Genomic DNA, 71,708 nt, shown 5'->3' on the forward strand with positions numbered 1-71,708 from the left:
TGTCTCCCATCTTACTCATTACAGGGTTAAAGTTAGATTTGAGCAGGGTTAAAGTTAGATTTGAGCAGGGTTAAAGTAAGATTTGAGCAGGGTTAAAGTTAGATTTGAACAGGATTAAAGTTAGATTTGAGCAGGGTTAAAGTTAGATTTGAGCAGGGTTAAAGTTAGATTTATCCAGGGTTAAGGTTAGATTTATCCAGGGTTAAAGTTAGATTTATCCAGGGTTAATGTTAGATTCATCCAGGGTTAAAGTTAGATTTATCCAGGGTTAATGTTAGATTCATCCAGGGTTAATGTTAGATTCATCCAGGGTTAATGTAAGATTTGAGCAGGGTTAATGTAAGATTTGAGCAGGGTTAAAGTAAGATTTGAGCAGGGTTAAAGTAAGATTTGAGCAGGGTTAAAGTTAGATTTGAGCAGGGTTAAAGTTAGATTTGAGCAGGGTTAAAGTTAGATTTGAGCAGGGTTAAAGTTAGATTTGAGCAGGGTTAAAGTAAGATTTGAGCAGGGTTAAAGTTAGATTTGAGCAGGGTTAAAGTTAGATTTGAGCAGGGTTAAAGTAAGATTTGAGCAGGATTAAAGTTAGATTTGAGCAGGGTTAAAGTTAGATTTGAGCAGGGTTAAAGTTAGATTTGAGCAGGGTTAAAGTTAGATTTGAAAAGGGTTAAAGTTAGATTTGAGCAGGGTTAAAGTTAGATTTGAAAAGGGTTAAAGTTAGATTTGAGCAAGGTTCAAGTTAGATTTGAGCAGGGTTAAAGTAAGATTTGAGCAGGGTTAAAGTTAGATGTGAGCAGGGTTAAAGTAAGATCTGAGCAGGGTTAAAGTTAGATGTGAGCAGGGTTAATGTCAGATGTGAGCAGGGTTAATGTTAGATTTGAGCAGGGTTAATGTTAGATGTGAGCAGGGTTAATGTTAGATTTGAGCAGGGTTAATGTTAGATTTGAGCAGGGTTAAAGTTAGATTTGAAAAGGGTTAAAGTTAGATTTGAGCAGGGTTAAAGTTAGATTTGAAAAGGGTTAAAGTTAGATTTGAGCAAGGTTCAAGTTAGATTTGAGCAGGGTTAAAGTAAGATTTGAGCAGGGTTAAAGTTAGATGTGAGCAGGGTTAAAGTAAGATCTGAGCAGGGTTAAAGTTAGATGTGAGCAGGGTTAAAGTTAGATGTGAGCAGGGTTAATGTTAGATGTGAGCAGGATTAATGTTAGATTTGAGCAGGGTTAATGTTAGATGTGAGCAGGGTTAAAGTTAGATGTGAGCAGGGTTAATGTTAGATTTGAGCAGGGTTAATGTTAGATGTGAGCAGGGTTAATGTTAGATGTGAGCAGGGTTAATGTTAGATGTGAGCAGGGTTAAAGTTAGATGTGAGCAGGGTTAATGTTAGATGTGAGCAGGGTTAATGTTAGATTTGAGCAGGGTTAATGTTAGATGTGAGCAGGGTTAAAGTTAGATTTGAGCAGGGTTAATGTTAGATGTGAGCAGGGTTAATGTTAGATTTGAGCAGGGTTAATGTTAGATGTGAGCAGGGTTAATGTTAGATGTGAGTAGGGTTAATGTTAGATGTGAGCAGGGTTAATGTTAGATGTGAGCAGGGTTAATGTTAGATGTGAGCAGGGTTAATGTTAGATGTGAGCAGGGTTAATGTTAGATGTGAGCAGGGTTAATGTTAGATGTGAGCAGGGTTAATGTTAGATGTGAGTAGGGTTAATGTTAGATTTGAGCAGGGTTAATGTTAGATGTGAGCAGGGTTAATGTTAGATGTGAGCAGGGTTAAAGTTTATCTCACAGGTCATCAGTTGTGACTCTACTGTGTGTTTCTGTTTGACAGCTCTGTGTGTTGTGGAGTCAGCTGGCACTAAGGAAGTGGTGGGAGGACATGTCATGTTCGGCTGCTCGTTCACGTTGGCAGGAACCAACAACAAATACTTCTGCAAGGGGACATGTTCTGGTAAAGACATTCTGGTTAAAACTAATGGTAGCAAGAATGTAACTCAAGATCGATACAGTATAGAAGACAACAGAGATGGAGTCTTCTATGTGACCATCAAGAACCTGATGAAGACAGACTCTGGGACCTACTGGTGTGGAGTGGAGAGATATGGCCTAGACTCATACCAAGAGGTGCATCTCACAGTTACAGATGGTAAGTGAATTCTCCATATGAATTGTTATCTAGTAATTCACTTCCTGACTTATTTCCTGACATGAAGTTGTTTCAGTATTGGTGTTTATCTGTACTTTCTATTGACTCACAGCTCCTCCCACTTCTACAACCTCACCTGTCACCTCCCGACGCCATGTCTCCACATCCCTTCTAAACCTCTCTACAACCCTCCCAAACCTCTCTACAACATCCTCTAACCTCTCCACAACCCTCCCAAACCTCTCTCCAACATCCCCAAACACCTCCTCAACCCTCCCAAACCACATCAGTGGTCACCTATCAAGAGCTGGTATGATGAATCTCTCATCTTAGACATTACAATTAATATGTTGTGATATGAAATGCTGTAATGCTGGATGAAAATCAATTGTTCCTGTTCAATCATTGGACAAATGTCACTACTTCTCTCTCGCTTTCTCTTTTACTCAATCTCTCTCTATCTCTCTTTGTTTTCACTCAATCTCTCTCTATCTCTGACACCCCACCTCTCTGTCTGTTTCTCTCTCTCTCGTTCTTTTTCACTCCCTGTCTCTTTCTCTGTCCCTCTCTCTCCCTCTCATCTAGATTCTCCTCAATAGGAATACTCTCTTGCAGGACAGAGTGCTGTTAAGTTTCATGTATACTGATTTCAGTGGTGCCTAATATATAATGGTGTTCTATTATGTTGTAGCAGGGACTATGTTGTCATGGGGATGCAGGAAGTGATGCAACATTTGACGTTTTGGGAAAAGCAGCTGCTGACACCATGGTTACTTATGGTCACTATCTTACTCAGTCTCTTCCTTTATATTTATCATCCCATAACTAGCAAGATAGTGAAGTCTCTTCCTTTATATTTGTCATCCCATAACTAGCAAGATAGTGAAGTCTCTTCCTTTATATTTATCATCCCATAACTAGCAAGATAGTGAAGTCTCTTCCTTTATATTTATCATCCCATAACTAGCAAGATAGTGAAGTCTCTTCCTTTATATTTGTCATCCCATAACTAGCAAGATAGTGAAGTCTCTTCCTTTATATTTGTCATCCCATAACTAGCAAGATAGTGAAGTCTCTTCCTTTATATTTATCATCCCATAACTAGCAAGATAGTGAAGTCTCTTCCTTTATATTTATCATCCCATAACTAGCAAGATAGTGAAGTCTCTTCCTTTATATTTATCATCCCATAACTAGCAAGATAGTGAAGTTTCTTCCTTTATATTTATCATCCCATAACTAGCAAGATAGTGAAGTCTCTTCCTTTATATCTGTCATCCCATAACTAGCAAGATAGTGAAGTCTCATCCTTTATATTTATCATCCCATAACTAGCAAGATAGTGAAGTCTCTTCCTTTTTCACACCTTTATTTTCACTGCTCCGTCTGTCTGTCTTCTTGCCTGTTGGTCTGTCTGTCTTCTTGCCTGTCTGTCTGTCTTTCTGTCTGTCTGCCTTCTTGTCTGTCTGTCTGTCTGTCTGTCTGTCTGTCTGTCTGTCTGTCTGTCTGTCTTTCTGTCTTTCTGTCTGTCTTTCTGTCTGTCTGCCTTCTTGCCTGTCTGTCTGTCTGCCTTCTTGTCTGTCTGTCTCTCTCTGTCTGTCTGTCTGTCTGTCTGTCTGTCTGTCTGTCTGTCTGTCTGTCTGTCTGTCTGTCTGTCTGTCTGTCTGTCTTTCTGTCTGTCTGCCTTCTTGCCTGTCTGTCTGTCTTCATGCCTATCTTTCTGTCTGTCTGCCTTCTTGCCTGTCTTTCTGTCTTCCTGCCTTACTGAAAACCAACTGATCGAATGAACGTTGTAATTCATGTTATCTATAATCTATACAGTCCTGTCTGTCTGTAGGACCATACAACTGACTACCATCCAATCTATCTTATCTTATTGACTGATCTATCCACCAGTCTACCATCCAACCGACCAAAATGACAGTTGTATCCATCTATGATATTTATAGTCTGGAAAGCATCGGGTTTGCAAAAATCTGGTTATTTTAGCAAACTGACCTGCTTTGTTCAACCCTCATAAAGTCTCTCCTCCTGTCTGTGGTCAGGTCTGATGGTATCTATGATATATACAGTACTCTGTAAAGTCTCTCCTCCTGTCTGTGGTCAGGTCTGATGGTGTGGACCAGTGTTGGTCTGGTAGTCATGGTGACAGTGTTAGGTCTGGTCCTGCTCCTGTTCTACAGACAGAGGAGAGGAACCAGGGAACACCACCAGTCTCCTCCAACACACAACCTGACCCTGCTGGAGAGGTGAGAGATACAAGGAGGGGTGTGTGTGTGTGTGTGTGTGTGTGTGTGTGTGTGTGTGTGTGTGTGTGTGTGTGTGTGTGTGTGTGTGTGTGTGTGTGTGTGTGTGTGTGTGTGTGTGTGTGTGTGTGTGTGTGTGTGTGTGTGTGTGTGTGTGTGTGTGTCTCCATGATAACTTGTAGTGTAGAGGTGATAGACAGGGAGGTGGTAAACTAAACATTAAGGGTTGAGTGTGTGAGTCTACAGCCTCTAGTGGGATTCTACTGTAGTCTGTTATCAGTCCTCAATCTGTCAACTGGAAGAACCTCCTACAAACAACACTTGTTCATTAGACAGCTCAGTTTCAACACATGATGGATTCTCAGACTCATAGGCTGCGTTTACACAGGCAGCCCAATTCTGATCTTAATGATGGGTCTTTTGACCAATCACATTATATATTTAGCCAAATAAAGGGCTGCCTGTGTAAATGCAGCCATATTAACAATGTAGTTCTTCATTGACATGTTTTGGTTTGAACCTTGACTCACGTTGGTTTTCCATATTGACCATGTATGTATGTAGTAATCCTCATTGGTTCTTTATGCAGGTTGTCTGTGTGTACGAGGAGATCAGAGACAGACAGACAGACACACTTCCTGTGGTCATCTCTTCAGTCTACTCTACTGTCAAATCACCTACCAACTCTACAATCTACCCTACTGGTCATTCCTCTACAACCTGCCCTGCTGGCCAAGCCTCTACAACCTACCCTGCTGGCCAAGCCTCTACAATCTACCCTGCTGGCCAAGCCTCTCTAACCTACCCTGCTGGCCAAGCCTCTACAACCTACCCTGCTGGCCAAGCCTCTACAACCTACCCTGCTGGCCAAGCCTCTACAACCTACCCTGCTGGCCAAGCCTCCTACAACCTACCCTGCTGGCCAAGCCTCTACAACCTACCCTGCTGGCCAAGCCTCTACAACCTACCCTGCTGGCCAAGCCTCTACAACCTACCCTGCTGGCCAAGCCTCTACAACCTACCCTGCTGGCCAAGCCTCTACAACCTACCCTGCTGGCCAAGCCTCTACAACCTACCCTGCTGACCAAGCCTCTACAACCTACCCTGCTGGCCAAGCCTCTACAACCTACCCTGCTGGCCAAGCCTCTACAACCTACCCTGCTGACCAAGCCTCTACAACCTACCCTGCTGGCCAAGCCTCTACAACCTACCCTGCTGGCCAAGCCTCTACAACCTACCCGGCTGGCCGAGCCTCTACAACCTACCCTGCTGGCCAAGCCTCTACAACCTACCCGGCTGGCCGAGCCTCTACAACCTACCCTGCTGGCCAAGCCTCTACAACCTACCCTGCTGGCCAAGCCTCTACAACCTACCCTGCTGGCCAAGCCTCTACAACCTACCCTGCTGGCCAAGCCTCTACAACCTACCCTGCTGGCCGAGCCTCTACAACCTACCCTGCTAGCTCTGCCACAGGTCTTCCACAGATTCATGTGTAACTGCATAGGTGGAGTGTGTTTGAAAGTGGGCGTTGACACATAAGTGGGAAGAGCAACATCAATGGGTCTATGGAAAACAGCTAAACAACAAACTGCCCAGCTAATTGGGCAGTTTGTTGGCCACTTAATGTCTATTTGAGTGGCTGCTTGCTGCTTCCTTGTAGTATTTTAGCTAACCCTAACTCTTTTCCTAACCTTAACCTGATTTTCCTAACCTGTCACGTTATCCTGAATGGCAATGTACATTTTCCTAACCTGCTATTTTATTTCTACTAACCTCCCACGTTAATTATCCTAACCTGCCATGTTATTCTACTGTTGACTTCCCAAAGATGATATAAATCCATATTCTACTGCAGATCAACCAGCTTCTCTCATCTACTCCAGTGTGGATCTACCTACAGATTCTAGAGTCTCTTCATGTCCTCCAACAGCCAGTGGAAACCAGGATGATTCCATCTATTCTACAGCCCAGCTACCCAAAGATACTGTAGAATCTACAAGATACCCTGCTGTGCACCTCTCTAAAGACACTCCAGAAGATGCCCTCTACTCTACAGCCCAGCTACCCACAATAATGTAGAATCTACAAGATACCCTGCTGTGCACCTCTCTAAAGACACTCCAGAAGATGCCATCTACTCTGCAGCCCAGCTACCCAAAGATACTGTAGAATCTACTAGATACCCTGCTGTGCACCTCTCTAAAGACACTCCAGAAGACACCATCTACTCTACAGCTCAGCTACCCAAAGATACTGTAGAATCTACAAGATACCCTGCTGTGCACCTCTCTAAAGACACTCCAGAAGATGCCCTCTACTCTACAGCTCAGCTACCCACAATAATGTAGTACTATAGAATATATACAAGGAATGTGTCCCAAATGACACCCTATTATCTATCCCCCATATGGACCCTGGTCAAAGGCAGTGCTCTATAGGGAACAAGGTGCCATCTGGGAAGAAGAGAAGCTCCCTGTAGAGAGATTTACATTTACATTTAAGTCATTTAGCAGACGCTCTTATCCAGAGCGACTTACAAATTGGTGCATTCACCTTATGACATCCAGTGGAACAGCCACTTTACAATAGTGCATCTAAATCTTTTAGGGGGGGTGAGAAGGATTACTTATCCTATCCTAGGTATTCCTTAAAGAGGTGGGGTTTCAGGTAGAAGGTGGTGATTGACTCCGCTGTCCTGGCGTCGTGAGGGAGTTTGTTCCACCATTGGGGGGCCAGAGCAGCGAACAGTTTTGACTGGGCTGAGCGGGAACTGTACTTCCTCAGTGGTAGGGAGGCGAGCAGGCCAGAGGTGGATGAACGCAGTGCCCTTGTTTGGGTGTAGAGCCTGATCAGAGCCTGGAGGTACTGAGGTGCCGTTCCCCTCACAGCTCCGTAGGCAAGCACCATGTTCTTGTAGCGGATGCGAGCTTCAACTGGAAGCCAGTGGAGACGTGAGAGTGACGTGAGAGAACGTGAGAGAACTTGGGAAGGTTGAACACCAGACGGGCTGCGGCGTTCTGGATGAGTTGTAGGGGTTTAATGGCACAGGCAGGGAGCCCAGCCAACAGCGAGTTGCAGTAATCCAGACGGGAGATGACAAGTGCCTGGATTAGGACCTGCGCCGCTTCCTGTGTGAGGCAGGGTCGTACTCTGCGGATGTTGTAGAGCATGAACCTACAGGAACGGGCCACCGCCTTGATGTTAGTTGAGAACGACAGGGTGTTGTCCAGGATCACGCCAAGGTTCTTAGCGCTCTGGGAGGAGGACACAATGGAGTTGTCAACCGTGATGGCGAGATCATGGAACGGGCAGTCCTTCCCCGGGAGGAAGAGCAGCTCCGTCTTGCCGAGGTTCAGCTTGAGGTGGTGATCCGTCCTCCACACTGATATGTCTGCCAGACATGCAGAGATGCGATTCGCCACCTGGTCATCAGAAGGGGGAAAGGAGAAGATGAATTGTGTGTCGTCTGCATAGCAATGATAGGAGAGACCATGTGAGGTTATGACAGAGCCAAGTGACTTGGTGTATAGCGAGAATAGGAGAGGGCCTAGAACAGAGCCCTGGGGGACACCAGTGGTGAGAGCGCGTGGTGAGGAGACAGATTCTCGCCACGCCACCTGGTAGGAGCGACCTGTAAGGTAGGACGCAATCCAAGCGTGGGCCGCGCCGGAGATGCCCAACTCGGAGAGGGTGGAGAGGAGGATCTGATGGTTCACAGTATCGAAGGCAGCCGATAGGTCTAGAAGGATGAGAGCAGAGGAAGAAGGGTTGTCACCACAGAGCCGCCATCTTGGAATGACATTAAAAAACAATCCCTTTCATGTTTCAAATCCTCCTTGACACATTGTATTAAAACAGCTCATGTGGTTTTACTGTATATAATGTATGTAAAATATGAACATCTGGCTTTAAAATCACTTTTATCTCCAGATTTTGTGAAAGTCAACCAACATCATTGTAAATATTTGTGTAAATATGAATTATGTGTTTGTCAAATCTTGTCTTCATTTAGTCTGTTATAATAATGAAGACAGTAATACCATAAGAGTCCGTTCTACCTTTGAGATTTACATATCTATTGTGTATGTATATACACTGTGCCTTTTAAAGCATTTCATTAAAACATCAAAATAGTCAAGTGCGTGTTTATGTGTGTGTGTGTTTCTTTATGTGCTTGAGTGTGTGTGTAGTGTGTGTCTGCCAGTGTGTGTGTGTAGTGTGTGTTTGTCAGTGTGTGTGTGTTTGTTTATGTGCTTGAGTTTGTGTTTGTAGTGTGTGTTTGTCAGTGTGTTTCTAGTGTGTGTGTGTGTGTGTGTGTGTGTGTGTGTGTGTGTGTGTGTGTGTGTGTATGTGTGTGTGTGTGTGTGATTGTCAGTGTGTTTGTGCACATGTAAAGAAAGAGGAAGAGTCTTCTAGACTTGAACCGCCTGACTGACACACCACAGAGAGAGCAGACTCGTAGTGTGACAGCAGTACTGTACGGTGTAGTGAAGGTACTGTAGCAGGAGTAGTGTAGTGAAGGTACTGTAGCAGGAGTAGTGTAGTGAAGGTATTGGAGCAGGAGTACTGTACGGTGTAGTGAAGGTACTGTAGCAGGAGTAGTGTAGTGAAGGTACTGTAGCAGGAGTAGTGTAGTGAAGGTATTGGAGCAGGAGTACTGTACGGTGTAGTGAAGGTACTGTAGCAGGAGTAGTGTAGTGAAGGTACTGTAGCAGGAGTAGTGTAGTGAAGGTATTGGAGCAGGAGTACTGTACGGTGTAGTGAAGGTACTGTAGCAGGAGTAGTGTAGTGAAGGTACTGTAGCAGGAGTAGTGTAGTGAAGGTACTGTAGCAGGAGTAGTGTAGTGAAGGTACTGTAACAGGAGTAGTGTACGGTGTAGTGAAGGTACTGTGAAAGAAGTAGTGAAGGTACTGTGACAGGAGTAGTGTAGGGTGTAGTGAAGGTACTGTAACAGGAGTAGTGTAGTGAAGGTACTGTAACAGGAGTAGTGTAAGGTGTAGTGAAGGTACTGTAACAGGAGTAGTGTAGGGTGTAGTGAAGGTACTGTAACAGGAGTAGTGTAGTGAAGGTACTGTGACAGGAGTAGTGTAGGGTGTAGTGAAGGTACTGTGACAGGAGTAGTGAAGGTACTGTGACACGAGTAGTGTACGGTGTAGTGAAGGTACTGTAACAGGAGTAGTGTAGGGTGTAGTGAAGGTACTGTAACAGGAGTAGTGAAGGAACTGTGACAGGAGTAGTGTAGGGTGTAGTGAAGGTACTGTAACAGGAGTAGTGTAGGGTGTAGTGAAGGTACTGTAACAGGAGTAGTGTAGGGTGTAGTGAAGGTACTGTAACAGGAGTAATGTAGGGTGTAGTGACGGTACTGTAACAGGAGTAGTGTAGGGTGTAGTGAAGGTACTGTAACAGGAGTAGTGCAGGGTGTAGTGAAGGTACTGTAACAGGAGTAGTGTACGGTGTAGTGAAGGTACTGTGAAAGGAGTAGTGAAGGTACTGTGACAGGAGTAGTGTAGGGTGTTATGAAGGTACTGTAACAGGAGTAGTGTAGTGAAGGTACTGTAACAGGAGTAGTGTAAGGTGTAGTGAAGGTACTGTAACAGGAGTAGTGTAGGGTGTAGTGAAGTTACTGTAACAGGAGTAGTGTAGGGTGTAGTGAAGGTACTGTAACAGGAGTAGTGAAGGAACTGTGACAGGAGTAGTGTAGGGTGTAGTGAAGGTACTGTAACAGGAGTAGTGTAGGGTGTAGTGAAGGTACTGTAACAGGAGTAATGTAGGGTGTAGTGACGGTACTGTAACAGGAGTAGTGTAGGGTGTAGTGAAGGTACTGTAACAGGAGTAGTGCAGGGTGTAGTGAAGGTACTGTAACAGGAGTAGTGTAGGGTGTAGTGAAGGTACTGTGAAAGGTGTAGTGAAGGTACTGTAACAGGAGTAGTGTAGTGAAGGTACTGTAACAGGAGTAGTGTAAGGTGTAGTGAAGGTACTGTGACAGGAGTAGTGTAGGGTGTAGTGAAGGTACTGTAACAGGAGTAGTGTAGTGAAGGTACTGTGACAGGAGTAGTGTAGGGTGTAGTGAAGGTACTGTGACAGGAGTAGTGAAGGTACTGTGACACGAGTAGTGTACGGTCTAGTGAAGGTACTGTAACAGGAGTAGTGTAGGGTGTAGTGAAGGTACTGTAACAGGAGTAGTGAAGGTACTGTGACAGGAGTAGTGTAGGGTGTAGTGAAGGTACTGTAACAGGAGTAATGTAGGGTGTAGTGACGGTACTGTAACAGGAGTAGTGTAGGGTGTAGTGAAGGTACTGTAACAGGAGTAGTGAAGGTACTGTGAAAGGAGTAGTGAAGGTACTGTGACAGGAGTAGTGTAGGGTGTAGTGAAGGTATTGTGAAAGGAGTAGTGTAGGGTGTAGTGAAGGTACTGTAACAGGAGTAGTGTAGGGTGTAGTGTAGGCTCTGGAGAGTCTTACGGTTGTGGGCCGAGCAGTTGCCTTACCATGCGGTGATACAGCCCGTCAGGATGCTCTCGATTGTGCATCTGTAAAAGTTTGTGAGTGTTTTCGGTGACAAGCCAAATTTCTTCAACCTCCTGAGGTTGCGCCCTCTTCACCACGCTGTCTGTGTGGGTGGACCATTTCAGTTTGTCCGTGATTTGTACACAGAGGAACTTAAAACTTTCCACCTTCTCCTCTGCCGTCCCGTCGATGTGGATAGGGGGGTGGTCCGTCTGCTCTTTCCTGAAGTCCACGATCATCTCCTTTGCTTTGTTGACGTTGAGTGGGAGATATTTTCCTGACACCACACTCCGAGGGTCCTCTCCTCCTCCCTGTAGACCATCTTGTTGTTGTTGGTAATCAAGCCTACCACTATAGTGTCGTCTGCAAACTTGATGATTGAGTTGGAGGCGTACATGGCCACCCAGTCATGGGTGAACAGGGAGTACAGGAGAGGGCTGAGAACGCACCCTTGTGGGGCCCCAGTGTTGAGGATCAGCAGGGTGGAGATGTTGTTTCCTACCCTCATCACCTGGGGGCAGCCCATCAGAAAGTCCAGGACCAGTTGCACAGGGGCGGGATCGAGACCCAGGGTCTCGAGCTTAATGACGAGTTTGGAGGGTTCTATGGTGTTAAATGCTGAGCTGTAGTCGATGAACAGCATTCTTACATAGGTATTCCTCTTGTCCAAATAAGATAGGGCAGTGTGCAGTGTGATTGTGATTGAGTCGTCTGTGGACCTATTGGGGCGGTAAGCAATTGGAGTGGGTGTAGGGTATCAGGTTGGGTGGAGGTGATATGGTCCATGACTAGTCTCTCAAAGCACTTCATGATGACAGAAGTGAGCTCTATGGGGCGATAGTCATTTAGCTCAGTTACCTCGGCTTTCTTGGGAACAGGAACAATGGTGGCCCTCTGGAAGCATGTGGGCACAGCAGACTGGGATAGGGACTGATTGAATATGTCCGTAAACACACCAGCCACCCGGTCTGCGCTCTGAGGACACGTCTATGGATGCCGTCTGGGCCGGCAGCCTTGCGAGGGTTAACACGTTTAAATGTTTTACTCACGTTGGCCACGGTGAAGGAGAGCCCACAGGTTTTGGTAGCGGGCCGTGTCAGTGGCACTGTTTTGTCCTCAAACACAGTGCCACTGCTGCTATGGTGACCAGTGAGCTGAGAAGCAAAGACTTTCAGTGTTTCCCTAATGCTGCCATCAATCCACAGTTTCTGGTTAGGGAAGGTTTTAATAGTCACAATGGGTACAACGTCACCGATGCAATTACTAAGAAAATCACTCACCGAGTCAGTGCATACATCAATGTTGTTGTCTTAGGTTATATCCCAGTCCACATGATCGAAGCAATCATGAAGCGTGGAATCCGATTGGTCGGACCAGCGTTGAACAGACCTGAGCACGGGCGTTTCCTGTTTTAGTTTCTGTCTATAGGCTGGGAGCAACAACAGTGGAGTTATGGTCAGATTTGCCAACAGGAGGGTGGGGGAGGGCTTTGTATGTGTCGCAGAAGTTAGAGTAGCAATGATCCAGAATGCTGCCAGTTCGAGTTGCGCATTTGATATGCTGATAAAATTTAGCGAGCCTTGTTTTCAGATTAGCTTTGTTAGGTCAGGTGTACAGAAGGACTTGAGCGCCTGTATGTTGTTATGATTACACCATGAGTCATTAATTAAAAAGGCATACACCCCCGCCCTTCTTCTTACCAGAGAGATGCTTGTTTCTGTCGGCGCGATGCGTGAAGAAACCAGGTGGCTGTACCGACTCTGACAACATATTCAGAGTGAGCCATGTTTCCGTGAAACAGAGAATGTTACAGTCTCTGATGTCTCTCTGGAAGGCAACCCTTACTCGAATTTCATCGAACTTGTTGTCAACGGACTGGACATTGGCGAGTAGTATACTCGGGAGCGGAGAGCGATGTGCCTACGAAGCCTGACCAAAAGACCGCCCCGTCTGCCCCTTCGGTTGTTTTGGGTCGTCTACTGGGATCAGATCCATTATCCTGGGTGGTGGTCCGAACAGAGGATCCGCTTCGGGAAAGTCGTATTCCTGGTCGTTATGTTGGTAAGTTGACGTTGCTCTGATATCCAATAGTTCCTCCCGGCTGTATGTAATAAGACTTCAGATTTCCTGGGGTCACAATGTAAGAAATAATACATAAAAAACAGAACACTGCATAGTTTGCTAAGAACGTGAAGCAAGGCAGCCATCTCTGTCAGCGCCATCTTACCTTCAGTAAAGACTCTGATTCTAGTAACCCCCAGACACTCCCCAACAGCTGTAGACACCTCATAATGTACTGCACCATTAAACACTCTGCTACATAGTCTACTACTGTAGACACCTCATAATGTACTGCACCATTAAACACTCTGCTACATAGTCTACTACTGTAGACACCTCATAATGTACTGCACCATTAAACACTCTGCTACATAGTCCACTACTGTAGACACCTCATAATGTACTGCATCATTAACACTCTGCTACATAGTCTACTACTGTAGACACCTCATAATGTACTGCACCATTAAACACTCTGCTACATAGTCTACTACTGTAGACACCTCATAATGTACTGCACCATTAAACACTCTGCTACATAGTCTACTACTGTAGACACCTCATAATGTACTGCACCATTAAACACTCTGTTACATAGTCTACTACTGTAGACACCTCATAATGTACTGCACCATTAAACACTCTGCTACATAGTCTACTACTGTAGACACCTCATAATGTACTGCACCATTAAACACTCTGCTACATAGTCTACTACTGTAGACACCTCATAATGTACTGCACCATTAAACACTCTGCTACATAGTCTACTACTGTAGACACCTCATAATGTACTGCATCATTAACACTCTGCTACATAGTCTACTACTGTAGACACCTCATAATGTACTGCACCATTAAACACTCTGCTACATAGTCTACTACTGTAGACACCTCATAATGTACTGCATCATTAACACTCTGCTACATAGTCTACTACTGTAGACACCTCATAATGTACTGCATCATTAACACTCTGCTACATAGTCTACTACTGCAGACACCTCATAATGTACTGCACCATTAAACACTCTGCTACATAGTCTACTACTGTAGACACCTCATAATGTACTGCACCATTAAACACTCTGCTACATAGTCTACTACTGTAGACACCTCATAATGTACTGCACCATTAACACTCTGCTACATAGTCTACTACTGTAGACACCTCATAATGTACTGCACCATTAACACTCTGCTACATAGTCTACTACTGTAGACACCTCATAATGTACTGCACCATTAAACACTCTGCTACATAGTCTACTACTGTAGACACCTCATAATGTACTGCACCATTAAACACTCTGCTACATAGTCTACTACTGTCACTGATCTGTTCGGAACAGAATGAATTAATGTTGTCATTTGTTCATGTTTTCATGTTGTCATTTAGTCATTCATTTGTGCTTTTAAATAATTAATTTATTTGATCGTTCATTTGTTAATTAGTTCAAATATTCATTTAATAATGAATTCATTTGTTTGTTCATTATTCATATTTTTTTTCATATCGTGTATTAATTTATTTGTTCGTTCATTAATCATTCGCTAATTAAATAATCTGTTCATTCACTATTTAGTTAGTCAGTCCGTCCGTTCATTCATTATTTGTTTGTTAATTCATTCAAATTTTTATTGATTTAAAAAAAAATATATTATTTTAATTTGTTCATATATTCATTCATGTATTTTTTGTTTGTTCCTTCATTCATCATTCGTTAGTTCAAATCATCTGTTTGTTTATTTGTTATGTTGTTTGTCAGTCATTACATTCAGGACGTCCATTCATTCATTCATCATTCGTTAGTTCAAATCATCTGTTTGTTTATTTGTTATGTTGTTTGTCAGTCATTACATTCAGCACGTCCATTCATTCATTCATCATTCGTTAGTTCAAATCATCTGTTTGTTTATTTGTTATGTTGTTTGTCAGTCATTACATTCAGCACGTCCATTCATTCATTCATCATTCGTTAGTTCAAATCATCTGTTTGTTTATTTGTTATGTTGTTTGTCAGTCCACTGTACACATGTACCACTGTCACTAGACACACAGAGCTGAGATGGAGGGACAGATGGAGAGAGAGAGAGATGAAGGGAGAGAGAGATGGAGGGAGAGAGAGATGGAGGGAGAGAGAGATGGAGGGAGAGAGAGATGAAGGGAGAGAGAGATGGAGGGAGAGAGAGATGAAGGGAGAGAGAGAGATGAGGGAGAGAGAGATGGAGGGAGAGAGAGATGAAGGGAGAGAGAGAGATGAGGGAGAGAGAGATGAGGGAGAGAGAGATGGAGGGAGAGAGAGATGAAGGGAGAGAGAGAGATGGAGGGAGAGAGAGATGAGGGAGAGAGAGATGGAGGGACAGATGAAAGGAGAGAGAGATGAAGGGAGAGAGAGATGGAGGGAGAGAGAGATGAAGGGAGAGAGACATGGAGGGAGAGAGAGATGAAGGGAGAGAGAGATTAAGGGAGAGAGAGATGAAGGGAGAGAGAGATGGAGGGAGAGAGAGATGAAGGGAGAGAGAGATGGAGGGAGAGAGAGATGGAGGGAGAGAGAGATGAAGGGAGAGAGAGATGAAGGGAGAGAGAGATGGAGGGAGAGAGATGGAGAGAGAAAGAGATGGAGGGAGAGAGAGATGGAGGGAGAGAGAGATGAAGGGAGAGAGAGATGAAGGGAGAGAGAGATGGAGGGAGAGAGAGATTAAGGGAGAGAGAGATGAAGGGAGAGAGATGGAGGGAGAGAGAGATGGAGGGAGAGAGAGATGGAGGGAGAGAGAGATGAAGGGAGAGAGAGATGAAGGGAGAGAGAGATGGAGGGAGAGAGAGATGGAGGGAGAGAGAGATGAAGGGAGAGAGAGATGAAGGGAGAGAGAGATGGAGGGAGAGAGAGATGGAGGGAGAGAGAGATTAAGGGAGAGAGAGATGAAGGGAGAGAGAGAGGGAGGGAGAGAGAGATGAAGGGAGAGAGAGATGAAGGGAGAGAGAGATGGAGGGAGAGAGAGATTAAGGGAGAGAGAGATGAAGGGAGAGAGAGATGAAGGGAGAGAGAGATGGAGGGAGAGAGAGATGGAGGGAGAGAGAGATTAAGGGAGAGAGAGATGGAGGGAGAGAGAGATTAAGGGAGAGAGAGATGAAGGGAGAGAGAGATGGAGGGAGAGAGAGATGGAGGGAGGTCGCCCTCCAGTGGTAGAATAACTCTGTTTCTCTCCTCTGTAGAGAGAATAACTCTGTTTCTCTCCTCTGTAGACAGAATAACTCTGTTTCTCTTCTCTGTTGACAGCCTCCAGTCTGCATGAGTGTATGAATGTGTTTCTGTGCTATGATCTATACAGGACTCTCTCACTCTCTTTTCTCACTGATCTCATTTTCTCTCTCTCTCTCTCTCTACTGTGCGATGTAGGAACAAAGATGTGATTGGTTAAGGAGGAAGAGGGAGGGGCTGTCAGACATAACATGTGGTAGGAGGGTTTGAACTAGTAGAGAGAGTGAGCGAGATGCAGAAATAGGGAACTACATAGTTGTAAGACTGCAAAGAGTGAGTGAGAGAGAGAGGGAGGGCAGAGAGAGAACATAAAGTACATGAAGTTTGTATTTAAGTTCCTAAAAGTAGAGAAGAACGGAGAAAGTTACAGACTTGGACACACAACATTATATCAGAACCTATAGACACCTGGACCAACCTGGAGAGAACACAGCATTATATCAGAACAGACCTGAGAGAACACAACATTATATCAGGACCTATAGACACCTGGAGAGAACACAACATTATATCAGGACCTATAGACACCTGGAGAGAACACAACATTATATCAGGACCTATAGACACCTGGAGAGAACACAGCATTATATCGGGACCTATAGACACCTGGAGAGAACACAACATTATATCAGGACCTATAGACACCTGGAGAGAACACAACATTATATCAGGACCTATAGACACCTGGAGAGAACACAGCATTATATCAGGATCTAGACACCTGAGAGAGAACATAAACATATCAGGACCTATAGACACCTGGAGAGAACACAGCATTATATCAGGACCTATAGACACCTGGAGAGAACACAACATTATATCAGGATCTATAGACACCTCAGGACCTATCAGGATCTATAGGACACCTGGAGAGAACACAACATTATATCAGGACCTATAGACACCTGGAACAACCTGAGAACACAACATTATATCAGGACCTAGACACCTGGAGAGAACACAGCATTATATCAGGACCTATAGACACCTGGAGAGAACACAGCATTATATCAGGACCTATAGACACCTGGAGAGAACACAACATTATATCAGGACCTATAGACACCTGGAGAGAACACAGCATTATATCAGGACCTATAGACACCTGGAGAGAACACAGCATTATATCAGGACCTATAGACACCTGGAGCATTATATCAGGACCTAAAACTGGGAGAGAACACAACATTATATCAGGACCTATAGACACCTGGAAGAGAACACAACATTATATCAGGACCTTAGACACCTGGAGAGAACACAGCATTATATCACGTGTGTTACTCAGAATAACGCACCTTCTAAATCGAGTTAGCAGGAGCATACAACCCCACTTTGGCGGTCGAGGAGCGCGTCCAGCAGCATGCGACCATGTTGCAACGTCTCGGCACCCCCATGGATCCCGTGCTGCAGATGATGGACCGATGGGAGAGAGTTCTGCCAGCACCACCACCACTCCAACAGGCACCACAGTTCACCCCTCCTTCACCTGGTCCCAGTGGGATTCGGCTCGCGCTCCCGAGGGAGTATGATGGGACGGCTGCCGGATGCCTGGGGTTCCTATTCCAGCTGGAACTCTACCTGGCGACCATCCACCCAGCTCCTTCGGGACGTGAGAGCGTGTCCGCCCTCTTCTCCTGTCTCTCAGGAAAGGAAAGCCAACCTGGGACAGGGCCAACGCCGTATGGGAAAGCTGGGAGAGGGCCAACGCCGTATGGGTAAGCCCTGGAGAGGGCCAATGCTGTATGGGAAAGCCCTGGAGTGGGCCAGCGCCGTATGGGAAAGCCCTGGAGTGGGCCAATGCCGTATGGGAAAGCCCTGGGTGGGCCAACGCCGTATGGGAAAGCCCTGGAGTGGGCCAACGCCATGGGGAAGCCCTGGAGTGGGCCCAACGCGTATGGGAAAGCCCTGGGGTGGGCCAACGCCGTATGGGAAAGCCCTGGAGAGGGCCAACGCCGTATGGGAAAGCCCTGGAGAGGGGCCAACGCCGTATGGGAACGCCCTCCTGGAGAGGGGCCAACGCCGTATGGGGGAAGAAGAAGCGGTGTAGGACCATTACGCAGAGATGGATGTGTTCCAGTTGAGCGACGATGAGCGCACAGGAGTTCGCCTCTGACTTCCGGACCCTGGCAACCAGCGCAGGATGGAGCGACAAGGCCCAGATCGATCACTACTGGTGCAGTCTGCGCTAGGACGTCCGTCAGGAGTTGGCCTGCAGGGACAACACTCTCAGGTTGGACCAGCTGGTGGAGCTGTCCATCCGGCTGGATAACCTACCAGCTGGCGGATGTCCGGATCGGAGCCTGTAAGTTCCATCCCCCAGCACCACTGCTCCAACGCCCATGAAGCTGGGAGGTGCTGCGCTTAGAGGCGATCGGAGGAGGAGCCGTTCCCTGCACCATCTGTGGCCACAGAGGGCACACTGCTGGCCGATGCTGGGGAGGTTCCTCTGGGAGTCGAGGCTGCAGGCAGGGCACTCTCGTGTCACCCCAGGTGAGTCGGCACCAGGCTCACTCAGAGCCCCCTGTTGATCGCATGTTTTTGTATACATTTTCCTGGGTTTTCCCCGCATTCCCAGCACAAGGCGCTCATAGATTCCGGCGCAGATGGGAATTTTATTGACAGAGCATTTGCCCATAGTTTAGGGATCCCCATTGTTCCTGTGGGTATTCCCTTCCCTGTACGCCTTAGATAGTCGTCCATTAGGGTCAGGGCTAACTAGGAGGCCACCGCACCACTGGGCATGGTTATGCAGGAGGTCACAAGGAGAGAATTAGTCTTTTCCTTTTTGATTCTCTTGCGTTTCCCATGACACTATAAACCCCACTAATCCTTCTCACCCCCCTTAAAGGTTTGGCACTATTGGCAAAGTTCCACTGGATGCTCAATTTGTAAGTCGGGTGGTCTCACTTAAATGTAAATGTAAATGTAAGTGCTCAAAGGGGTGGGAGTTGTGTAGGGGTTTCCGTCGGTGCAACTACGGTGGAAAGTTGAGACGAGGTGTCCACCGTGCACATCCCCTCTGAATATGCCGATTTGGCTCTCGCCTTCTGTAAGAAGAAGGCGTCTCAATTACCACCCCATCGACGGAGGGATTGTGCGATAAATCTCCTGGTAGACGCAGCAGTTCCCAGGAGTCACGTGTATCCCCTGTCACAGGGGAGACGGCGGCTATGGAGACACATGTCTCATCCCCTGGGGTGGGGTACATTCGGCCTTCCACTTCACCTGCCTCCTCGAGGTTTCTTTTTGTGAAGAAGAAGGATGAAGGTCTGAGCCCGTGCATTGACTATCGAGGTATCAACCAAATCACCGTGATAGAGTCAATGCACATGGCGTTCTTCTTCTTCACAAAATTGGATCTCAGGAGCACTTACAACCTGGTGCATAACCAGGAGGGGGATGAGTGGAAGACTGCATTTAGTACCACCTTAGGTCACTATGAGTACCTCATGCCATACGGGTTGATGAATGCTTCATCAGTCTTCCAGGCATTTGTAGACGAGATGTTCCGGGACCTGCACGGGCAGGGTGTAGTGGTGTATATCGGCGACATTCTGATATACTCCGCAGCATGCACGAGCATGTGTCCCTGGTGCACAGGGTGCTTGGTCGTCTGTTGGAGCATGACCTGTACGTCAAGGATGAGAAGTGCCTGTTCTTTCAGCAGTCTGTCTCCTTCCTAGGGTACCGGATTTCAGGTGGAAATGAGTGACCGCATTTCAGCCGTGTGTAATTGGCCAACTCCACCACGGCAAGGAAGTGCTGCAGTTTCTAGGGTTTGCCAACTACTACCGGAAGTTTATCTGGGGCTTTGGTCAGGTAGCGGCTCCCATTACCTGCAAGCTGCTGAAGGGGAAGACCGGTGCGCCTGCAGTGGGTGGCTGAGGCGGACAGGCTGTTGGTCACCTGAAGGCTCTGTTTACCTCGGCTCCCATGCTGGCTCATCCGGATCCCTCTTTGGTGTTCATAGTGGAGGTGGCTAGTCCGAGGCTGGGATAGGAGCCGTGCTCTCTCAGCGCTCGGGTACGCCACCAAAGCTCCGCCCCAGTACTTTCTTTTCAAACACGCTCAGCCCGGGAGCAAAGCTATGATGTGGGGGACCGGGAGCTGTTGGCTGTTGTCAAGGCTCTGAAGCCGTCATTGGCTTGAGGGGGCTAAACACCCTTTTCTGATCTGGATTGACCACCGCAATCTGGCGTGGTGAGGAGACTGAACCCTCGCCAGGCAAGGTGGGTCATGTTCTTTACCCGTTTGTTTTCACCCTGTCCTACCGACCAGGTTCCCAGACAGCCAAGGCACACGCACTGTCCCGGATGTATGACACAGAGGAAGCGGTCCATGGATCACACTCCCATGCTTCCGGCCTTTTGCTTGGTGGCACCGGTGGGGTGGGAGCTGGAGCGCGGATATTGAGCAGGCATTACGCACAGAGCCCACTCCTCCCCAGTGTCCAGCTGGGCGTCTGTACGTTCCGTCTGCTGTCCCCGACCGTTTTTGATCTATTGGGCCCACATGTCCACCTCCTCTGGTCATCCTGGCATCGGTCGGACAGGAACGCTGTCTTAGTGGGAAGTACTGGTGGTCCACCTTGGCCAGGACGTGAGGGTTTATGTTTCCTCCTGCTCGGTGTGCGCCCAGTGCAAGGCCCCTAGGCACCTGCCCAGAGAGAAGTTACAGCCGCTTACCCGTTCCATAACGGCCGTGGTCGTACCTATCGGTGGCTTTCCTCACAGATTTTCCTCCACACAGGGCAACACCACGACCTATGGCCCTACAGACTGTGGAGGCCCTGTTTCCCACGTCTTCCAGCACTACGGGGTGCCTGTGTATATAGTGTTTTCACCCCGAGGTAACAGGCAGGTGGAGAGTAAAAACCAGGATGTGGGTTGGTTTCTGCGGTCTTGTGCCAGGGCCGGCACCTTGGCATTAGATCCAGATCGAGGCTCTTGCAGTTGACGAATGGTTTATGTGCTCAGAGGAGACCTGGGACACCACTCATGTGCACCTGCAACCTTGGGACATGAGGCGTCAGGAGGCAAAGTGCTGATCGCCACCGCAGTGAGGCACGAGGTCTGGCTCTCGACCCGAACCTGCCCCTCCACCTGCCCTGCCGGAAGCTGGGTCCAGCGGTTTGTGGGTCCATTCAAAGTCCCTGAGGAGACTGAACGGGTTTGCTACAGGTTACAGTTTTCCCAGATTACCGTATTAACCCCTCGTTCCATGTGTCTCTCCTCAGGCCAGTGGTGGTTGTTCCCATCCAGGAGTCTGAGGTGCGGGGTTCCTCCGCCCCTTCTGGACATCAGGTGCCCGGCGTATGTTGTTTGAGCCATACTGGACTCGAGGCGTCGGGCGAGGGCCTTCAGTGCCGTGGGTGGGAGGTACGGTCTGGAGGGAGAGATGCTGGGTGCCGGTGGAGGACGTTTTGGACCTTCATTGCTATGATTTCATCGTCTCCCATCCGGATCGCCCTGCGCCTCTTCCTTCGGTCGTCCCGAGTCGGTGTCAATGCGCGGCTCGGGGTACTGTCACAACTTCCGCCGAAGTCAGTCCCTCTCTTGTTCAGGCGACATTCGGCGGTCAACGTTAACTGCCTTCTAGCCATGGCCTATCCACTTTTCATTTTCCATGTGTATTATCTTTGCTTTACACACCTGGTTTCAATTCCCCAATTATTGTGGTAAAAGAATGGTAACGAACATCTAGCCACTCGAGAGCGCCCTTACCTGCCGATCTATATATTGCATCTCCGTGGTCTAGCATGGGTAGGATGGTCATTTGAATCAGGGATAGTTTGGCAGCTGAGGGGAAGCGGAGTGATTACGGATAGAAACCAAGTCAAGAATTGAACTTTAGCCTGCAGCTTTGATATGTGCTGAGAAGGACAGTGTACCACCTTGTCACGCCTGTTCCCGCTCCCCCTCTCTGGTGCTCGAGGCGCCAGGCTGTTTGTTCCTGCATTGATGTCGTTAAACAACATAATAACTCTAAATCATTCAGAATAAGCCAGCCATGAAGCTTAAGAAAGTTTTGAAAATGTATTATTTAGGGTATATTAAGTTATATTAAGCTATTAAGCTTTACTCCACTCCAGACGACGCTTTGAATTGAGCATGGTGATATTAGGCTCGTCCATGAAAACCACAGGAGGTTGGTGGCACCTTAATTAGGAGAAGCGAAGCCATTTTTATGTGTTTGTTTACCTGCCATTTGGTTTTCACTGGCCATTTGGTTCCACTGGCCATTTGGTTCCACTGGACATTTGGTTCCACTGGACATTTGGTTCCACTGGCCATTTGGTTTCACTGGACATTTGGTTCCACTGGCCATTTGGTTTCACTGGACATTTGGTTCCACTGGCCATTTGGTTTCACTGGCCATTTGGTTCCACTGGCCATTTGGTTTCACTGGACATTTGGTTTCACTGGCCATTTGGTTCCACTGGCCATTTGGTTTGACTGGACAATTCGTTACACTAGACATTTGGTTTCACTGGACATTTGGTTTCACTGGCCATTTGGTTTCACTGGACATTTGGTTCCACTGGCCATTTGGTTTGACTGGACAATTCGTTCCACTGGACATTTGACTCTGAACTTGATGGGCCGATAAAACCATGGTGTGCCAGTAAGGCTAGCCAATTAGATAAGTTAGTTAATGTTTAGAGGCTGTTGTTTTTGCTGTGTTGGCATTTATTTCCCTTTAAGAGCAGGGCTGTAGCCTGGGTCAACATTTTATTGGTTGCTGATAAGAAACATGTGGTTGGCATTTATTACCCTCAGAGCACTTAAGAAGAAGAAAAGGGTCGTGTTTGAATACCCATACTAGCGTTCACCATACTTAAACTGTATACTATGTACTCATCTTAGCATACTATTTAGCGTACCATTTGTATGCAAATAGGGCCCCACAGTGGAGGTGTCATAATACACATAAAACCTTGCGGTCAAACAGGAAATGCAGGGAAATACGCCTTAGATAACCCTTTAATTCCACCTCCCACACACGGTGACCTCACCTGGTTTAAATTATATTTTGAGAGACAATATCTCTCTCATCGTCACTCAGTGCATAGGTTTACCTCCACTGTATTCACATCCTACCATACCTTTGTCTGTGCATTATGCCTTGAATCTATTATACCTTGCCCAGAAACCTGTTGATTCTCTTAGCCTTTAGCCGTACCCATATCCTACTCCTCCTTTGTTCCTCTGGTGATGTAGAGTTAATCAGGCTCTGCAGTACCTAGCTCAACTCCCATTCCCCAGGCGCTCTCATTTGTTGACTTCTGTAACCGTAAAAGGTTTCATTCATGTTAACATTAGAAGCCTCCTCCTAAGATTATTTATTCACTGCCTAGCACACTCTGCCAACCCGGATGTCCTAGGTGTGTCTGAATCCTGGCTTAGGAAGACCACCAAAACCACTGAAATTTCCATCCCTAACTATAACATTTTCCGACAAAGATAGAGCTCCTACTTATAAAATCCACATTTCCAGAAACAGGTCTCTCACTGTTGCCGGTGCTATAGACCACCTTCTGCGCTCAGCTGTGCCTGGACGCTGTCGTGTCTTTGGCTATGCTGGATTAAGTGATAGGACATGCTATTCTATAAAATAATGTATCTGTAATTAATATTACATGATTAAGCTAATCAGAGTAAATATAATTAACTAGAAAGTCAGGCACCACGAAATAATGTTTATAGAGCTGTTATCTTCAGAATAAACTCTTAAGGACCTAGTAATCTTTTACATCAGTAGGAGTCAATATTTAATAGTCACTTTATTCAGTCTCATCTGAAAGTTGTAAATTCTTGGTTATCTTCACGAACCCTGGCTAACAAGTCGAATCAGCAATAAAACATGTGGTTTAATTGTTATTTACTAAATACCTAAATAACCACAGAATTACATCTACACTGAATGGATCATACATTGATTACAAATGATGTCATAACGGGAAACGTCCCTAGTGGATGGAACAGATATGATGGCTGGTTACACAAAGGGGTTGGGTTTTGAATGAAAGAGCGGGAAGACTGAGGAACAAAGGGAGAAGCTATGCTATCATAAATACAGAATCTTATGCATTCTAAATAACACCCATTTGAAAAATGCGCTTCGGTAGGTGGTCGTAGATAGAAGGCGGGGTGGTCCAGCATGGATCTCTGGTCCTCTGAAGAATGTCTGGTGGTGAACTGGAGGCGTGGTAGAATGGATACTCTGTCCATCCTCTCTAGCCCACGTCTACAGTTGCTGTGCCCATAAGTGACTAGGAGGTTTCTCTATGACAAACCGTTCTCTCATTTAAGGCGCTAAAATTACATTTAATCTTTTCACAAATAGTTTCATATTTAAACATTTAAATTGCACAACAATTCCATATGAATCTGATAACTAGAATGTGTAGACTTTCAAGACACAGTTTATGTCGTCCTATCATCAGTAATAATGTCTCAGGCGTAACTGATCTGACATTATATTCATTAAGTATAATGCATATTTTCAACTGGTTGGATTACTGAAATATGGTTCATTTTGCCTGCTTTTTGATGTTACCAGACTCTCTATGTTAACAAAGGGATTTTCAATAGTCACATCAGTTAGACTAGAGAGGAGAAAGGAAAGGAATGTATGGGGTCATAAACCTCCCCCAACAGGCCAACGTCATGACAACAACATATGTGAATTGATTGCCCCATCTTTCTTCAGAGCTCGTGCTGTTAGGTGACCTAAACTGGGACGCGCTTAAAACTTCTTTGGGACTAGGGGGCAGTATTGAGTAGCTTGGATGAATAAGGTGCCCAGAGTAAACTGCCTGCTACTCAGGCCCAAAGCTAGAATATGCATATTATAGTATGTGGATAGTAAACACTCTGAAGTTTCAAAAACTGTTTGAATGATGTCTGTGAGTATAACAAAACTCATAGGGCAGGCAAAAACCTGAGAAGAAACACACTATATATATTTTTCTATTGTATTCTTGACTGTATGTTTGTTTATTCCATCTTTGTGTTGCACTGCTTTGCTTTATCTTGGCCAGGTCGCAGTTGTAAATGAGAACTTGTCCTCAACTAGCCTATATGTTTAAAATAAAGGTGAAATACATTTTTTTAATTAAATGGCAAGGTGCTGAAGCTCATTCGCTGGGAATTCAAGTGTAGTACTCAAAATAGCCTCACACAGCTTCCCAAAAACAGTCACTTTCAAGCTAAGAATTTAGTAGATAATTGAGGTAAAACAGTTGTTCTGCTCATAGATGATCCTCTCTGGGATAGGGGGCAGTATTTTCATCCGGATGAAAAGCGTGCCCAAAGTAACCTACCTGCTACTCAGGCCCAGAAGCTAGGATATGTAATATGTTTCTAAAACTGTTCTAAAACTGTTTGAATAATGTCTGTAGTATAACAGAACTGATTTGGCAGGCGAAACCCTGACACAATCCATCCAGGTATTCTTTTGTTTTAGGTCAGCCTGTTTTTCTATTAGGTTTCTATGGCAAGCTCGTTTTAATAGAAATATGCTTGCGTTCCTATGGCTTCCACTGGTGTCCAGCTTCTGCTGTCAACAGACTTTAAATGGTTGATGTTTTCCTTTGAGTAATGAAGAAGTAGCCCTTTCCTTTCTGGGTGTATAGCCATGGGGACTGTTTTGTTTGGGGTCTGCGGGACCTGAAGCTCGTTCCACTTTGATTTTATCCGCTTTTGAACACAGTTTATCCCGTCCCTAAAATGTTATCGATTATTTACCTTTTATAATACCTAAAGTTGGATTAGGAAAGTTGTTTGAAATGTTTGGACCAAGATTACAGGTAATTTATTAGATAACTGTAGTCATGTTGGGCGAGAGTTGGAACCGGTGTTTTCTGAATCAAGCGTGTGTCAAATCAATGGACATTTGGGGATATAACAACATAATTATTTGAACAAAATGACCTTTTATGATCCTGTCCTCAGATAATTGCATGGTTTTGCTTTAGCGTAAAGCCTTTTTGGAATCTGACACTGTGGCTGGATTAACAAGAAGTTAAGAGGTTTAAAAAAATGTACGTACTCAAGTTCTGTAGCGTTTCTTTAACTAAAACACAGCAAATAAAAATGTGCATGCACAGAAACACATTTAGGGTCGGGAATACTAATCTAAATAAAAACTTGTTTTCGGCTTTATCATTATGGGGTATTGTGTAGATTGATGAGGAAAATTAAATGTTATGCATTTTAGAATAAGGCTGTAACAACATCTGGAAAAGGGGAAGTGGTCAGAATACTTTAATATTGTACTCTGTGCATTACTCTTTATCAGTGTTTGTTCTGGTTGTATCAGACATGAGTATCCTCGTAAATTAATTTTCCTCATTTCCGTCATAAAATGTTTGGCATGGAGCAGAAGTGGTTTGTTTATTCACGGGTATTAACTATGTGGCACTAAAGTGATTTAGGTCAGTGATTCTTAACCAGTGGGCCCAGGAACACTACCCTGGAAGGCCTCGATGCATTTACAAAGATTGGATATCTTGCATTTTGAAATTGAAATGTCTTGCACATTTTACGCACTAGCCCTTCTAAGTCAGAGAGGTGCGAGGGGCGGCCTTAATTCACATCTACGGCATTGGCACCCGGAGAGCAGTTGTTGTTGGGGGTTAACTGCCTTGCACAGTGGCAGAAGTAAAGGTTTCAAGTATAAGGTTAAAGTGAAGCAAATCAAGTTACCCACATTTTTTACATAAAACCGATCACAACTGATCAGAATTCCAAAGTCAGACATAATTGTTTTCCAGAGCCTGCCTGTTGGAGCTGAGCGTGCAGGAATGCCCCACGTGTAGGGAATGCACGCTGATCAGTAATGCTTTCGCATGCTTAGCGGCTAATGTTAGCCAGCTCATGCTAGCCTAGTGAGCTAGCATACGGACTCGGTAGCAGGGCAGGTTCTCTTAATGACATTGGTGATTGTGGGTAGTTCAGGGTTATCTGAAAATAAGTTAATACATATTTAAAACCCCAAAACATATATATTTTTGGAGTTATAGGTAACCTGATTGTGACTACAACTAATTACTAAGTCTTTGTTACACTGTTACTTTGGTGAGGAGTAAAAACTCCTGCTTCTTACCATATGACCATCTAGGTCAGACAGTTGTTCAGAGTATATGACAGTTAGGGTCGGGGCTGGGAAGCAGGGCTCCATCAGGATGGAGCACCACAAGTCTCCTCAGAGAGGGGCTTCAATAGATGTTTTATTCTTCCCCCTAATCGTCATCTTACCCTTTTTGTTGAAGATGGATCATGGGTGGAATTAGGGAAGGGGGACCAGGGCCGACAGGACAGGAAAGCCTGTGCAGATACATTGGAGGGCGGGTCACAGGAAGAGTGGTCACAGGTTGGGAGGACACAGGTAGAATGGGATTAGAGACCATAGAAGAAAGTCAAGCACGTGGCCCTGGTCTAAGCTGCCTCTGGAGTATATGCATACTGCTGCAACACCAAGACTACCAGTCCCTGGCACACTGTCTTTTATTAAAAGAGATAACAAAGAGATAGACAAGCCTTTCATTTAGTTAACTTTGTAGTTTGAGGTCAGGTTAAATATTGCTTTGCTACAATCTGATGACCCCAATTTATTGTTTCCCAGAAACGATATACAATAGTGATGATGTCATACTCCACATCACTGTCTGGAACACACTCGTAGTCTGGCAGGGTTTATAATGTCAGAAAAACAGAGATTGACAGTTCACATCATCAAAGCACACAGGTAAGTTTACAAGTTTCTAGGCAATTGATAGTATTCATGATAAGTTTAGTGGTCGTGTACTTTAAAAGCCATGCAACCAAATCTGGAGCTTAATTAAATGTGTCTTTTAGAAGTGAAGTGTGCATTCAAGTTGTACACTATTGATTAACCTTTTACTGCATTGGGTAAATCAGGGTCACACAAAGTGTTTCTTGGTAGTCTTAAATATATCTACTTTGAAACCAAGTATCCACCTCACACACATGGTTATGGGCTTATAAATTTAAAATAACACACCTGTACCATGTCAGATATAAGTTGAAATGTATTCAATTTGAGTTTGCTTCCCAATATTACACTTTTATATAGGTACATCACATAAGACTGAAATATAGCAAAACTGTTAGACATTTTAAGATTTAAAAAAAAAAAAAAATCTTTATTAATTATGAAAAGTATTAATAACATTTCAAGGTCCTTTGAAGGTCCTTTGACGGACAGGGAAAGGGATACTGTTACATGTTGTGCTTCAAGAAATATGTGGAATATGTAAGAGGAGTCATAAAATTCTTTCCACATTTCTCTGTTTTGTTAGGAAAAGGATTACATCTGGTTCTTTACACCCTCAAGGCATGACGAGTATTAACATGGGTCATCCTCTCTGATAATATGGCTTACTACTTCTAATGCTGATACCTGCCATCACAGCTGATAGCTCCGGTAAGGTTGAACAACATGCAATTGAGTAAGTGCATCTAGACAAGATTATCTACGTTAACATCTTAACATCCTGTATGGGATTTTGTTATATTTGATTTGACAATTCATTCAAAATACATTCTATGTTGCTCAGGCAACAGGTACCCAAAATAGTTTAGGAGACATACACAAAAGTAAAGACTTGATTCCGTTGTGGTCTCCATATTATTGTTACTTGTATTTTTTTACTGTTCTGTTGCTGTACTGTCCCGTAGCGGTCTCTAAACTCCTTGATATTAGCCATGGCTTTAACTCAAGGAAAGTCAATAGTAGTTGTTTCCTTCACAGGTTCTGTCGTCACCAGCTGTGAGGCATGCCCACCCTCATGCTACCTGTCTTGCCCTCTCTACTCAACAATGAGGTTGAGTCTTCCTCATTCAAGTTAGTCACTTGCAACTGTAAGCCAGGCTTTGTCGGCAACGGCATCACCTGCTACGACCTCAAGCTCTGCGCTGGCGGCTCCTGCTGTCATCAAGGTTACAGCTGGTCAACGGAGTTAGGCTGTGGACGTTGACAGTATTCCCTCCCAGACCAACCCTGCAGCCCTCCTCAGGTCTGTGAGAACACCCCGGATCCTTCAACTGCTTGGTGCCTCCTGAGGCGACCTCACTCCAGTCCTGGTGACTCCCGTTCAGTGCAGTTTCAGTGCGGGAAAGACGGTGTCCAGTGGGAGGGACTGTATCAGTGTTGGTGGAACGTCCCTCTGTGCAGACCCCTGCCTGCACTACACTGTACTGAATGATGCCTGGCGTTCCACCACCAACAACGGCAACGTTAATGGCGAGCATTGCGACCAGAGCATCAACTGGCAGGGCTGGTATCGCCTGTTCCTTGGGGACACCAGTGTTCAGATGCCAGAGGTGTGTGGAAAGGTACATGTGTGGAACCGCTGCCCCCATGTGGCTCACAGAACCTCATCCCCAGCTGTTAGATGGGGTGGTTCAGAGGGAGTGTCTGTGGACACTGGTTCTCAGAATGCTGCCGTTTTAGAAAAATCCCCATCCATGTTAAAGCCTGCTATGGAAATTACTATGTCTACAAGTTTGTCCCTCCAACACAATGCAACTTGGCCTACTGTGCAGGTATAGTACAATGATCGTCTCTGATTCTTAAGGGCGACAAGAATATTTAAGATGTCTGGAATGCACTCCAATTAGTCACATCAAATCTATTACCCCTCTCCCTCCCTGTCCTTCTAGATGTCAACACCAAGGTGTGTTCTACATGTGGAGTATTTGACGCCTGTGTGAGTGATGATAAGATCACTGGAGGTGTGAGAGGAAAGGTGAGTGTTAAAGAATAACTAAATAAAGAGGTGTAAATATTGTCCCAACAGAGACACCACAGCAAAGATCAAGTGAATCCATATATCTTTGTTTTGTGTGTTTTGTTTTGTAACATTCTGTGTTTTTGCTGAGCTCTGGAGCTGGTCTGTGGAGCCTAACTTCATACAGGTGGGTCTTCAGATGGTTAACCTGGAGGCCGGACGCCTGGATCCTTCCTCTGGTCACCTGGCCACCCCAGTGCTCCGCCCACCAGGAGGCTAACGGCACGGTGTGGTACCAGGTGGAGCGAAGGGAGGGACGGACTGTGAAACACTCTGGAGGTGAGAACACGTTACCTCAATTTGTCCCAAAAATGGATGCACTGGAGGAGTATGCATGTATTACATCTATCTTATGACCTTTTTTTGTCTTTTCTCCAGACCAACAGCACCCATGCTGTCTCCTCCAACAGCTTATTTGTTTACCCATTAAATGCAAGCAGAGTCTCTCTCCCAACCCCTGAGCATTCCATTCTCCTGTGCCTATCCCTGGAGACAGAGAGCAGCCTGGATGTGGCCATCAAACCCTACCTGCTGTGAGAAATAGGATTGGTATTTTTGTAGGGACGGTTTGTTTTTGCATTTCCCTCATCATCATCTAACTTCATCATCAACTCAAGCTGTCATGATGAGCTACATTTAGTCTTATCATTCCATGACAGATCTGACTTCCAAACGTCAGTAACAAGGATGAGTCTGTCTCATATCTGGTTGCTTCATGTTCACCTCTCGACAGGACGGAGGGTGGAGTTTCAGGTTTAGGTGCCAAGGCCGAGATCTTCATGTCTCTGTATGAAACGCCAACTTCACAGAGGCGTACCCACCTGGAGAAGTCCTCCTGCCAGTGGGCTCTGCCTTGCACGTGGGCGTGTCTGTGGACGAGACATACGACCAGTTAGTGGTGGTGCTGGAGAATTGCTACGCGACTCACACCCCAACTTTGATGATCTTATGCGATACGTCCTTATTCCAGAACAGGTCTGTCTGTGCCTTCTTGAGTTGTGTCTGACCATTTACTAAAACTATTTTTCTGTATGAATATTTAAATATTTATTTCCCAGCAGCATATCACCCACTGCTGGCTGGCTTCTGAAGCTAAACAGGGTTGGTTCTGGTCAGTCCCTGGATGGGAGACCAGATGCTGCTGGAAGTGGTGTTGGAGGGCCAGTACGAGGCACCCTTTCCTCTGGTCTAAAAAAATATCCCAATGCCCCAGGACAGTGATTGGGGACATTGCCCTGTGATGTGCTGTCTTTTTGATGGGATGTTAAACAGGTGTCCTGACTCTCTGTGGTCACTAAATATCCCATGGGACTTATTGTAAGAGTAGGGGTGGTAACCCCGGTGTCCTAATAAATTGGGCCAGGTCGTTGCTGTAAATGAGAATGTGTTCTCAGTCAACTTACCTGGTTAAATACATAAAATACTAATTGTATTCATACATTGAGTTATTCCACATTTTGTGTTACAGCCTGAATTCAACATGGATTAAATATGTATTTGTTTCACCCCATCTACACACAATAACACAGAATGACGAAGTGAAAATGTGCTGTTTATCTGTGCACATTTATTGAAACTGAAATACAGAAATATCTCATTTACCCCCTTGAGTAAATACATGTTCGACTCACCTTTGGCAATGATTACAACGGTGAGTTTTTCTGGGTAAGTCTCTAAGGGCCTTTTTTTTTTTCTGGGTAAGTCTCTAAGGGCCTTGCACACATAGATTGTACAATATTGACACATTATTATTTAAAAAATCCATATTTTAAAAAGTCCTTCTTCAGGCTCTGTCAGGTTGGTTGTTGATCATTGCTAGACAAGTCTTGCCATAGATTTTGAAGCTGATTTAAGTCAAAACTTTAACTAGGCCACTCAGCAACATTCAATGTCATCTTGGTAAGTAACTCCAGTGTATATTTGGCTTTGTGTTTTATGTTATTGTCCTGCTGAAAGGTGAATTTGTCTCCCTGTGACTGTTGGAAAACAGACTGAACCAGGTTTTCCTCTATGATTTTGCCTGTGTTTAGCTCTATTCCGTTTCTATTTATCCTAAAACCTCCCCAGTCCTTGCCGATGACAATCATACTCATAACATGATGCAGCCACCACCATGCTTGAAAATATGACGAGTGGGTCTCAGTGATGTGTTGTGTTGGATTTGCCCCAAACATAACAAGTTGTATTCAGGACGTAAAGTTAATTTCTTTGCCAAATGTTTTGCAGTTTTACTTTCGTGCCTTATTGCAAACAGATTGTATGTTTTGGAATATTTGTATTCTGTACAGGATTCCTTATTTTCACTGTGTGATTTAGGTTAGGATTGTGGAGTATCTACAATGTTCTTGATCCACGCATCGTTTTCTTCCATCACAGCCATTAAACTAACTCTAACTGTTTTAAAGTTACCATTGCATGATGAAATCCTGAGCAGTTTCCCTTCCTCTCCGGCAACTGAGGAAGGATGCCTGTATCTTTGTAGTGACTGGGTTTATTAATACACCATCTAAAGTGTAAATAATAACTTCACAATACTCAAAGGGACATAACTTGATAAGTAGATTTTTACTTGAATTTATTAAGGCTTGTCATAACAAAGTGGTTGAACACTTATTGACTCAAGACATTTTAGCTTAACATTTTAACGAATTTGTAAACATTTAAAAAATATATATTTCCACTTTGACATTATGGGGTATTGTGTGTAGGCCAGTGAAACACAATCACAGTTTAATCCATTTTAAATTCAGGCTGTAACACAACAACATATGGAAAAAAAGTCAAGGGGTGTGAATACTGTCTGAAGGCATTGTATTTAATAGAGTTTTTCTATGCTCTGCGTGAAATTATTCTGTCACAGGTGCCCTAGCGACCATCATCAGGTGAGGGTGGAGGAGAGCGGCTCGTCTCTCAGGGCTCGCTTCTCTGCTCTGCTGTTCCTGTACCAGGGGACTACCGGGATGTCTTCCTGCACTGCAGACTCAGCCTGTGTGACCAGAGGAGCTCCTCCTGCACTCCGGTTAGTCCTCAACTCATCTCCCTCTCTCTAGTCCTACTGAGTGTGTCGCTGATGTCTCCTGATGTCTCCCTGGTGTCTCCCTGGTGTTTCTGCATCAGGGTCTGGTCTCTCCCTGGTGTTTCTGCATCAGTGTCTGGTCTCTCCCAGTGTTTCTGCCTCAGTGTCTGGTCTCTCCCTGTAGTTTCTGCCTCAGGGTCTGGTGTCTCCCCAGTGTTTCTGCCTCAGTGTCTGGTCTCTCCCTGGTGTTTCTGCATCAGTGTCTGGTGTCTCCTGGTGTCTCCCTGGTGTTTCTGCCTCAGTGTCTGGTCTCTCCCTGGTGTTTCTGCATCAGTGTCTGGTGTCTCCCTGGTGTCTCCCAGTGTTTCTGCTTCAGGGTCTGGTGTCTCCCTGGTGTTTCTGCCTCAGGGTCTGGTGTCTCCCTGGTGTTTCTGCCTCAGTGTCTGGTCTCTCCCCAGTGTTTCTGCCTCAGTGTCTGGTGTCTCCCTAGTGTCTCTGCTTCAGTGTCTGGTGTCTCCCTGGTGTCTCTGCTTCAGTGTCTGGTGTCTCCCTGGTGTTTCTGCATCAGTGTCTGGTGTCTCCTGGTGTTTCTGCCTCCAGGGTCTGGTGTCTCCCTGGTGTTTCTGCCTCAGGGTTTGGTGTCTCCCAGTGTTTCTGCTTCAGTGTCTGGTGTCTCCTGGTGTTTCTGCCTCAGTGTCTGGTGTCTCCCTGGTGTCTCCCTGGTGTTTCTGCCTCAGTGTCTGGTCTCTCCCTGGTGTTTCTGCCTCAGTGTCTGGTGTCTCCCTGGTGTTTCTGCCTCAGTGTCTGGTCTCTCCCTGGTGTTTCTGCCTCAGTGTCTGGTGTCTCCCTGAATTGTTTCTGCCTCAGTGTCTGGTGTCTCCCGGTGTTTCTGCCTCAGTGTCTGGTGTCTCCCTAGGTGTCTCCCTGGTGTTTCTGCCTCAGTGTCTGGTGTCTCCCTGGTGTTGCTGCCTCAGTGTCTGGTGTCTCTCTGGTGTTTCTGCCTCAGTGTCTGGTGTCTCCCTGGTGTTTCTGCCTCAGTGTCTGTGTCTCCCTGGTGTTGCTGCCTCAGTGTCTGGTGTCTCTCTGGTGTTTCTGCCTCAGTGTCTGGTGTCTCCCTGGTGTTTCTGCCTCAGTGTCTGGTGTCTCCTGGTGTTGCTGCCTCAGTGTCTGGTGTCTCTCTGGTGTTTCTGCCTCAGTGTCTGGTGTCTCCCTGGTGTTTCTGCCTCAGTGTCTGGTGTCTCCCTGGTGTTTCTGCATCAGTGTCTGGTGTCTCCTGGTGTTTCTGCATCAGTGTCTGTGTCTCCCTGGTGTTTCTGCATCAGTGTCTGGTGTCTCCCTGGTGTTTCTGCATCAGTGTCTGGTGTCTCCCTGGTGTTTCTGCCTCAGTGTCTGGTGTCTCCCTGGTGTTTTCTGCATCAGTGTCTGGTGTCTCCCCAGTGTTTCTGCCTCAGTGTCTGGTGTCTCCCTGGTGTTTCTGCCTCAGTGTCTGGTGTCTCCCTGGTGTTTCTTCATCATTGTCTGGTGTCTCCTGGTGTTTCTGCCTCAGTGTCTGGTGTCGCCCTGGTGTCTCCCTGGTGTTTCTACTTCAGTGTCTGGTGTCTCCTGGTTTTCTGCCTCAGTGTCTGGTGTCTCCCTGGTGTCTCCCTGGTGTTTCTGCCTCAGTGTCTGGTGTCTCCCTGGTGTTTCTGCCTCAGTGTCTGGTGTCTCCCTGGTGTTTCTGCCTCAGGGTCTGGTGTCTCCCTGGTGTTTCTGCCTCAGTGTCTGGTCTCTCCCTGGTGTTTCTGCCTCAGTGTCTGGTCTCTCCCTGGTGTTTCTGCCTCAGTGTCTGGTGTCTCCTGGTGTCTCCCCAGTGTTTCTGCCTCAGGGTCTGGTGTCTCCCTGGTGTTTCTGCCTCAGTGTCTGGTGTCTCCCTGGTGTTTCTGCCTCAGTGTCTGGTGTCTCCCTGGTCTCTCTCCTCAAGGTCAGTTCTCTCTGACTGTCTTTGGTCTCTCTCCTCAGAACTGTGGTAGAAGAATATCCCGCTCTGTCTCCACCTCGGCCTCCCAAAAAGCCCCTTACCATCGGACCAATCACCTGTGAGTATTTTTGATATCATCACACTCACCTCAAAGTAACTTGTGAGCAGTCATACACACACATACACACACCCCTCACTAGTAACCTTCTCTTTGCACTGTTTTGTCTTCTAGGGACCAAAGGGCCAGAGTGAACCAAACAGCACTGCAATGGGACAGCAGAGAGCTTCTGTATCTTAATGATTATTAGATAATAAAGTGAAACTTTACTATTATATCAGTCTTGTGTCATTATATCAATGTATGTTCTCTGTTATCTCTTGGTCTGGTCTGTTGGCGAAGCAGAGTTAGGGTTACAGATGTTAAATCTTAATTTGATCACCTTGTTGTTGCAGGAAATGCACATGTCTCATGTATTCAAAGTTTAAAAAGGCATCTAAAGTTTGTAATTCCCACTTGAACATTTCAGACTTAATTTGCTCTAACTAAAAAAAAATATCAACCCCTACAAAAGTGTCAATTTAAATATAAGCCACACAATAATTAGTATTTCCTGTTGCTGCGGTATTATTTTCCTGCTGTGAGAAACTGATCAAATTAAGATACAACACCTGTAAACAGAGAATCTGATATAATTTAATCTTGTTCCTGTCTTTTATTTTCTTTATTATTTTCTACTTATTGTTTCTGTAATGTGCTCTGTGTGTAGAGGAGTCAGGTGCAGGACAGCAGATGTGAGTAAATAAACGTAATTTACTCAAAATAGACAAATATAATACAATAAAGCGAGCCCACATAACGGACCGTCTTACATACAAACAATTACTCACAAACAAACATGGGGGCAGAGGGTTAAACAATGAACAAGTAATTAGGGATTGAAACCAGGTGTGTAAGACAGAAACAAATGGAAAATGAAAAGTGGATCAGAGGTGGCTAGAAGGCCGGTGACCTCGACCGCCGAACGCCACTCGAACAAGGAGAGGGACCGACTTCGGCGGAAGTCGTGACAGTTTCACACTTAACTTGACTAAACAGCAGGATCTAAAGCATTGAGGGTTTGCTTCCTTCTTCATCAAGTAGACTTCCTGATATGACCATATTTGGTTTTAGGCTCGTTGCTAAGGTGTTGAGTATGTTATTTACTAAGGCTTAATGTTATTTGTATTCCCTTATGGAGACATTTTTGATGGAGACATTTTTTTAAGCATATGCCAACTTCATACTCATGGATTCCCAGGGACTCTAAACATTAAATACCAAGCTCTCAAATTGTTCAGGCATGTAGAAGTGACTTAACACTAAAACAAATAGCAAAACTTGCTGTATCGTCTATAAGCCATAGAGAGAGGGATAATGCCTGTGGAACACTATGGCTCCGTTTCAAATGACACCCTATTCCCTATTTATGGCACCCTATTCCCTATTTAGTGCACTACTTTTGACCATCTTAGTAAACAAAAGTAGTGCACTATATAGGGAATAGGGTGCCATTTGAGTCTGTGTTTAGATGAGTGGGAACAGGTCACCTTTCCCTCAGTGTGAATAGTTGATATGATGTCATCATGGTGACAACTGGCTATTGTTGGTCATCTAGAGCAAAGAGAAAAGGGTTTGGAATAAGACAAAGGGATCAGGTCAGATCTTTTCTTGTTATTCATCCGCTGATTCAGCGTGACTAAATGGAGATGTATTACGTGAGAGTTGAAACAGGCATATCTATAATACAAACAGAAGACAAAAAACTTAAAGATAAAGGAACAATGTCAAGAACACTTAGAGGTAGCCTATCTGTCAGCACGGCACAGTTGAAACAGGCATATCTATATCACAAACAGAAGACAAAAAAAAAAACTGATTGATAAAAATGGGACAATGGTTATCCAGCTAGGGTGTATCCGAAAGCATGGCCAGGTCGAAAGAAGCATATATACACTGCTCAAAAAAATAAAGGGAACACTTAAACAACACAATGTAACTCCAAGTCAATCACACTTTTGTGAAATCAAACTGTCCACTTAAGAAAGCAACACTGATTGACAATAAATTTCACATGCTGTTGTGCAAATGGAATAGACAACAGGTGGAAATTATAGGCATTTAGCAAGACACCCCCAATAAAGGAGTGGTTCTGCAGGTGGGGACCACAGACCACTTCTCAGTTCCTATGCTTCCTGGCTGATGTTTTGGTCACTTTTGAATGCTGGCGGTGCTTTCACTTTAGTGTAGCATGAGTCTACAACCCACAAGTGGCTCAGGTAGTGCAGCTCATCCAGGATGGCACATCAATGCGAGCTGTGGCAAGAAGGTTTGCTGTGTCTGTCAGCGTAGTGTCCAGAGCATGGAGGCGCTACCAGGAGACAGGCCAGTACATCAGGAGACGTGGAGGAGGCCGTAGGAGGGCAACAACCCAGCAGCAGGACCGCTACCTCCGCCTTTGTGCAAGGAGGAGCAGGAGGAGCACTGCCAGAGCCCTGCAAAATGACCTCCAGCAGGCCACAAATGTGCATGTGTCTGCTCAAACGGTCAAAAACAGACTCCATGAGGGTGGAATGAGGGCCCGACGTCCACAGGTGGGGGTTGTGCTTACAGCCCAACACCGTGCAGGATGTTTTTCATTTGCCAGAGAACACCAAGATTGGCAAATTCGCCACTGGCGCCCTGTGCTCTTCACAGATGAAAGCACGTTCACACTGAGCACATGTGACAGACGTGACAGAGTCTGGAGACACCGTGGAGAACGTTCTGCTGCCTGCAACATCCTCCAGCATGACCGGTTTGGCGGTGGGTCAGTCATGGTGTGGGTTGGCATTTCGTTGGGGGGCCGCACAGCCTTCCATGTGCTCCCCAGAGGTAGCCTGACTGCCATTAGGTACCGAGATGAGATCTTCAGACCCCTTGTGAGACCATATGCCGGTTGGCCCTGGGTTCCTCCTAATGCAAGACAATGCTAGACCTCATGTGGCTGGAGTGTGTCAGCAGTTCCTGCAAGAGGAAGGCATTGATGCTATGGACTGTCCTGCCCGTTCCCCAGACCTGAATCCAATTGAGCACATCTGGGACATCATGTCTTGCTCCATCCACCAACGCCACATTGCACCACAGACTGTCCAGGAGTTGGTGGATGCTTTAGTCCAGGTCTGGGAGGAGATCCCTCAGGAGACCATCCACCACCTCATTAGGAGCATGCCCAGGCATTGTAGGGAGGTCATACAGGCACGTGGAGGCCACACACACTACTGAGCCTCATTTTGACTTGTTTTAAGGACATTACATCAAAGTTGGATCAGCCCGTAGTGTTTTTCCACTTTAATTTTGAGTGTGACTCCAAATCCAGACCTCCATGGGTTGATAAATTTGATTTCCATTGATAATTTTTGTGTGATTTTGTTGTCAGCACATTCAACTATGTAAAGAAAAAAGTATTTAATAAGAATATTTAATTCATTCAGATCTAGGATATGTTATTTTAGTGTTCCCTTTATTTTTTTGAGCAGTGTATATAGTACATACAAACAACAGAAAACAGATTGAAATACTGCACAGTTGAAACAGACATCTACAGTGCAAACATAAGACAAATAAACTGATTGAAAAACTGATGGAAGAGGGTGGAAATGACATTAAAACAAGGGTGTTGGCCTATCCAATAGCACCAGCAACCCATGACACATGGTCTTTATAACAGAGCCGAGAGGTAAGAAGTCAGCCAAATGTTAAGTGGTTCTCTGGGATATTGTGAGGCATTATTTACCTCATTAATCACACGGTGTTGACCTAATGCCACCCACCCACCAGCCACCAGCCACCAGCCACCAGCCACCAGCCACCAGCCACCACCCACCAGCCACCAGCCACCACCCACCACCCACCAGCCACCCAGCCACCCAGCCACCAGCCACCCAGCCACCAGCCACCAGCCACCAGCCACCACCCACCAGCCACCCAGCCACCAGCCACCACCCACCACCCACCAGCCACCAGCCACCCAGCCACCAGCCACCACCCACCACCCACCAGCCACCAGCCACCAGCCACCAGCCACCCAGCCACCAGCCACCAGCCACCCAGCCACCAGCCACCAGCCACCCAGCCACCAGCCACCAGCCACCCAGCCACCAGCCACCAGCCACCAGCCACCAGCCACCAGCCACCCAGCCACCCAGCCACCAGCCACCCAGCCACCAGCCACCAGCCACCACCCACCAGCCACCAGCCACCCAGCCACCACCCACCAGCCACCAGCCACCCAGCCACCCAGCCACCAGCCACCAGCCACCCAGCCACCAGCCACCAGCCACCAGCCACCAGCCACCCAGCCACCACCCACCAGCCACCAGCCACCCAGCCACCCAGCCACCAGCCACCAGCCACCAGCCACCAGCCACCCAGCCACCAGCCACCAGCCACCAGCCACCAGCCACCAGCCACCAGCCACCAGCCACCAACCACCCAGCCCCCAGCCACCACCCCCCACCCACCAGCCACCAGCCACCCAGCCACCAGCCACCACCCACCAGCCACTTGCCACCAGCCACCCACCACCCAGCCACCAGCCACCAGCCACCAGCCACCAGCCACCAGCCACCAGCCACCAGCCACCAGCCACCCACCACCCAGCCACCAGCCACCAGCCACCAGCCACCAGCCACCAGCCACCAGCCACCACCCACCAGCCACCAGCCACCAGCCACCCACCACCCAGCCACCAGCCACCAGCCACCACCCACCACCCACCAGCCACCAGCCACCAGCCACCCACCACCCAGCCACCAGCCACCAGCCACCACCCACCACCCACCAGCCACCACCCACCAGCCACCAGCCACCAGCCACCAGCCACCAGCCACCAGCCACTAGCCACTTGCCCTGTCACTTAATTAGTTTGAAAACATCCATTGTATCTGCCGCCACCCAACAGAGCATATAGACTTTACCTTAACCACACCCCAGGGTTTTATGGTTATGCATTCCTTACATTTCAACGATGATACAGATGTAGGATCGTAATTTGAGCCAGTTTGCTACAGAAGGAAAATAATCCTGCAGCAACAGAAAATGTGAATGACTACGTGGATTATAATTAGGGGTTGATACATTTTTTGTAAAATAAAATCAAGTCTGATATTTCTGAGTGGAAATGACAAACTTTAGAAGCCTTCTTAATACACTGGGAAATGTTCAGCAACAACAGAGTGATCAAATTAAGATGATACTGTAGTTGGGATCTATAGTTGTCATTCAACCTCTTCCACACTTATTGTTAGTCTGAAATCCAGTCAGTTTTGTCTGACATTTCACTCCTTTACTCAGGGTCATTGCCAAACAGTTTATCATGACAAGGAGTGGAATGAGAGCTGAAAAGACTGGGACCCAGGCTAAGGTCTTGTCCCTGGGAATATTGCACAATGTGACCTGCTTCCCCCTCCCCGATAACCAGTGTATAAATGCCTCGTTTACAGGTGGTTCCAGCAGTCAGCATCAACATTTGGTAAGTCAGTACTCCTCTCAGATCACTATTCATACTGTATGGTTAAACAAAGTTATTTTTGGTTTGGTGAAATTAATATACCTGCACTGAGTTTGAAATGTTATAATATCCTCCAGAGAATGTGTGTCCATGCTTAATATCTATTATTGTATTAGATGTTATAATATCCTCTAGAGAATGTGTGTCCATGCTTAATATCTACTATTGTATTAGATGTTATAATATCCTCTAGAGAATGTGTCCATGCTTAATATCTATTATTGTATTAGATGTTATAATATCCTCCAGAGAATGTGTGTCCATGCTTAATATCTATTATTGTATTAGATGTTATAATATCCTCTAGAGAATGTGTGCTTAATATCTATTATTGTATTAGATGTTTAATATGTGTGTCCATGCTTAATATCTATTATTGTATTAGATGTTATAATATCCTCCAGAGAATGTGTGTCCATGCTTAATATCTATTATTGTATTAGATGTTTTGTAATGGGGTTTATTGCAGTCTTGTGACAGAAAATAAAATGTGTTTTATCACCATAGGATGACCTGTATAGATACAGTCAAATTAAATCAGGTCAAACTTGCATTTAAACGTGCCTGACGTTCCAGTAGATGTAAAATGTGGATTAATATAATAAGTGTATTTTCCTTCAGGTTGTGTTCCCCGTTTCTGCCCCTGTAGAAGTAACTAGTGTTGATGAGGATGATCCTGGTGGCTCTGCTGGTGCCTCTACTGGTTCTGTCCAGCGCTGGACGTCCCTCAGGTACACACAAATATACTATATATTTAATACATCAACAGCTGGACATACCTCAGGTACACACAAATATACTATATATTTAATAAATCAACAGCTGGACATACCTCAGGTACACACATATATACTATATATTTAATACATCAACAGCTGGACATACCTCAGGTACACACAAATATACTATATATTTAATACATCAGCAGCTGGACATACCTCAGGTACATAAAAAATATACTATATATTTAATACATCAACAGCTGGACATACCTCAGGTACACACATATATACTATATATTTAATACATCAACAGCTGGACATACCTCAGGTACACACAAATATACTATATATTTAATAAATCAACAGCTGGACATACCTCAGGTACACACAAATATACTATATATTTAATACATCAACAGCTGGACATACCTCAGGTACACACATATATACTATATATTTAATACATCAACAGCTGGACATACCTCAGGTACACACATATATACTATTTATATTTAATAAATCAACAGCTGGACACCTCAGGTACATTTACATTTACATTTAAGTCATTTATTTTGCAGACGCTCTTATCCAGAGCGACTTACAAATTGTATTGTGTGTTAAGTGTTTTTATACAGTATAATATTATATAACCCACCACACACTGATACCTCAACCTAAAAAAGACGATGAACTCATATATTCCCAAATTCCCACAGATACGATTGTCACCAGCTGCGAGGCGTGTCACGAACAAGCCGTCTGCCACACCTCGCCCATGGCAGGTGACATCACATGCACCTGTAAGAAGGGCTTCTCCGGAGACGGCCTCATCTGTTTACCTGGCCACACCGCCACCGCCGACCACCACCACGCCCCTCGCCGTGTCCGCCGCTCCTACCCCACCTCCAACACCAACCTTGCCCATGTCCGGTTCAGCTGCGGCTTCAACGAGTGCGCCGACGGGGAGGACTGCATCACGGTCGCCGGCATCCAGCAGTGCTCCAACCCCTGTAAGATCTACACGGTCCTGAACGACGCCTGGCGTTCCACCAACAACCACGGGGCAACAGGCACTGCGACCGCAACGTCCGCTGGGACGGCTATTACCGCATGTTCATCGGCACCAGAGCGTGTCCATGCCGGACAAGTGCGTGGATTCCTTCCAGTGCGGCACCCAGGCTCCCTTGTGGCTGGCGTTTCCTCCCCCCCAGCAGGTGGATGAAATTGTCCAGAGTGCAGTCTGCGCCAGCTTCAATGGGGACTGCTGCTGGGTGCAGTCTCAGCCCATCCACGTCAAGGCATGCCCTGGGAACTACTTTGTGTACAAGTTCGTCATGCCTCCCGGGTGCTACTTCGCCTATTGTGCATGTAAGGTTTCGCCTGCTGCTTTGCCAAGTTCTGAGTGGGGCTTGTTGATGTTGTTCTGCCTTTTGAATTGAAGTTATTGTATTTTTAAACTGTTTACTACTTAGTCATTCATCAGCTGGTTATATACACCTTGATGTTTTTCTTATGGCCCTGGATATTAACAGTACTCAGCATATTCATCCATTCATTCATATTGATTCTGGTAATACCAGCATACTAGTTCTTTCAAAACATGAGCGATGAATGTTCCCTCATAACTGTGTCTCCTGTTTAACTCCTTGTTCCAGATGTGTCAGCTCCCACCACAACACCAAAACCAGTCACATCTACAGAAATGCCAGTAGAGAACAATCGCACCACAACAACAACACAGTCACAGGTTGCCACGACTACGCCAAAAGCAATGTGTGGTACCTGCAGAGCGGGGAGACCTGCGTGAGCACCGATGGGGTCACTTGGCGGTGTGAGAGGCCAGGTGAGTTCTCAGAAAACACCTGTTTGAGGACCTATGTACTGTACTCTCTTAGAAAAACAGGTGCTATCTAGAACCTAAAATGGTTCTTCGGCTGTCCCCATAAGAGAACCCTGTCAAGAACCCTTTTTTGGTGCCAGCTATAACCATTTTGGTTCCAGGTAGAACCCTATTGGGTTCCAAGTAGAACCCCTGCCTGGAACCAAAAAGGGTTCTACCTGGAACCAAAAGGGTTCTTCACAGGGTTCTCTTATGGGGACAGCCGAAGAACCCTTTTGGAACCCTTTTTTCGAAGAGTTTATATGATCATTTGTAATTCCTTCTTTTCATTTTGGGTTCTTGAATAACTTATTTTCTGTTGTCTTTATTTTCTCATCCCTCTGTCTCTCTCTTCCTCTCTTCCAGATCAGCCTGTTTCTCATCCCTTTGTCTCTCTCTTCCTCTCTTACAGATCAGCCTGTTTCTCATCCCTCTGTCTCTCTCTTCCTCTCTTATAGATCAGCCTGTTTCTCATCCCTCTGTCTCTCTCTTCCTCTCTTCCAGATCAGCCTGTTTCTCATCCCTCTGTCTCTCTCTTCCTCTCTTACAGATCAGCCTGTTTCTCATCCCTCTCTCCCTCTCTTACAGATCAGCCCGTTTCTCATCCCTCTGTCTCTCTCTCTTCATCTCTTACAGATCAGCCTGTTTCTCATCCCTCTGTCTCTCTTCCTCTCTTACAGATCAGCCTGTTTTGCTGCACCCAGAGGTAGTATGTGGGCGGAGCCTGGTACAGGTGGGTCTCAACAGGACTAACCTGGAGGCCGCTGGTCTGGACGCCACCACCGCTAACCTGGCCGACCCCCGGTGTAACGCTCACGAAGAGCGTGGCGGCATGGTATGGTACCAGGTGGAGCGCAAGGAGGGCGCCTGCGGAAACACTCTGGTGGTGAGAACAGACCCCGACCCTCACCAAAACTATCAAAAGAGAGCACTTGCTGTTAGACATAACCCTGGATACCAGTCTCTTTAGCTAATATTCCACTCATTGCCAATCCTTGTCATTGCCAAAGACACAGGCCTTCAATTATGAACAGTCCATTTATTGCATGTTTATCACCAGCCAATGTGACCAGTCACACCAGAGAAGCTCTCGCCCTTCAAACTTCCCCACCAGTTCATTGTGAGCGCTGGAGCCTGAAGCCTATTTTATGTCCAGTAAGAGGAAGGTACTTTTCCCCTCTAATATATATATACATACATATTTATTTATTGCTAAAAGTAGGTGACAGACCTACTGTAGTTTGCTACTTCTGGGACATGATTGGGCTAAAAGTAGGTGCCAGAACTACTGTAGTTTGCTACTTCTGGGACATGATTGGGCTAAATGTAGGTGACAGAACTACTGTAGTTTGCTACTTCTGGGACATGATTGGGCTAAAAGTAGGTGCCAGAACTACTGTAGTTTGCTACTTCTGGGACATGATTGGGCTAAAAGTAGGTGACAGAACTACTGTAGTTGGCTACTTCTGGGACATGATTGGGCTAAAAGTAGGTGACAGAACTACTGTAGTTGGCTACTTCTGGGACATGATTGGGCTAAAAGTAGGTGACAGAACTACTGTAGTTGGCTACTTCTGGGACATGCTTGGGCTAAAAGTAGGTGACAGAACTACTGTAGTTGGCTACTTGTGGGACATGCTTGGGCTAAAAATAGGTGACAGAACTACTGTAGGTGGCTACTTCTGGGACATGATTGGGCTAAAAGTAGGTGACAGAACTACTGTAGTTGGCTACTTCTGGGACATGATTGGGCTAAAAGTAGGTGACAGAACTACTGTAGTTTGCTACTTCTGGGACATGATTGGGCTAAAAGTAGGTGACAGAACTACTGTAGGTGGCTACTTCTGGGACATGCTTGGGCTAAAAGTAGGTGACAGAACTACTGTATGTGGCTACTTCTGGGACATGATTGGGCTACTGGTTGAGAGGAATACAGGGAGGTTGGAAGAGAGAGAGGCCAGCGGAGATGCATGAATTGCGTAAGAATGAAACAGTGAAAACAGACGGTTTATTTTTATGTTACATTTTAACACGGAAGACATATTGAGGTCTAGGTCTCTTTTTTCAAATGCTGTGTAACACAACATAAATATACATACATATACACAACCGTTCAAAAGTTTGGGAAAGAAAGAAATTCATTAAAATAACATCAAATTGATCAGAAATACAGTGTAGACATTGTTAATGTTGTAAATGACTGTTGTAGCTGGAAACGGCTGATTTTGAATGGAATATCTACAGAGGAGGTACAGAGACCCATTACTTCTGGGACATGATTATCAGCAACCATCACTCCTGTGTTCCAATGGCATGTTGTGTTAGCTAATCCAAGTTTATCATTTTAAATGGCTAATTGATCATTAGAAATTATGTTAGCACAGCTGAAAACTGTTGTTCTGATTTAAAGAAGAAATACAACTGGCCTTCTTTAGACTTGTTGAGTATCTGGAGCATCAGCATTTGTGGGTTCGATTACAGGCTCAAAATGGCCAGAAACAAATAACTTTCTTCTGAATTTCATCAGTCTTTTCCTGTTCTGAGAAATGAAGGCTATTCCTTGGGAAATTTGCCAAGAAACTGAAGATCTCGTACAACGCTGTGTACTAGTCCCTTCACAGGACAGTGCAAACTGGCGCTAACCAGAATAGAGAGAGGATTTGTGGGGAGGCCCCGGTGCACAACTGAGCAAGAAGACAAGTACATTAGAGTGTCTAGTTTGAGAAACAGTCGTGAGAAACTGGCAGTTTCATTAAATAGTACCGGCAAAACACCAGTCTCAACGTCAACAGTGAAGAGGCGACTCCGTGATGCTGGCCTTCTAGGCAGAGTTGCAAAGAAAAAGCCACAACTCAGACTGGCCAATTAAAAATAAAAGATTAAAGATGGACAAATAATGATTGGCAAATAATATAATAAATAATTAGAAACATATACACAAATAAACATTATTTCAGCATTATGCTATATTGAAGCCAAGATACGTTTTTAGGAAAGGAGAAATTTCATTTGAGGGTGTCTGAGGTGCGGTGGTGGATTTGATTGATGTTTCCTTATAGGATGCACAGAGCCTTCAGAAAGTATTCATACCCCTTGACATATTCCACATGTTGTTGTGTTACAGCCTGAATTCAACAGATTACTTTTTTTTTTTTTTTTTTTAAAATTCGCACACATCTACACACAATACTCCACGATGACAAAGTGAAAACATGTGTTTAGAAAGTTTTGCAAATGTATTGAAAATGAAATACAGAAAAATCTAATTTACATAAGTATTTACACCGCTGAGCCAATACTTTGTAGAAGCACCTTTGGTAGCAATTACAGCTGTAAGTCCACGTTGGTCTAGTAACCGAAAGGTTTCTGGATCGAATCACAGAGCTGACAAGGTAAAAATCTGTCATTCTGCCCCGAACAAGGCAGTTAACCCAATGTTCCCCGGTAGGCCGTCTTTGTAAATAAGAATTTGTTCTTAAACTGACTTCCTAGTTAAATAAAGGTCAAATAAAATAAAATAAATATCCTAGAGCTTTCCACACCTGGATTGTGCAGGAATACCACTGCCCTACAGTACAACCAGGAATACCACTTCCCTACAGTACAACCAGGAATACCACTTCCCTACAGTACGACCAGGAATACCACTTCCCTACAGTAAGACCAGGAATACCACTTCCCTACAGTACGACCAGGAATACCACTTCCCTACAGTAAGACCACTTCCTACAGTACGACCAGGAATACCACTTCCCTACAGTACGACCAGGAATACCACTTCCCTACAGTAAGACCAGGAATACCACTTCCCTACAGTACGACCAGGAATACCACTTCCCTACAGTACAACCAGGAATACCACTTCCCTACAGTACGACCAGGAATACCACTTCCCTACAGTACGACCAGGAATACCACTTCCCTACAGTACGACCAGGAATACCACTTCCCTACAGTACGACCAGGAATACCACTTCCCTACAGTAAGACCACTTCCCTACAGTAGACCAGGAATACCACTTCCTACAGTACGACCAGGAATACCACTTCCCTACAGTAAGACCAGGAATACCACTTCCCTACAGTACGACCAGGAATACCACTTCCCTACAGTACAACCAGGAATACCACTTCCTACAGTACGATCCAGGAATACCACTTCCCTACAGTACGACCAGGAATACCACTTCCTACAGTACGACCAGGAATACCACTTCCCTACAGTACGACCAGGAATACCACTTCCCTACAGTACGACCAGGAATACCACTTCCCTACAGTACGACCAGGAATACCACTTCCCTACAGTACGACCAGGAATACCACTTCCCTACAGTAAGACCAGGAATACCACTTCCCTACAGTAAGACCAGGAATACCACTTCCCTACAGTACGACCAGGAATACCACTTCCCTACAGTACAACCAGGAATACCACTTCCCTACAGTACGACCAGGAATACCACTTCCCTACAGTACGACCAGGAATACCACTTCCCTACAGTACGACCAGGAATACCACTTCCTGCAGTACGACCAGGAATACCACTTCCCTACAGTACGACCAGGAATACCACTTCCCTGCAGTACACCAGGAATACCACTTCCTACAGTACGACCAGGAATACCACTTCCCTACAGTACGACCAGGAATACCACTTCCCTACAGTACGACCAGGAATACCACTTCCCTGCAGTACGACCAGGAACACCACTTCCCTACAGTACGACCAGGAATACCACTTTCCCGAAGCGGACCTCCACCCTGGACATGGGATCTTACCCCAGAGGCCGACCCAAAACAATTTGCTTACCGCCATCACACTGCACACTGCCCTATCCTATCTGGACAAGAGGAATACCTATGTAAGAATGTAAGAATGTAAGAATGTAAGAATGCTGTTCATTGACTACAGCTCAGCATTTAACTCCACCCTGTGCAACTGGGTCCTGGATTTTCTGACGGGCCGCCTCCAGGTGGTGAGGGTAGGAAACAACACCTCCACTTCACTGATTCTCAACACTGGGGCCCCACAAGGGTGCGTGCTCAGCCCTCTCCTGTACTCCCTGTTCACCCATGACTGCATGGCCATGCACGCCTCCAACTCAATCATCAAGTTTACAGACGACACTACAGTGGTAGGCTTGATTACCTACAACGACGAGACAGTCTACAGGGAGGAGGTGAGGGCCCTCGGAGTGTGGTGTCAGGAAAATAACCTCTCACTCAACGTCAACAAAACAAAGGAGATGATGGTACACTTCAGGAAACAGCAGAGGGAGCATCCACATCAATGGGACAGTATTGGAGAAGGTGGAATGTTTTATGTTCCTTGGCGAACACATCACAGACAAACTGAAATGGTCCACCCACACAGACAGCATGGTGAAGAAGGCACAACAGTGCCTCTTCAACCTCAGAAGTCTGAAGAAACACTCACATACTTTTACAGATGCACATTCGAGAGCATCCTGTCGCACTGTATCACAAAAGACCTGCCTTCCAGAACACCTACAGCACCCGATGTCACAGGAAGGCCAAAAGATCATCAAGGACAACAACCACCCGAGCAACTGCCTGTTCACCCCGTTATCATAGACACTGCCTGTTCACCCCGTTATCATAGACACTGCCTTCTCACCCCGTTATCATAGACACTGCCTTCTAACCCCGTTATCATAGACACTGCCTGTTCACCCCGTTATCATAGACACTGCCTGTTCACCCCGTTATCATAGACACTGCCTGTTCACCCCGTTATCATAGACACTGCCTTCTCACCCCGTTATCATAGACACTGCCTGTTCACCCCGTTATCATAGACACTGCCTGTTCACCCCGTTATCATAGACACTGCCTGTTCACCCCGTTATCATAGACACTGCCTGTTCACCCCATTATCATAGACACTGCCTTCTCACCCTGTTATCATAGACACTGCCTGTTCACCCCGTTATCATAGACACTGCCTGTTCACCCCATTATCATAGACACTGCCTTCTCACCCCGTTATCATAGACACTGCCTTCTAACCCCGTTATCATAGACACTGCCTGTTCACCCCGTTATCATAGACACTGCCTGTTCACCCCGTTATCATAGACACTGCCTTCTCACCCCGTTATCATAGACACTGCCTGTTCACCCTGTTATCATAGACACTGCCTGTTCACCCCCATTATCATAGACACTGCCTGTTCACCCGTTATCATAGACACTGCCTGTTCACCCCGTTATCATAGACACTGCCTGTTCACCCTGTATCATAGACACTGCCTGTTCACCCTGTTATCATAGACACTGCCTGTTCACCCCGTTATCATAGACACTGCCTGTTCACCCCGTTATCATAGACACTGCCTGTTCACCCCGTTATCATAGACACTGCCTGTTCACCCCGTTATCATAGACACTGCCTTCTCACCCCGTTATCATAGACACTGCCTGTTCACCCCGTTATCATAGACACTGCCTGTTCACCCTGTTATCATAGACACTGCCTGTTCACCCCGTTATCATAGACACTGCCTGTTCACCCCGTTATCATAGACACTGCCTGTTCACCCCGTTATCATAGACACTGCCTGTTCACCCTGTTATCATAGACACTGCCTTCTTATCATAGACACTGCCTGTTCACCCCGTTATCATAGACACTGCCTGTTCACCCCGTTATCATAGACACTGCCTGTTCACCCCGTTATCATAGACACTGCCTGTTCAGTTATCATAGACACTGCCTGTTCACCCCGTTATCATAGACACTGCCTGTTCACCCCATTATCATAGACACTGCCTGTTCACCCCGTTATCATAGACACTGCCTGTTCACCCCGCTATCATAGACACTGCCTGTTCACCCCGTTATCATAGACACTGCCTGTTCACCCTGCTATCATAGACACTGCCTGTTCACCCCGTTATCATAGACACTGCCTGTTCACCCCGTTATCATAGACACTGCCTGTTCACCCGTTATCATAGACACTGCCTGTTCACCCCGTTATCATAGACACTGCCTGTTCACCCCGTTATCATAGACACTGCCTGTTCACCCCGTTATCATAGACACTGCCTGTTCACCCCGTTATCATAGACACTGCCTGTTCACCCCGTTATCATAGACACTGCCTTCTCACCCCGTTATCATAGACACTGCCTGTTCACCCGTTATCATAGACACTGCCTGTTCACCCCGTTATCATAGACACTGCCTGTTCACCCGTTATCATAGACACTGCCTGTTCACCCTGTTATCATAGACACTGCCTGTTCACCCTGCTATCATAGACACTGCCTGTTCACCCCGTTATCATAGACACTGCCTGTTCACCCCGTTATCATAGACACTGCCTGTTCACCCTGCTATCATAGACACTGCCTGTTCACCCGTTATCATAGACACTGCCTTCTCACCCCGTTATCATAGACACTGCCTGTTCACCCCTGTTATCATAGACACTGCCTGTTCACCCCGTTATCATAGACACTGCCTGTTCACCCCGTTATCATAGACACTGCCTGTTCACCCCGTTATCATAGACACTGCCTGTTCACCCCGTTATCATAGACACTGCCTGTTCACCCCGTTATCATAGACACTGCCTGTTCACCCCGTTATCATAGACACTGCCTGTTCACCCCGTTATCATAGACACTGCCTGTTCACCCTGCTATCATAGACACTGCCTGTTCACCCTGTTATCATAGACACTGCCTGTTCACCCCGTTATCATAGACACTGCCTGTTCACCCCGTTATCATAGACACTGCCTTCTCACCCGTTATCATAGACACTGCCTGTTCACCCCGTTATCATAGACACTGCCTGTTCACCCCGTTATCATAGACACTGCCTGTTCACCCCGTTATCATAGACACTGCCTGTTCACCCCATTATCATAGACACTGCCTGTTCACCCCGTTATCATAGACACTGCCTGTTCACCCCGTTATCATAGACACTGCCTGTTCACCCCGTTATCATAGACACTGCCTGTTCACCCCGTTATCATAGACACTGCCTGTTCACCCCGTTATCATAGACACTGCCTGTTCACCCCGTTATCATAGACACTGCCTGTTCACCCCTGTTATCATAGACACTGCCTGTTCACCCCGTTATCATAGACACTGCCTGTTCACCCCGTTATCATAGACACTGCCTGTTCACCCCGTTATCATAGACACTGCCTGTTCACCCCGTTATCATAGACACTGCCTGTTCACCCCGTTATCATAGACACTGCCTGTTCACCCCGTTATCATAGACACTGCCTGTTCACCCCATTATCATAGACACTGCCTTCTCACCCCGTTATCATAGACACTGCCTGTTCACCCGTTATCATAGACACTGCCTGTTCACCCCGTTATCATAGACACTGCCTGTTCACCCCGTTATCATAGACACTGCCTGTTCACCCCGTTATCATAGACACTGCCTGTTCACCCCGTTATCATAGACACTGCCTGTTCACCCCGTTATCATAGACACTGCCTGTTCACCCCGTTATCATAGACACTGCCTGTTCACCCCGTTATCATAGACACTGCCTGTTCACCCCGTTATCATAGACACTGCCTTCTCACCCCGTTATCATAGACACTGCCTGTTCACCCCGTTATCATAGACACTGCCTGTTCACCCCGTTATCATAGACACTGCCTGTTCACCCCGTTATCATAGACACTGCCTGTTCACCCCGTTATCATAGACACTGCCTGTTCACCCGTTATCATAGACACTGCCTGTTCACCCCGTTATCATAGACACTGCCTGTTCACCCCATTATCATAGACACTGCCTTCTAACCCCGTTATCATAGACACTGCCTGTTCACCCCGTTATCATAGACACTGCCTTCTCACCCCGTTATCATAGACACTGCCTTCTAACCCCGTTATCATAGACACTGCCTGTTCACCCCGTTATCATAGACACTGCCTTCTCACCCCGTTATCATAGACACTGCCTTCTAACCCCGTTATCATAGACACTGCCTGTTCACCCGTTATCATAGACACTGCCTGTTCACCCCGTTATCATAGACACTGCCTGTTCACCCCGTTATCATAGACACTGCCTGTTCACCCTGTTATCATAGACACTGCCTGTTCACAAGGTAATTGCAGCAGCAGGTCGTAACGGCTGTTTGTTGTTGCTCATAAGATTCTTATTCTATATTGTGCCAGATTTGCGCTCACCTCATGTTCCGTAACGTTGTCATGGAAAATATCAATGTTTTTTCCAACTACCAATCAGCAACTGCGCCGTAAATACGACAGGACACTGAGCATCGAGATAGCCGAAAGCCAAGTCTCTTTGGCAATGACAAGGAGTGGCAACAAATGGAATTTGAGATAAAGAGACGGGACTCGGGCTAGAGAGACATGTTGCCATCAACAGAACATGATGAACTGATGAACTGAAGTACAACCACCACAACAACAACAACCACGACAACACAAACCCCTGTAAAGGTCACGAAGACAACAAATGCACCTGTAAAAGACACCACAACAACACAAACACCTGTTAAGATCACCATGACAACACAAACACCTGTTAAGATCACCACAACAACACAAACACCTGTTAAGATCACCATGACAACACAAACACCTGTTAAGATCACCACAACAACACAAACACCTGTTAAGATCACCATGACAACACAAACACCTGTTGCCATCAACAGAAAATGATGAACTGATGAACTGAAATAGTCCAAGAGTGATATTATTGTGAGAACTGGTGAGAGGTCCTCTCCTGGCTTCTAATCTTCTTCCCTTTTCCCCTTTCACCAGACAAACGGAACGGACGCCATCTTTTCCAACAGTTTATTCATCTACCACGTCCCCGACGTGTCCTTCAGCCGACCCGTGAGCGTGCCTTTCTCCTGTGCCTACCCTCTGGAATCAGAGACCAGCCTGGATGTGGCCATCAAACCCTACCTGTCGTAAGTGGAGACGTGACGTTACAGTAAACACTGTAAAACATGGACAATGTAACACAACAGGGGCGCAACTTTGACCAGTTTTATCATTGGAATGTGATACAATACGAGGCAGCGGTGTACTTTAGGACCATGCGGACGCCTCCGAGTGGTTGGGTAGGCTGGGTATCCGACTCGATTTAAAAACAATAATAACTATGCCCCCCCAACTTCTAAAAACAAAGTTGCACCCCTGTAACGCAATGCAGGCTAACACATGTCAAGCTGTCAGTATTCTGTTAATACAGGCTAACACATGTCAAGCTGTCAGTATTCTGTATAATGCAGGCTAACACATGTCAAGCTGTCAGTATTCTGTACAATGCAGGCTAACACATGTCAAGCTGTCAGTATTCTGTTAATGCAGGCTAACACATGTCAAGCTGTCAGTATTCTGTACAATGCAGGCTAACACATGTCAAGCTGTCAGTATTCTGTATAATGCAGGCTAACACATGTCAAGCTGTCAGTATTCTGTACAATGCAGGCTAACACATGTCAAGCTGTCAGTATTCTGTACAATGCAGGCTAACACATGTCAAGCTGTCAGTATTCTGTACAATGCAGGCTAACACATGTCAAGCTGTCAGTATTCTGTACAATGCAGGCTAACACATGTCAAGCTGTCAGTATTCTGTACATTGCAGGCTAACACATGTCAAGCTGTCAGTATTCTGTACATTGCAGGCTAACACATGTCAAGCTGTCAGTATTCTGTACAATGCAGGCTAACACATGTCAAGCTGTCAGTATTCTGTACATTGCAGGCTAACACATGTCAAGCTGTCAGTATTCTGTACAATGCAGGCTAACACATGTCAAGCTGTCAGTATTCTGTTAATGCAGGCTAACACATGTCAAGCTGTCAGTATTCTGTTAATGCAGGCTAACACATGTCAAGCTGTCAGTATTCTGTACAATGCAGGCTAACACATGTCAAGCTGTCAGTATTCTGTTAATGCAGGCTAACACATGTCAAGCTGTCAGTATTCTGTACAATGCAGGCTAACACATGTCAAGCTGTCAGTATTCTGTTAATGCAGGCTAACACATGTCAAGCTGTCAGTATTCTGTACAATGCAGGCTAACACATGTCAAGCTGTCAGTATTCTGTTAATGCAGGCTAACACATGTCAAGCTGTCAGTATTCTGTTAATGCAGGCTACATGTCAAGCTGTCAGTATTCTGTTAATGCAGGCTAACACATGTCAAGCTGTCAGTATTCTGTACAATGCAGGCTAACACATGTCAAGCTGTCAGTATTCTGTTAATGCAGGCTAACACATGTCAAGCTGTCAGTATTCTGTACAATGCAGGCTAACACATGTCAAGCTGTCAGTATTCTGTTAATGCAGGCTAACACATGTCAAGCTGTCAGTATTCTGTTAATGCAGGCTAACACATGTCAAGCTGTCAGTATTCTGTTAATGCAGGCTAACACATGTCAAGCTGTCAGTATTCTGTACAATGCAGGCTAACACATGTCAAGCTGTCAGTATTCTGTTAATGCAGGCTAACACATGTCAAGCTGTCAGTATTCTGTACAATGCAGGCTAACACATGTCAAGCTGTCAGTATTCTGTACAATGCAGGCTAACACATGTCAAGCTGTCAGTATTCTGTACAATGCAGGCTAACACATGTCAAGCTGTCAGTATTCTGTTAATGCAGGCTAACACATGTCAAGCTGTCAGTATTCTGTTAATGCAGGCTAACACATGTCAAGCTGTCAGTATTCTGTACAATGCAGGCTAACACATGTCAAGCTGTCAGTATTCTGTTAATGCAGGCTAACACATGTCAAGCTGTCAGTATTCTGTATAATGCAGGCTAACACATGTCAAGCTGTCAGTATTCTGTTAATGCAGGCTAACACATGTCAAGCTGTCAGTATTCTGTACATTGCAGGCTAACACATGTCAAGCTGTCAGTATCCTGTTAATGCAGGCTAACACATGTCAAGCTGTCAGTATCCTGTTAATGCAGGCTAACACATGTCAAGCTGTCAGTATTCTGTTAATGCAGGCTAACACATGTCAAGCTGTCAGTATTCTGTACAATGCAGGCTAACACATGTCAAGCTGTCAGTATTCTGTTAATGCAGGCTAACACATGTCAAGCTGTCAGTATTCTGTACAATGCAGGCTAACACATGTCAAGCTGTCAGTATTCTGTTAATGCAGGCTAACACATGTCAAGCTGTCAGTATTCTGTATAATGCAGGCTAACACATGTCAAGCTGTCAGTATTCTGTTAATGCAGGCTAACACATGTCAAGCTGTCAGTATTCTGTTAATGCAGGCTAACACATGTCAAGCTGTCAGTATTCTGTTAATGCAGGCTAACACATGTCAAGCTGTCAGTATTCTGTTAATGCAGGCTAACACATGTCAAGCTGTCAGTATTCTGTTAATGCAGGCTAACACATGTCAAGCTGTCAGTATTCTGTACAATGCAGGCTAACACATGTCAAGCTGTCAGTATTCTGTACAATGCAGGCTAACACATGTCAAGCTGTCAGTATTCTGTACAATGCAGGCTAACACATGTCAAGCTGTCAGTATTCTGTTAATGCAGGCTAACACATGTCAAGCTGTCAGTATTCTGTTAATGCAGGCTAACACATGTCAAGCTGTCAGTATTCTGTACAATGCAGGCTAACACATGTCAAGCTGTCAGTATTCTGTTAATGCAGGCTAACACATGTCAAGCTGTCAGTATTCTGTTAATGCGTAGACAGTTTATCCTCTAAACCTGTGGTTCTTGATGATCCTTTAGATGACTAGTTAAGAGTTTATCACATCCTCTGTTGTCACACCCTGACCATAGAGAGCCCTCTAGGTTCTCTATGGTGTAATAGGCCAGGCGTGACTAGGGGGTTTCTAGGTATTATATTTCTATGTTTGTGTGTATGGTTCCCAATTGAGGCAGCTGATAATCGTTACCTCTAATTGGGGATCGTACTTAGTGTGTCCTTTTCCCACCTGTGATGTGGGATATGGTTGTGTATGAGTGCCTCTGTGCGCTACATAGTTCATGGTCATCATCATCTCGTTGTTGTTTTGGAAGTTTCACTATCGGTATAATGTGGAACTCTACTCACGCTGCGCCCTGGTCCAATTATTCATACAACGGTCGTGACAGAATATCCCTCCTAGTCAGTACCAAGCAGCGTGCCCAGGAGGTGAAGGAGAGCTGGTTATAGGAAGAGATATAGGTGGATGCGAGACGACGTCAGAGGAGGAAAGTGACGACGTCAGGGTCCGCGGCCTCAAACAGCTCAAGGGCAACCCCATTTTTTTTTGGAGGTGGGGCACAAGGGGCGGTCGGCCGAGGAGAGAGACAGAGACCATCTGGGAGTCGATGGAGCAGTTTAAGGGATATCGGAGAGAGATGTTGGCTAGGAGTATGCTGCAGCACAGGCGTTTTGAGGAGCGTGTCATCAGTCTCGTACAACCTGTGCCGGCTCCATGCACCTGGCCTCCAGTGCGCCTTCCCAGCCTGGTACGTCCTGTGCCGGCTCCCCGCACTCGTCCACCAGTGTGTGTACAGTCCGGGGTCTACAGCCCGGAACCTCCAGCGGCGGTCCACGGCCCGGGCTTCCTGCGACGGTCCACGGCCCGGGGCTTCCTGCGACGGTCCACGGCCCGGGGCTTCCTGCGATGGTCCACGGCCCGGGCTTCCTGCGACGGTCCACGGCCCGGGGCTTCCTGCGACGGTCCACGGCCCGGGCTTCTGCGATGGTGCCATGGCCGGAGCCTTCTACTGCGCCGATGCCCAGTCCGGGCACAGCGTTCAGCCCCGCTCCATGTCTGGATCCGCGGTCTGAGCTACGCCCCGCACCGGGAGGCGCCACCGATGCTAGTTGCCCACCCTAACCCTCCCCATCTAGTTTCAGGTTTTGCGGTCAGAGTCCACACCTTTGGGGTACTGTCACACACCTGACCATAGAGAGCCCTCAGGGTTCTCTGTGGTGTAATAGGTCAGGTTGCGACTAGGGGATTTCTAGGTATTATATTTCTATGTTGGTGTGTGTATGGTTCCCAGTTGGAGGCAGCTGATCATCTTTACCTCTAATTGGGGATCATACTTAGTGTGTCCTTTTTCCCACCTGCGATGTGGGATATGGTTTTGTAGAGTGCCTCTGTGCGCTAGCATATTACACATCATTATATCTTTGTTGTTTTGGAAGTTTCACTATCGTTAAAATGTGGAACTCTACTCACGCTGCACCTTGGTCCAATTATTCATACGATGGTCGTGACATCTGTCCACTCACTCATCACAGTACTGGTTGTTCTGGTTGTTCCTCCAAGATATGTAGCTGAAGCTGGCTGTGTAATAGAGCTAAAACTATACTGATGGGCTCTGACTCCTAAACTTGAAATATTGAATACTATGGTCAGGTTTCTACACCAGATGTTAATGGTTATCTGAAGGAGGAATGTTTGTGGTGGAGGCAGTTAAGCTTGGAATGTTTTGAGTAAAGGAGAGGCAATCACATGGTTGCAGGAACTGATAAGGATGGAGAGATGTGGGTTAGTGAGGAATGGAGGTCAGGTCACATTGGGAGAAGGAACAGTTTATTGCCTGCATCACTTAACTTCCTGCCCAGCATTAAACATGTAATGTTTAGAGGGAAGGAGGATGCTCCATCCACATTGGGGTTATATATATATATATATACTACCACTGGTGGAAACATGTAATGTTTAGAGGGAAGGAGGATGCTCCATCCACATTGGGGTCTATATATATATATATACTACCACTGGTGGAAACATGTCATATTTAGTGGGAAGGAGGATGCTCCATCCACATTGGGGTCTATATATATATATACTACCACTGGTGGAAACATGTCATGTTTAGAGGGAAGGAGGATGCTCCATCCACATTGGGGTCTATATATATATATATACTACCACTGGTAGAAACATGTCATGTTTAGAGGAAGGAGGATGCTCCATCCACATTGGGGTTTATATATATATATATACTACCACTGGTGGAAACATGTCATGTTTAGAGGGAAGGAGGATGCTCCATCCACATTGGGGTCTATATATATATATATACTACCACTGGTAGAAACATGTCATGTTTAGAGGGAAGGAGGATGCTCCATCCACATTGGGGTCTATATATATACATATACTACCACTAGTGGAAACATGTCATGTTTAGGGGGAAGGAGGATGCTCCATCCACATTGGGGTCTATATATATACATATACTACCACTAGTGGAAACATGTCATGTTTAGGGGAAGGAGGATGCTCCATCCACATTGGGGTCTATATATATATATATATACTACCACTAGTGGAAACATGTCATGTTTAGAGGGAAGGAGGATGCTCCATCCACATTGGGGTCTATATATATATATATACTACCACTGGTGGAAACATGTCATGTTTAGAAGGAAGGAGGATGCTCCATCCACATTGGGGTCTATATATATATATATATATACTACCACTGGTGGAAACATGTCATGTTTAGAGGGAAGGAGGATGCTCCACCCACATTGGGGTTTATATATATATATATACTACCACTGGTGGAAACATGTCATGTTTAGAGGGAAGGAGGATGCTCCATCCACATTGGGGTCTATATATATATATATATACTACCACTGGTGGAAACATGTAATGTTTAGAGGGAAGGAGGATGCTCCACCCACATTGGGGTCTATATATATATATACTACCACTGGTGGAAACATGTCATGTTTAGAGGGAAGGAGAATGCTCCATCCACATTGGGGTCTATATATATATATATATATATATATATATATATATACTACCACTGGTAGAAACATGTCATGTTTAGAGGGAAGGAGGATGCTCCACCCACATTGGGGTTTTATATATATATATATATATATATATATATATACTACCACTGGTGGAAACATGTCATGTTTAGAGGGAAGGAGGATGCTCCATCCACATTGGGGTCTATATATATATATATATACTACCACTGGTGGAAACATGTCATGTTTAGAGGGAAGGAGGATGCTCCATCCACATTGGGGTCTATATATATATATATATATACTACCACTGGTAGAAACATGTCATGTTTAGAGGGAAGGAGGATGCTCCATCCACATTGGGGTCTATATATATATATATACTACCACTGGTGGAAACATGTCATGTTTAGAGGGAAGGAGGATGCTCCATCCACATTGGGGTCTATATATATATATATATATATACTACCACTGGTGGAAACATGTCATGTTTAGAGGGAAGGAGGATGCTCCATCCACATTGGGGTCTATATATATATATATACTACCACTGGTAGAAACATGTCATGTTTAGAGGGAAGGAGGATGCTCCATCCACATTGGGGTCTATATATATATATATACTACCACTGGTGGAAACATGTCATGTTTAGAGGGAAGGAGGATGCTCCATCCACATTGGGGTCTATATATATATATATATATATATATATACTACCACTGGTAGAAACATGTCATGTTTAGAGGGAAGGAGGATGCTCCATCCACATTGGGGTCTATATATATATATATACTACCACTGGTGGAAACATGTCATGTTTAGAGGGAAGGAGGATGCTCCATCCACATTGGGGTCTATATATATATATACTACCACTGGTGGAAACATGTCATGTTTAGAGGGAAGGAGGATGCTCCATCCACATTGGGGTATATATATATATATATATATATATACTACCACTGGTAGAAACATGTCAGGTTTAGAGGGAAGGAGGATGCTCCATCCACATTGGGGTCTATATATATATATACTACCACTGGTGGAAACATGTCATGTTTAGAGGGAAGGAGGATGCTCCATCCACATTGGGGTCTATATATATATATATACTACCACTAGTGGAAACATGTCATGTTTAGGGGGAAGGAGGATGCTCCATCCACATTGGGGTCTATATATATATATATACTAACACTGGTGGAAACATGTCATGTTTAGAGGGAAGGAGGATGCTCCATCCACATTGGGGTCTATATATATATATATATATATATACTACCACTGGTGGAAACATGTCATGTTTAGAGGGAAGGAGGATGCTCCATCCACATTGGGGTCTATATATATACATATACTACCACTAGTGGAAACATGTCATGTTTAGGGGGAAGGAGGATGCTCCATCCACATTGGGGTCTATATATATACATATACTACCACTAGTGGAAACATGTCATGTTTAGGGGAAGGAGGATGCTCCATCCACATTGGGGTCTATATATATATATATATACTACCACTAGTGGAAACATGTCATGTTTAGAGGGAAGGAGGATGCTCCATCCACATTGGGGTCTATATATATATATATATACTACCACTGGTGGAAACATGTCATGTTTAGAGGGAAGGAGGATGCTCCATCCACATTGGGGTCTATATATATATATATATATATATACTACCACTGGTGGAAACATGTCATGTTTAGAGGGAAGGAGGATGCTCCATCCACATTGGGGTTTATATATATATATATATACTACCACTGGTGGAAACATGTCATGTTTAGAGGGAAGGAGGATGCTCCATCCACATTGGGGTCTATATATATATATACTACCACTGGTGGAAACATGTCATGTTTAGAGGGAAGGAGGATGCTCCACCCACATTGGGGTTTATATATATATATATATACTACCACTGGTGGAAACATGTCATGTTTAGAGGGAAGGAGGATGCTCCATCCACATTGGGGTCTATATATATATATATATACTACCACTGGTGGAAACATGTCATGTTTAGAGGGAAGGAGGATGCTCCATCCACATTGGGGTCTATATATATATATACTACCACTGGTGGAAACATGTCATGTTTAGAGGGAAGGAGGATGCTCCATCCACATTGGGGTCTATATATATATATACTACCACTGGTGGAAACATGTCATGTTTAGAGGGAAGGAGGATGCTCCACCCACATTGGGGTTTATATATATATATATATACTACCACTGGTGGAAACATGTCATGTTTAGAGGGTAGGAGGATGCTCCATCCACATTGGGGTCTATATATATATATATATACTACCACTGGTGGAAACATGTCATGTTTAGAGGGAAGGAGGATGCTCCATCCACATTGGGGTCTATATATATATATATATACTACCACTGGTGGAAACATGTCATGTTTAGAGGGAAGGAGGATGCTCCATCCACATTGGGGTCTATATATATATATATATACTACCACTGGTGGAAACATGTCATGTTTAGAGGGAAGGAGGATGCTCCATCCACATTGGGGTCTATATATATATATATATATACTACCACTGGTGGAAACATGTCATGTTTAGAGGGAAGGAGGATGCTCCATCCACATTGGGGTTTATATATATATATATATACTACCACTGGTGGAAACATGTCATGTTTAGAGGGAAGGAGGATGCTCCATCCACATTGGGGTCTATATATATATATATACTACCACTGGTGGAAACATGTCATGTTTAGAGGGAAGGAGGATGCTCCACCCACATTGGGGTTATATATATATATATATACTACCACTGGTGGAAACATGTCATGTTTAGAGGGAAGGAGGATGCTCCATCCACATTGGGGTCTATATATATATATACTACCACTGGTGGAAACATGTCATGTTTAGAGGGAAGGAGGATGCTCCATCCACATTGGGGTTTATATATATATATATATACTACCACTGGTGGAAACATGTCATGTTTAGAGGGAAGGAGGATGCTCCATCCACATTGGGGTCTATATATATATATATATACTACCACTGGTGGAAACATGTCATGTTTAGAGGGGAAGGAGGATGCTCCACCCACATTGGGGTCTATATATATATATATATACTACCACTGGTGGAAACATGTCATGTTTAGAGGGAAGGAGGATGCTCCATCCACATTGGGGTCTATATATATATATATATACTACCACTAGTGGAAACATGTCATGTTTAGAGGGAAGGAGGATGCTCCATCCACATTGGGGTCTATATATATATATACTACCACTGGTGGAAACATGTCATGTTTAGAGGAAGGAGGATGCTCCACCCACATTGGGGTCTATATATATATATATATACTACCACTGGTGGAAACATGTCATGTTTAGAGGGAAGGAGGATGCTCCATCCACATTGGGGTCTATATATATATATATATACTACCACTGGTAGAAACATGTCATGTTTAGAGGGAAGGAGGATGCTCCATCCACATTGGGGTCTATATATATATATACTACCACTGGTAGAAACATGTCATGTTTAGAGGGAAGGAGGATGCTCCATCCACATTGGGGTCTATATATATATATATATACTACCACTGGTGGAAACATGTCATGTTTAGAGGGAAGGAGGATGCTCCATCCACATTGGGGTTTATATATATATATATATACTACCACTGGTAGAAACATGTCATGTTTAGAGGGGAAGGAGGGATGCTCCATCCACATTGGGGTCTATATATATATATATATATACTACCACTGGTAGAAACATGTCATGTTAGAGGGAAGGAGGATGCTCCATCCACATTGGGGTCTATATATATATATAAATACTACCACTGGTAGAAACATGTCATGTATAGAGGGAAGGAGGATGCTCCATCCACATTGGGGTCTATATATATATATATACTACCACTGGTGGAAACATGTCATGTTTAGAGGGAAGGAGGATGCTCCATCCACATTGGGGTCTATATATATATATATATACTACCACTATGGAAACATGTCATGTTTAGAGGGAAGGAGGATGCTCCATCCACATTGGGGTCTATATATATATATACTACCACTGGTAGAAACATGTCATGTTTAGAGGGAAGGAGGATGCTCCATCCACATTGGGGTCTATATATATATATATACTACCACTGGTAGAAACATGTCATGTTTAGAGGGAAGGAGGATGCTCCATCCACATTGGGGTCTATATATATATATATACTACCACTGGTAGAAACATGTCATGTATAGAGGGAAGGAGGATGCTCCATCCACATTGGGGTCTATATATATATATATACTACCACTGGTGGAAACATGTCATGTTTAGAGGGAAGGAGGATGCTCCATCCACATTGGGGTCTATATATATATATATTACCACTGGTAGAAACATGTCATGTATAGAGGGAAGGAGGATGCTCCATCCACATTGGGGTCTATATATATATATATACTACCACTGGTGGAAACATGTCATGTTTAGAGGGAAGGAGGATGCTCCATCCACATTGGGGTCTATATATATATATATATACTACCACTGGTAGAAACATGTCATGTATAGAGGGAAGGAGGATGCTCCATCCACATTGGGGTCTATATATATATATATATACTACCACTGGTGGAAACATGTCATGTTTAGAGGGAAGGAGGATGCTCCATCCACATTGGGGTTTTATATATATATATATATATACTACCACTGGTGGAAACATGTCATGTTTAGAGGGAAGGAGGATGCTCCATCCACATTGGGGTCTATATATATATATATACTACCACTGGTGGAAACATGTCATGTTTAGAGGGAAGGAGGATGTTCCATCCACATTGGGGTCTATATATATATATATATATATATATATATATATATACTACCACTGGTGGAAACATGTCATGTTTAGAGGGAAGGAGGATGCTCCATCCACATTGGGGTCTATATATATATATATATATACTACCACTGGTAGAAACATGTCATGTTTAGAGGGAAGGAGGATGCTCCATCCACATTGGGGTCTATATATATATATATACTACCACTGGTGGAAACATGTCATGTTTAGAGGGAAGGAGGATGCTCCATCCACATTGGGGTTTATATATATATATATATACTACCACTGGTGGAAACATGTCATGTTTAGAGGAAGGAGGATGCTCCATCCACATTGGGGTCTATATATATATATATATACTACCACTGGTGGAAACATGTCATGTTTAGAGGGAAGGAGGATGCTCCACCCACATTGGGGTCTATATATATATATATATACTACCACTGGTAGAAACATGTCATGTTTAGAGGGAAGGAGGATGTTCCATCCACATTGGGGTCTATATATATATATATATATACTACCACTGGTAGAAACATGTCATGTTTAGAGGGAAGGAGGATGTTCCATCCACATTGGGGTCTATATATATATACTACCACTGGTAGAAACATGTCATGTTTAGAGGGAAGGAGGATGCTCCATCCACATTGGGGTCTATATATATATATATACTACCACTGGTGGAAACATGTCATGTTTAGAGGGAAGGAGGATGCTCCATCCACATTGGGGTCTATATATATATATATACTACCACTGGTAGAAACATGTCATGTTTAGAGGGAAGGAGATGTTCCATCCACATTGGGGTCTATATATATATATATATACTACCACTGGTAGAAACATGTCATGTTTAGAGGGGGAAGGAGGATGTTCCATCCACATTGGGGTCTATATATATATATACTACCACTGGTAGAAACATGTCATGTTTAGAGGGAAGGAGGATGCTCCATCCACATTGGGGTTTATATATATATATATATTCTACCACTGGTGGAAACATGTCATGTTTAGAGGGAAGGAGGATGCTCCATCCACATTGGGGTCTATATATATATATATATATACTACCACTGGTAGAAACATGTCATGTTTAGAGGGAAGGAGGATGTTCCATCCACATTGGGGTCTATATATATATATACTACCACTGGTAGAAACATGTCATGTTTAGAGGGAAGGAGGATGCTCCATCCACATTGGGGTCTATATATATATATATACTACCACTGGTGGAAACATGTCATGTTTAGAGGAAGGAGGATGTTCCATCCACATTGGGGTCTATATATATATATATACTACCACTGGTGGAAACATGTCATGTTTAGAGGGAAGGAGGATGCTCCATCCCATTAGTCTATATATATATATACTACCACTGGTAGAAACATGTCATGTTTAGAGGGAAGGAGGATGTTCCATCCACATTGGGGTCTATATATATATATACTACCACTGGTGGAAACATGTCATGTTTAGAGGAAGGAGGATGTTCCATCCCACATTGGGGTCTATATATATATATATATATCTACCACTGGTAGAAACATGTCATGTTTAGAGGGAAGGAGGATGTTCCATCCACATTGGGGTTTATATATATATATATATACTACCACTGGTAGAAACATGTCATGTTTAGAGGGAAGGAGGATGTTCCATCCACATTGGGGTCTATATATATATATACTACCACTGGTAGAAACATGTCATGTTTAGAGGGAAGGAGGATGCTCCATCCACATTGGGGTCTATATATATATATATACTACCACTGGTGGAAACATGTCATGTTTAGAGGAAGGAGGATGCTCCATCCACATTGGGGTCTATATATATATATATACTACCACTGGTGGAAACATGTAATGTTTAGAGGGAAGGAGGATGCTCCATCCACATTGGGGTCTATATATATATATATACTACCACTGGTGGAAACATGTCATGTTTAGAGGGAAGGAGGATGCTCCATCCACATTGGGGTCTATATATATATATATTCTACCACTGGTGGAAACATGTTGTTGTCTTATGCTGTTGTATGACCCAGTGGGTGAATAAACTTGGTTTCAGCTTTACTAAACGTTCGTGAGTTTTCTACTCTGTTTATTTGGAATCTAACAAAACCAAATCTCCTATTGGCCCATTTGACAGGCTGAAGGGTTCCAGAGTCGGTAAGGGCTCCAGAGTGGGCTCCAACATGACTCTGTACCACAGCGACAACTTCACAAAGGCTTACCCAGCGGGCGGAGTCACCTTGCCGGTGGGTTCCGTGCTGCATGTGGGCGTGTCCGTAGAGGAGTCCGAGACGGAGCGTTCGTGCTCTGCTCTGAGGACTGCTATGCCACGCAGTCCCCCGACCCTAAAGACACATGATACTACATCATTCAGAACAAGTATGTGCAGGTGTCTTGGTTTATAGTCAAGGAACATATGGAGGAGGTTTTCCCAGACACAGATTAAGTCTGGTCCTGACTAACACTTTACGGAGTTTCTCCATATGCTTTTTACTCCAGGATCAGGCTTATTCTGTGTCTGGGAACCGAACCCTAATGTTTGTGTATTTTTGTTGCGTTATCTCCCTGTTTCCTAGATGTCCGACTGAAACCGTCAGGTGAGGGTGGAGGAGAGTGGCCCTCTCAGGGCTTTCCTGCTCTGCTGTTCCTGTACCAGGGGACTACCGGGATGTCTTCCCCGACTGCAGACTGAGCCTGTGTGACCAGAGGAGCTCCTCCTGCACTCCAGTGAGTCCTGCATCTTTCCCTCTGACTCATGCTGTTCTGGTCTCACCAGTCTGTGGTCTCTCTCTCTTTCTCTCTGTCTGTGGTCTCTCTCTGGTCTCACTCAGTCTGTGGTCTCTCTGGTCTCACCAGTCTGTGGTCTCTCTGTCACTCTCAGTCTGTGGTCTCTCCTGGTCTCACTCAGTCTGTGGTCTCTCTCTGGTCTCACTCAGTCTGTGGTCTCTCTGGTCTCACTCAGTCTGTGGTCTCTCTCTGGTCTCACTCAGTCTGTGGTCTCTCTCTGGTCTCACTCAGTCTGTGGTCTCTCTCTGGTCTCACTCAGTTTGTGTGTGGTGGTGAGTCTCTCTGGTCTCCCTGTCTCAGTGTCTGGTCTCTCTGACTCCTTCCCGTCTCTCTGTCTCAGTATCTGGTCTCTCTGACTCCATCTCGTCTCTCTGTCTCAGTGTCTGGTCTCTCTGACTCCATCTCGTCTCTCTGTCTCAGTATCTGGTCTCTCTGACTCCTTCTCGTCTCTCTGTCTCAGTGTCTGGTCTCTCTGACTCCTTCCCGTTTCTCTGTCTCGGTGTCTGGTCTCTCTGACTCCTTCTCGTCTCTCTGTCTCAGTGTCTGGTCTCTCTGACTCCTTCCCGTCTCTCTGTCTCAGTGTCTGGTCTCTCTGAGTCTGTGGTCTCTCTCTGGTCTCACTCAGTCTGTGGTCTCTCTCTGGTCTCACTCAGTCTGTGGTCTCTCTCTGGTCTCACTCAGTTTGTGTGTGGTGGTTTCTGAGTCTCTCTGGTCTCCTGTCTCAGTGTCTGGTCTCTCTGACCTTCCCGTCTCTGTCTCAGTATCTGGTCTCTCTGACTCCATCTCGTCTCTGTCTCAGTGTCTGGTCTCTGACTCCATCTCGTCTCTCTGTCTCAGTGTCTGGTCTCTCTGACTCCATCTCGTCTCTGTCTCAGTATCTGGTCTCTCTGACTCCTTCTCGTCTCTGTCTCAGTGTCTGGTCTCTGACTCCATCTCGTCTCTGTCTCAGTGTCTGGTCCCTCTGACTCTTCCTCGTCTCTCTCCTCAGATGTGCACCAAAAGGAAATACCGCTCTGTCACCCCTCTGTCCCCTCGAACCCGTCACCATCGGACCAATCACCTGTGAGTACGACATCATAAGTTAGCAATCAAAACCAATAAGTGAATAGATGTCAATTAAACAAATGATGTTGATGTCAGTGATGGACACTCAGGTAACTATGTAACTAAATAACAGTGTATTTGTTTTTGACTTTCAGGGTCCCAAAATGAAGATTGAACTTGTCATGCTTTCTGTATCCTAAACAATGAATCCAGTTATCTAAATGATTAATGTAAAGTTCATAAACCTATCTCACCTATACATCATTTATGTCCTAAACCAAGCCAGTTCATATTTAATATCTTACATACATCCAGTTATAAATAATGATCTTTAAGGATATTTTTATATTTCTTGTATTTCTAGAATGATTAGTAAAAATATTTTTATTTGAACCAACACAAATTCATTGTTGAACCTTTAACTAAGGCTTGAGACCAGAAAGTGTATGTGCTGGTCACTAATGTTTGTAACGTGAAAATACATGGTCATCTAGTTGAGATTATATCAACACAAACATCTCCCTTTTCTAGTTTAAACTGCAGCTATAATATCATTTCATCCTATTGCTCTAAAATGCATTGTATGTGCAGTAATTTAATAGTGTTAATAAAATATAAATGATAAATATATGTATAAATGTATTAATGTGTGAATAATGTACTGGGCATGTAGTGTACTATTGCTATAGTTAAGTTCTTTCTCTGTGGGATCAGTCAAGACAATGATGAACCAGTAGGTGTCAGTATTACCCCAGAAACACTGGTAGAAGTCTGCATCATCACAACACAACAGCAGACAAAGAGGAAATTCCAATAAATTAAGCAATTAATTAATTAAAAGGAAAATCTCCATTCTCCTGTTCTTTCAATGGTGATCTTCCAAGAACACCTGAGAGAGAAATCTGTTTGGTATGGAAGAATGTAAATCGCTTCAAATCTGTTATATTTGAAATGCACTTCAACGTGACCTCTAACCTAAAACAGGAAACTGCATCATCACGCAGCTGGTGTTAACAAAGCTAGCATTGATGCTAGGTATCTTTGAGCAACTAGCGCTAGCAATTCAGTGAACATCGAAGGTTACGTATGTAACCACGGTTATGTGAGCTATTGATCACTCCAATATGGTTTCCTTCCACGTGGCAGGGTACATTCTGAGTTAGAATTTCAGATTAGTACCGTACCGGGTAGTGCTGCGACTGACCACTGTAAATAGCTGCCGGCACTACTTCCACCTCGTGTCCTTTTCAAGGCACCAACAAAAGGATTGGAGTAATCCAACAGAGCACATAAACAGCCCAACTGGCCGAGGCGCAAATATCATTGAGGGGAACTCCTCAGAGCAGGGACCACGATGTAGCTACTCCTCTAGTAGAATGCACCACTATGGCAGAGGTCAGAGGTCATAGGTGAGAGGCCCACGATGTAGCTACTCCTCTAGTAGAATGCACCACTGCAGCAGAGGTCAGAGGTCAGGTGAGAGGCCCACGATGTAGCTACTCCTCTAGTAGAATGCACAACTACAGCAGAGGTCAGAGGCCCACGATGTAGCTACTCTAGTAGAATGCACCACTAGGAAGGTAGAAGCCGGCTGGCCTGCTGATATTGGGCCTGTAAGAGGAGCACCTCAGGATGACTGCTGAGTCCAACCTCTCTCAGTTTGGCCTTTGGGCCTGTAAGAGAGCACCAGGATGACTGCTGAGTCCAAATCTCTCTCAGTTTGGCCTTTGGGCCTGTAAGAGGAGAACCCTCAGGATGACTGCTGAGTCCAACCCTCTCTCAGTTTGGCCTTTGGGCCTGTAAGAGGATCACCTCAGGATGACTGCTGAGTCCAACCCTCTCTCAGTTTGGCCTTGGGCCTGTAAGAGGAGCACCTCAGGATGACTGCTGAGTCCAACCCCCTCAGTTATGGCCTTTGGGCCTGTAAGAGGAGCACTCAGGATGACTGCTGAGTTCCAACCCTCTCTCAGTTTGGCCTTTGGGCCTGTAAGAGGAGCACCTCAGGATGACTGCTGAGTTCCAACCTCTTCTTATCCGCAGTCCGCTGCCTGTGGGAGAAAACCCTACTGAAAAAGTAGTTTCTCTCTGTGGGAAGAAGAGATGGCTAGTATACCCTGCAGTATTACAAAGGATATGACAACTCCAGCTACACACTGCGTAACACCTGCAGTGTAATCGAGCTGTTATGTGTGTGTTTCTCAGGGAAACTGGGATAGTTACTGTCTGACTGTAGTAATCGAGCTGTTATGTGAGTTTCTAAGGGAAACTGGGATAGTTACTGTCTGACTGTACAGACCTTTACAGTGAAATGCTGAATACAACAGGTGTAGTAGACCTTACAGTGAAATGCTGAATACAACAGGTGTAGTAGACCTTTACAGTGAAATGCTGAATACAACAGGTGTAGTAGACCTTACAGTGAAATGCTGAATACAACAGTGTAGTAGACCTTTACCGTGAAATGCTGAATACAACAGGTGTAGTAGACCTTACAGTGAAATGCTGAATACAACAGGTGTAGTAGACCTTACAGTGAAATGCTGAATACAACAGGTGTAGTAGACCTTACAGTGAAATGCTTAGAATACAACAGGTGTAGTAGACCTTACAGTGAAAATGCTGAATACAACAGGTGTAGTAGACCTTACAGTGAAATGCTGAATACAACAGGTAGTAGACCTTACCGTGAAATGCTGAATACAACAGGTGTAGTAGACCTGACAGTGAAATGCTGAATACAACAGGTGTAGTAGACCTTACAGTGAAATGCTGAATACAACAGGTGTAGTAGACATTACAGTGAAATGCTGAATACAACAGGTGTAGTAGACCTACGGTGAAATGCTGAATACAACAGGTGTAGTAGACCTTACGGTGAAATGCTGAATACAACAGGTAGTAGACCTTACCGTGAAATGCTGAATACAACAGGTGTAGTAGACCTGACAGTGAAATGCTGAATACAACAGGTGTAGTAGACTACAGTGAAATGCTGAATACAACAGGTGTAGACCTTACAGAAATGCTGAATACAACAGGTGTAGTAGACCTGAATACAACAGGTGTAAGATGCTGAAATACAACAGGTGTAGTAGACCTACAGTGAAATGCTGAATACAACAGGTGTAGTAGACCTTACAGTGAAATGCTGAATACAACAGGTGTAGTAGACCTACAGTGAAATGCTGAATACAACAGGTGTAGTAGTAGACCTTACAGTGAAATGCTGAATACAACAGGTGTAGTAGACTCCATGAAATGTGAAATAGCTGAATACAACAGGTGTAGTAGACCTTACAGTGAAATGCTGAATACAACAGGTGTAGTAGGCCTTACAGTGAAATGCTGAATACAACAGGTGTGTAGTAGACCTTACTGTGAAATGCTGAATACAACAGGTGTAGTAGACCTTACTGTGAAATGCTGAATACAACAGGTGTAGTAGACCTTACAGTGAAATGCTGAATACAACAGGTGTAGTAGACCTACTGTGAAATGCTGAATACAACAGGTGTAGTAGACCTACAGTGAAATGCTGAATACAACAGGTGTAGTAGACTCACAGTGAAATACTGAATACAAACAGGTGTAGTAGACCTTACTGTGAAATGCTGAATACAACAGGTGTAGTAGACCTTACAGTGAAATGCTGGAATACAACAGGTGTAGTAGACCTTACAGTGAAAATGCTGAATACAACAGGTGTAGTAGACCCAGTGAAATGCTGAATACAACAGGTGTAGTAGACCTTACAGTGAAATGCTGAATACAACAGGTGTAGTAGACTGAATTACAGTGAAAATGCTGAATACAACATTACAGTGAAATGCTGAATACAACAGGTGTAGTAGACCTTACAGTGAAATGCTGAATACAACAGGTGTAGTAGACATTACTGACGAGCCTCTAACCAACAATGCAGTTAAAAAAATACAGATAAGAATAAGAGATGAAAGTAATAATAATAGTAATTAAAGAGCAGCAGTGAAATAACAATAGAAATGTACA

At 45.0% G+C, this 71,708-nt stretch overlaps 2 protein-coding genes and 3 long non-coding RNA genes across 18 annotated transcripts; 2 read left to right on the top strand and 3 right to left on the bottom strand.

The window, feature by feature from the left end:
- The first annotated feature begins 130 nt into the window (after positions 1 to 130).
- LOC127923906 (CMRF35-like molecule 5) lies at positions 131 to 6,492 on the top strand. The gene is made up of 5 exons (XM_052508118.1): positions 131 to 2,137; positions 2,250 to 2,447; positions 4,245 to 4,386; positions 4,973 to 5,087; positions 6,239 to 6,492. Exons 1-5 carry the CDS (start codon positions 1,876 to 1,878, stop codon positions 6,371 to 6,373), a joined length of 852 nt encoding a protein of 283 aa, XP_052364078.1. The 5' UTR covers positions 131 to 1,875; the 3' UTR covers positions 6,374 to 6,492.
- Positions 4,976 to 6,814, bottom strand: LOC127923907 (uncharacterized). Of its 10 annotated transcripts, none has more exons than XR_008116087.1 (6): positions 6,489 to 6,609; positions 5,699 to 6,399; positions 5,483 to 5,617; positions 5,294 to 5,428; positions 5,185 to 5,238; positions 4,990 to 5,103 (listed from the first exon to the last, which is right to left on the bottom strand). It is a non-coding gene; the product is annotated as an uncharacterized LOC127923907 (long non-coding RNA). The 10 variants fall into 10 exon arrangements; XR_008116086.1 differs by having other exon boundaries at positions 5,070 to 5,130; XR_008116084.1 differs by lacking the exon at positions 4,990 to 5,103 and adding an exon at positions 6,669 to 6,814 and having other exon boundaries at positions 5,148 to 5,238; positions 6,489 to 6,578.
- Positions 6,815 to 13,164: 6,350 nt separating this feature from the next.
- On the bottom strand, positions 13,165 to 14,293 carry LOC127923908 (uncharacterized). 3 transcript variants are annotated; one of them, XR_008116092.1, is made up of 5 exons: positions 14,178 to 14,293; positions 13,956 to 14,067; positions 13,567 to 13,900; positions 13,344 to 13,510; positions 13,165 to 13,231 (listed from the first exon to the last, which is right to left on the bottom strand). It is a non-coding gene; the product is annotated as an uncharacterized LOC127923908 (long non-coding RNA). The 3 variants fall into 3 exon arrangements; XR_008116094.1 differs by having other exon boundaries at positions 13,168 to 13,287; positions 13,344 to 13,454; XR_008116093.1 differs by having other exon boundaries at positions 13,168 to 13,287.
- A 2,376-nt stretch (positions 14,294 to 16,669) lies between these two features.
- LOC127923909 (uncharacterized) lies at positions 16,670 to 17,357 on the bottom strand. 3 transcript variants are annotated; one of them, XR_008116095.1, is made up of 3 exons: positions 17,164 to 17,357; positions 16,964 to 17,012; positions 16,670 to 16,771 (listed from the first exon to the last, which is right to left on the bottom strand). It is a non-coding gene; the product is annotated as an uncharacterized LOC127923909 (long non-coding RNA). The 3 variants fall into 3 exon arrangements; XR_008116096.1 differs by lacking the exon at positions 16,964 to 17,012 and adding an exon at positions 16,811 to 16,888 and having other exon boundaries at positions 16,671 to 16,771; positions 17,193 to 17,357; XR_008116097.1 differs by lacking the exon at positions 16,964 to 17,012 and adding an exon at positions 16,811 to 16,898 and having other exon boundaries at positions 16,671 to 16,771.
- A 25,183-nt stretch (positions 17,358 to 42,540) lies between these two features.
- LOC127923910 (uromodulin-like) lies at positions 42,541 to 67,722 on the top strand. The gene is made up of 8 exons (XM_052508119.1): positions 42,541 to 42,684; positions 42,972 to 43,159; positions 43,876 to 44,081; positions 53,007 to 53,158; positions 66,007 to 66,248; positions 66,446 to 66,466; positions 66,526 to 66,596; positions 67,645 to 67,722. The coding sequence occupies exons 1-8, from the start codon at positions 42,617 to 42,619 to the stop codon at positions 67,720 to 67,722; spliced, it is 1,026 nt and encodes a 341-aa protein (XP_052364079.1). The 5' UTR covers positions 42,541 to 42,616.
- Positions 67,723 to 71,708: the final 3,986 nt, after the last annotated feature.

The sequence above is a fragment of the Oncorhynchus keta genome, unplaced genomic scaffold (assembly GCF_023373465.1).
Source record: "Oncorhynchus keta strain PuntledgeMale-10-30-2019 unplaced genomic scaffold, Oket_V2 Un_contig_3344_pilon_pilon, whole genome shotgun sequence".
Classification (NCBI taxonomy): Eukaryota; Metazoa; Chordata; class Actinopteri; order Salmoniformes; family Salmonidae; genus Oncorhynchus; species Oncorhynchus keta.

Bases quoted from the DNA above. Each gene is read 5' to 3' on its own strand.
- LOC127923906 (XM_052508118.1), top strand. From the start codon at position 1,876: ATGTTCGGCTGCTCGTTCACGTTGGCAGGAACCAACAACAAATACTTC. The intron at 2,138-2,249 runs GTAAGTGAATTC...ATTGACTCACAG, and splicing joins GCATCTCACAGTTACAGATG to CTCCTCCCACTTCTACAACC. The intron at 4,387-4,972 runs GTGAGAGATACA...TTCTTTATGCAG, and splicing joins AACCTGACCCTGCTGGAGAG to GTTGTCTGTGTGTACGAGGA.
- LOC127923910 (XM_052508119.1), top strand. From the start codon at position 42,617: ATGCCCTGGGAACTACTTTGTGTACAAGTTCGTCATGCCTCCCGGGTG. The intron at 43,160-43,875 runs GTGAGTTCTCAG...CCTCTCTTACAG, and splicing joins TTGGCGGTGTGAGAGGCCAG to ATCAGCCTGTTTTGCTGCAC. The intron at 53,159-66,006 runs GTAAGTGGAGAC...CCCATTTGACAG, and splicing joins GCCATCAAACCCTACCTGTC to GCTGAAGGGTTCCAGAGTCG.